This window comes from Vulpes vulpes, chromosome X, assembly GCF_048418805.1.
Source record: "Vulpes vulpes isolate BD-2025 chromosome X, VulVul3, whole genome shotgun sequence".
Classification (NCBI taxonomy): Eukaryota; Metazoa; Chordata; class Mammalia; order Carnivora; family Canidae; genus Vulpes; species Vulpes vulpes.
The window spans coordinates 55,122,415-55,179,464 of NC_132796.1; the positions used below are offsets into that span (position 1 = coordinate 55,122,415).

The 57,050-nt window shown below is 38.8% G+C and overlaps 1 protein-coding gene and 1 long non-coding RNA gene across 4 annotated transcripts; one reads left to right on the forward strand and one right to left on the reverse strand.

Annotated features, from left to right (window-relative positions):
* Window positions 1–9,148: 9,148 nt before the first annotated feature.
* On the reverse strand, window positions 9,149–13,211 carry LOC140596271 (uncharacterized). The gene is made up of 2 exons (XR_011998318.1): window positions 13,073–13,211; window positions 9,149–10,928 (listed from the first exon to the last, which is right to left on the reverse strand). It is a non-coding gene; the product is annotated as an uncharacterized lncRNA (long non-coding RNA).
* On the forward strand, window positions 12,695–41,147 carry UPRT (uracil phosphoribosyltransferase homolog). 3 transcript variants are annotated; one of them, XM_072744822.1, is made up of 8 exons: window positions 12,702–13,271; window positions 17,605–17,696; window positions 28,464–28,506; window positions 31,151–31,220; window positions 32,441–32,503; window positions 36,074–36,235; window positions 37,074–37,172; window positions 39,809–41,147. In XM_072744822.1, exons 3-8 carry the CDS (start codon window positions 28,486–28,488, stop codon window positions 39,913–39,915), a joined length of 522 nt encoding a protein of 173 aa, XP_072600923.1. In that variant the 5' UTR covers window positions 12,702–13,271; window positions 17,605–17,696; window positions 28,464–28,485; the 3' UTR covers window positions 39,916–41,147. The 3 variants fall into 3 exon arrangements, with proteins under 3 accessions (XP_025843601.1, XP_025843603.1, XP_072600923.1); XM_025987816.2 differs by lacking the exon at window positions 17,605–17,696 and having other exon boundaries at window positions 12,695–13,271; XM_025987818.2 differs by lacking the exons at window positions 17,605–17,696; window positions 32,441–32,503 and having other exon boundaries at window positions 12,699–13,271.
* Window positions 41,148–57,050: the final 15,903 nt, after the last annotated feature.

Consider the following 57,050-nt stretch of genomic DNA (forward strand, 5'->3'; position numbering starts at 1 on the left):
TAGAGCCCTAGGGTGTTGCAGTGCTCAAGTAGAAGAGCCATGCGGGTAACCTGAGGGCAGGTGGTATGATCGAAAGCTTGCCTAGGGCATGCTGGGAGAGACTGTTCCCTCTTCTTGGAGCATACTGGAGAGAGGTGGCATTGCCTCTCTGGAGGCAAAAGTGCCAGTGGGCACCATTTCCCTTTACCACCCCTCAGCACAGATGCAGCAACACCTGTTGAGGATGGCTAACCTGGACACTGGTTCTATAGTGTGCTTTGCTCCACATCCCATTCTCTTGCACTCTAGTGTGACTGCGCTTCTGGGTCAAATGTACATCAGTATCAGCATGGCAAAACTCTCCCCAGACCAGCACAGGTCCTACCACACCAGGTTCCTAAAGTTCTGACTTTTAAAACTGGCTGGGATAGAGCCCAAGTGTACTGTGATGCTCCAGAAAGGCAAGCAACCTAGATGCAGATGGTGCAAAAACAGTGATATGAAGAACATGGAGGACAAATGAGGGGAAATTATTTGCTCTTCTGGGAGGGCTTCCCTGACAGCAGAAAGCAGAAACTCCCTGCACCAGTAACAAAGTTGCTGACTGGGAGCATCTGACTCCCCCACCCATCAACTCAGACAAACTTCTATAAACAGCACAGCACCCATACTGGCTACTTATACCAAGCCCTGCTCCACTGCCCTCTGCTAGTACCCCTTTTTTGGGCAAGTGTTCCTGAGAACCAGTTCAGTGCACTCCTCCCTCAGAAGACCAGCACAAACTCCCGCATGCACCACTTCTATCAACCATAGAGTTCTGCAAAACTTCAGATCCAGTGGAAATACCATCAGGTCTCTTTTAGCAAACCGATCAGAGCACACCTAGTTAAAACTCAACACACTCTGGCAATGTCTAAACACTCCCCACTGCAGGCAACGAGAAATTCTGTAGAGGACTGATCTGAGGTATAAAGCAGCCAAAACACAGCAGCAGAGTGCATGCAGTACACACCAGAGATACCTTCTGAAGTGCCAGGCCCTGGACATTTTATATGACCTCTTCTTCATAAAGCCATTACTCTTGGGATCAGAAAACATAAAGGCTTTCCTAACACACAAAAGAAGCTGAAGACCCAGACAAAATGTTAAGATGGAGGAATTCATCACAACAGAAAGAACAAGAAAAGGTCATGCCCAAGGATCTAATCGAAACAGAGATAAGTAATATGCCTGAGGCAGACTTTAAATCAACAATCATAAGGATACCAGTTGGGCCTGAGAAAAACATAGAAGACATCAGGGAGATCTTTACCACAGAGATGAAAAAAAAAAGGTTAAATCCAATTAGGCCAAAATGAAAAGCTGTAGTAACTGAGATATGAACCAACTGGATATAATGACCTCAAAGATGGGAGGACAGAGGAACGAACAAGTGATACAGAAGATATAATTATGGAAAATAAGGAAGCTGATGAAAAGACAAAGAAAAATCTTGGATCCTGAAAATAGACTGAGGGAACTCAGTGACTCCAGGAAACATTATGTTCTTATCATAGGAATCCCAGAAGAAGAGAGAAAAGGGGGCAGAAGATTTATTTGAGGAAATTATAGCTGAAAAATTCCCTAATCTGGGGGAGGAAACAGACTTCCAAATCCAGAAGGCACAGAGCAATCCCATCAAAATCAACAAAAGCAGCCAACACCAAGGTATATTGTAGTTAGATCTACAATAAGTAGAGATTGAAAAAATCCTAAAAGTAGCAAGACAAAAGAAGTTCCTAACTCATAAGGGAATGTGGATTCGATCAGCAACAGATCTCTCCACAAAAACTTGGCAGGCTGAAAGAGAGTGGCATGATATATTCAATGTGCTGCTTGGGAAAAACACGCAGTCAAGAATACTCTATCCAGCAAGGCTGTCATTCAGAATAGAAGGAGAGATAAAGAGTTTGCCAGACAAAAAACACTAAAGGAGTTTGTGACCACTAAACCAGCCCTGCAAGGAATATCAAAAGGGACTCTGAGTGGGAAAGAAATACCAAAAGTGACAGAGACTAGAAAGGAACAGAGAAAATCTCCAGAAACAATGCCAAACAATTAATAAAATGGCACTAAGTTCCACTAATATAACAATAATTACTCTGAATGTAGATGGACTAAATGCTCTAATGAAAAGACAGTGTCAGGATGGATTTTAAAAAAGAAGAAGACCCATCTATATGCTGTCTAAAAGAGACTCATTTTAGACCTAAAGACACCTACAGATTGAAAGTGAAGGGATGGAGAAATATTTACCATACAAACGGAAGTCAAAAGAAAGCCAAAGTAGCAACACTTGTATCACATTAACTAGATCTTAAACCAAGGACTCTAACAAGAAATGAAGAAGGGCTCTATATCATAATAAAGAGGACTACCCGATAAGAAGATCTAAGAGCTGTAAATATCTATGCCCCCAACTTGGAAGCAGCCAAATACATAAAACACTTCATAACAAACATAAAGGAATACTTAATAACTAACATATTATTGATAATAATACAATAATAAGAGGGGATATTAACAGCCCACTTACATCAATAAAAAATCATCTATGCAGAAAATCAACAAGGAAAGAGTGGCTTCGAATGACACACTGGACCAGATGTACTTAACAGATATATTCAGAACATTTCATTCTAAAGGAGCAAAGTGCACATTCTTTTGAAGTGCACAAGGGACATTCTGCAGAACAGATCTCACAGTAGGGCACAAATCAGGCCTCAACATGTACAAAAAGATTGAGGTTATACCGTGAATCTTTTCCAACCACAAAGCTATAAAGCTTGAAGTCAACCACAAAAAGAAATTTGGGAAGATACAAATTCAGGCCTACTTCAAGAATCAAGAAAAATCTCAAATAAGTAACCTGAGCTTCCGCGTAAAGGAGATAGACAAAGATCAAGCAACGAAGCCTCACACCAGGAGAAGGGAAATAATAAAAATTAGAGCAGAAATAAATGATATGAAACAAACAAACAAACAAAACTGAGTAGAACAGATCAATTAAACTATGAGCTGGTTCTTAAAAAAAATTAATAGCATTGATGAACTCCTAGACAGACTTATCAAAAAGAAAAGAGAAAAAGACTCAAGTAATTATAAAATCACAAATGAGAGAGGAGAAATCACAAGCAATAACACAGAAATACAAACAATATAAGAAAATATTATGAAAAATTATATGCAAACAAATTGGGAAACCTGGAATAAATGGAATAATTCCTAGAAACACATAAACTACCAAAGCTGAAATAGGAAGAAATAGAAAGCTTGAACAGACACATAACCAGTAAAGAAAGTGAATCAGTAATCAAAATCTCCTAATAAACAAAAGTCCAGGGCCAGACGGCTTCCCAGGGGAATTCTACCAAATATTAAATGAAGGGTTAATACCTATTCTCAATGTATTCCAAAAATTAGAAATGGAAAGAAAACTTTCAAACTCATTGTATGAGGCTGGCATTAACCGATTCCAAAATCAGACAAGACTACACTAAAAAGGAAAATTACAGGCCAATATCCCTGATTAACATGCATGCAAAAATTCTCAGTAAAATAGTAGCAAATCAAACCCAACAGTCCATTACAAGAATCTTTCACCATGATTATTCCTGGATTGCAGGATGATTCAATACTCACATATCAATCAAAGTGATACACAGCATTAATAAAAGAAAGGATAAGAACCACATGATCCTCTTAATAGATGTAGAAATAGCATTTGACAAAGTACAACATCTATTCATGATAAAAATCCTCAACAATGGAGGGATAGAGAGAATATACCTCAACATCATAAAGGCCATATACAAAAAATCCATAGCGAATATCATTCTTGGTGGTGAAAAACAGAGCTTTTCCTCTATGCTTAGGAACAAAACAGAGATGATCACTCTCACCATTGTTATTTTAACATAGTACTAGAAGTCTTAGCTTCAGCAAAAAGTCAAAAAAAAGAAATAGAAGGCATCCAAATTGACAAGGAAGAAGAGAAAGTTTCATTATTTGTAGATGATGATACTCTATGTTGAGAACCCAAGAAACTCCACCAAAAAATTGCTAGAATTGATATACAAATTAATCGGGTCACAGGATACACAATCAACATGCAGAAATCTATTGAATTTCTATACATCAATAGTGAAGCAGGAGAAAGAGAAATCCAAGGATCAATACCATTTGTAATTGCAGGAAAAACCATAGATATCTAGGAATAAACCCAATTAAAGAGGTAAAAGATCTGTACTCTGAAAACTAGAAAGCACTGATGAAATAAATTGAAGATTACACAAAGTAATACACATTCCATGGTCATGGATCGGAAGAATAAATATTGTTAATATGTCTATATTACCCAAAGACATTCAATGCAAGCCCTATCAAAATACCACCACCATTTTTCACAGAGGTAGCACAATCTTACAATATATATGGAACCACAAAAGACCCCGAAGAGCCAAAGCAAAAAAGGAAAGCAAAGCTGCAGGCATCACAATTCCAGATTTGATTTGATTTGATTTGATTTATTCATGAGAGACAGAGAGAGACAGAGACAGAGAGAGGCAGAGGGAGAAGCAGGCTCCATGCAGGAAGCCCTATGCGGGACTCAATCTCGGAACTCCAGGATCACGCCCTGGGCTGAAGGCAGGTGCTAAACCGCTGAGCCACCCAGGGATCCCTACAATTCCAGATTTTAAGTTATATTACAAAGTTGTAATGATCCAAACAGTATGGTATTGTTACAAAAATAGGCATATAGGTTAATGGAACAGAATAGAAAACCCAGAAATGGATCCATAAGTGTATGGTCAACTAATCTTTAACAAAGCAGGAAAGACTATTCAGTAGTAAAAGTCTCTTCAACTAATGGTGCTGGGAAAACTGGACAGCAACATACAGAAGAATGATACTGGACCACTTTCTTACACCATACACAAAAATGAATTCAAAATAGATGAAAGACCTAAATGTGAGACAGAAAAGCATCAAAATCCTAGAGAACACAGGTAGTATCCTCTTTGACATCAGCCATATTATCTTCTTACTAGCAACATTCTCAAGGCAAGGGAAACAAAAACAGAAATGAACTATTGGGACTTCATCAAGATAAAAAGCTTCTGCACAGTGAACAAAACAATCAACAAAACCAAAAGGCAGCCTATGGAATGGGAGAAGATATTTGCAATGACATATCTAATAAAGGGTTAGTATCCAAAATATATGAAGTACTTATAAAACTCAACATACAAAAACCAAGTAATACAGTTAAAAAATGGATAGAAGACATGTTATAGACAGTTTTCCAAAGAAGACATCCAGATAGCTAACAGACACATGAAAAGATGTATATCACTCATCATCAGGGAAATACAAATCCAAACTACAATGAAGTATCACCTCATACCTGTCAGAATGGCTAATATTAACAACACAGGAAACAATAGATTTGAAAAGGATGTGGAGAAAGGGGAACGCTCTTACTCTTTTGGTGGGGATGCAAACTGGTGCAGCCACTCTTGAAAATGGTATGAAGTTTCCTCAAAAAGTTATATAACGACCCTAGGATCCAGGAACTGTACTCCTAGGTATTTACCCAAAGGATATAAATTACTGATTTGAAGAAATACATGAAGATGGGGTATCTACTGGCTCAGTTGGTAGAGCATGCAACTCTTGATCTTGAGGTTGTAGGTTCGAGTCCCACGTTGGGTGTAGAGATTACTTAAAAATAAAATCTTAGGATGCCTGGGTGGCTCAGCGGTTGAGCATCTGCCTTTGGCTCAGGGTGTGATCCTGGAGTCCTGGGATTGAGTCCTGCATTGGGTTCCCTGCATGGAGCCTGCCTCTCCCTCTGCCTACGCCTCTGCCTCTTTCTCTCTGTGTCTCTCATGAATAAATAAATAAAATCTTAAAAAATACATGAAGAAATATCCTGATGTTTACAGCATCATTATCAACAACAGGGAAATTATGAAAGTAGCACCAACGTCCATGGTCTAATGAATGGATAAAGAAAAAGTGGTATATATATATATTTTTTTTTCCAACAGAATATTACTCAGCCATAAAAATGACATCTTGCCATTTGTAACAACGTTGATAGATCTAAAGAGTATTATGCCAAGCAAAATCAGTCAGTCAGAGTAAGACCAATATCATTTGATTTCACTCATATGTGGAAGAAAAAAACAGATAAACATGGAGAAAAAAGAGAGAGGAAAGCATAAATGGACTCTTACTATAGAGAACAAACTGAGTGTTGCTAGATGGGAGATGGCAGGGGGATGTGTTAAACGGGTGATGGCTATTCAGGAGGGAACTTGTGATGCGCAATGGGTGTTCTATATAAGTGATGAATCACTGAATCCTACCTGTGAAACTAATATTATAGTGTGTGTTAACTAAATGGATTTAAATAAAAACTTGGAAGAAAAAAATGAAGGAGAGATAAATACTGTCCTGAAACTCATTGGTAATGATAAATATATAGACAAATAAAAGAACACTGCATTAGTGTAATTGTGGTGGGTTACTAGAAGTCCTAAAAGTTAAATAAAAATTATTATAAGGGAACTTGGTTGGCTTATTCAGTAGAGCATGTGACTCTTGATCTCAGGGTCATGAATTTAAGCCCCACATTGGGCACAGAACTTACTTTATTTATTTTTTTAAAGATTTTATTTATTTTTTTAAAGATTTTATTTATTTATTCACGAGACACATACACACATACACAGAACAAGAGAGAGAGAGAGAGAGAGAGAGAGAGAGAGAGAGAGAGGCAGAGATACAGGCAGAGGGAGAAGCAGACTTCATGCGGGGAGCCCGACATGGGACTCGATCCGGGATCTCCAGGATCACGTCCTGGGCTGAAGGTGCTAAACCGCTGAGCCACCCAGGCTGCCCCAGAACTTACTTTAAAAAAAGTAAATTATTACAAATAAGTATAAGTAAAAAATGTTTAAAAATACATTATAGGAATAAATGTAAATTGTGACAAAAATTTAAAGTGAGACAGGAGAAGTCAAAGTGTAGAGTTTTTAATATGTGATTGAACTTAAGTTGTTATCAACTTAAATTATACTGTTATAAATTATCTTATATAAGTCCCAAGGAAACCAGAAAACAAGAATACCCTTAAAATTTACACAGGAGAAAAATAGAAAAGTTTCAAAGCATACAATACAAAAAATGAACAAAACACACACCAAAAAGCCACCTCAGGGGGCGCCTGGGTTGCTCAGTTGGTTAAGCACCTGCCTTTGACTCAGGTGATGATCCCAGGGTCCTGGGATCCAGCCCCATGTCAGGCTCCCTGCTAAGCAGGGAGCCTGCTTTTCCTTCTCCCTCTGCCCCTCCCTTCGACTTGTACTCTCTCTCTCAAATAAATAATTTTTTAACAAAAGATACCTCAATTATTAATATGTTATTTTAACAGGTTCTATTTTATACCTGTTATACAAGGTATTTTCTTTCTTAGAACAAGTAATAGTATTTTATAAAAGATATGCCTGTTCTGCCCCATACATCCTACCAGAAATTGTTTAAGATTTACAGGAAGGTCTTTGTACTTACAAGTAAACTAACTTCAAAAGGCTGAAAATATGTATTTCAAAAGTGATTAAAAAATTCTGAAAGGTGGAGGAGTAAGTGGCAAAAAATTAAGGTATACATTTGAAAAGATATTGGAGTAGAGATTTTGAGATTATTAGAAGCCACAGAATTAAGGCATACATCTGAAAGTTGGTGTAGCTATTCATTTGGAAAGATACAAATCACAGTATTTGTTCAGAATATTGGCTATCCTTTTAAATAATTTTTTTTGTTCATAAGACACTTAAAATAATAATGCAATGGCTTAAGCATCACCAAAGTCAACTTGAATGAAAGAATTCTTGGAGCTTAGGGCCAAAGGGATTGTCAAGGAATTCATTTGAGAACTATTAACATAATTATATCAGGATTCCCCAGCTCAGTCATATAGTACAATTTTTGGTTCATAGGTTAAATCTCAAAATCTCTATTTGGATATCTTTTCAAATGTACTATGTAGATGTATGTGAAGGATTTCTATTGATACAAGTAATTGGTTTGTTGCTTCCCATAATTTTTAGGGATTAGGTCAAATTTAGAGCTCACAACCTCAATTAAAGTTTACAGTCATCTCAATTGCTACAAGAGAATTTCCCAGCTTTTGCTTTATCTAGCTTCATGCCTCCACAAAAAATGTGCTTAAGAAAGCTAAATTCAGATTTGTCAATTCTGTTATTAGCATTTTGGCATAGGTTTCCATGCTGCTTAATATTGTCTTTTAGTTTTCAAAGATCCAAACTGTCTATGACCTCTATCACCATGGAGAATTTCCAGATCTTTTGTCTTTTTTCTTTGTATCTGTTTCAGCACCTAGCAACATGTATGGCAAACAGTAAGGGCTCAACTAGTATTTGTTAACTGAATGATTTCATGGTTCTGAGGGTATGTGTAAAGAAGGCTGCAATTGAAGTCAAAAGACTGGGGCTTTTGTCTTGGCTCTGCTTCTTTGTGGATGTTTGACCTTGGACAAGTCACTTTAGGAAAAGGAATCTCACAAATAGATCTATAATGGGGGTTTGGTAATCCTCAAGCTTTTTTTTTTTTTTTGAAAATTAAATGAGAGAATGTATAGAAGTGTTTTGTAAATTACAAAGCACCAAATTTTAGGTGTTATTATGATTGATCATTAGTGAATTATACTTTAATAGTATCTTAAAAAATAGATATATAGATTTTCTAATGATTATGAGTTAATTACCATACATATAGGTAAGTGTATGTATGGATATTTGTGGGGAACCAGCTGCAGAGCCTATCTGAGAACTGAATCTCCTAGTCCTCAGCACATTGGGGACATGGGAGTCAGCACACTGCCTTTTTAAAAAAATTTTTTTTATTGGAGCTTAATTTGCCAACATATAGCATAACACCCAGTGCTCATCCCGCTAAGTGCCCCCCTCAGTGCCCATCACCCAGTCACCTCAAACCCCCACCCACCTCCCCTTCCACTACTCCTTGTTCATTTCCCAGAGTTAGGTGTCTCTCATATTTTGTCACCCTCACTGATATTTTCACTCATTTTCTCTCCTTTCCCTTTATTCCCTTTCACTAATTTTTATATTCCCCAAATGAATGAGACCATATAATGTTTGTCCTTTTCTGATTGACTTATTTCACTCAGCATAATACGCTCCAGGTCCCTTCACGTCGAAGCAAATGGTGGGTATTTGTCGTTTCTAATGGCTGAGTAATATTCCATTGTATATATAGACCACATCTTCTTCATCCATTCGCCTTTCAATGGACACCAGAGCTACTTCCACAGTTTGGCTATTGTGGACATTGCTGCTATAAACATTCAGGTGCAGGTGTCACAGCGTTTCACTGCATCTGTATCTTTGGGGTAAATCCCCAGCAGTGCAATTGCTGGGTTGAAGGGCAGGTCTATTTTTTTTTTAATTTTTTTTATTTATGATAGTCACAGAGAGAGAGAGAGAGGCAGAGACACAGGCAGAGGGAGAAGCAGGCTCCAAGCACCGGGAGAAGGGCAGGTCTATTTTTAACTCTCTGAGGAACCTCCACAGTTTTCCAGAGTGGCTGCACCAGTTCACATTCCCACCAACAGTGCAAGAGGGCTCCCCTTTCTCCACATCCTCTCCAACATTTGTTGTTTCCTGTCTTGTTAATTTTCCCCATTCTCACTGGTGTGGGGTGGTATCTCATTGTGGTTTTGATTTGTATTTCCCTGATGGCCAGGGATGCGGAGCATTTTCTCATGTGCTTGTTGGCCATGTCTCTGTCTTCCCCTGTGAAATTTCTGTTCATTTATTTTGCCCATTTCATGATTGGATTGTTTGTTTCTTTGCTGTTGAGTTTAATAAGTTCTTCATAGATCTTGGATACTAGCCCTTTATCTGAAAGTTCATTTGGAAATATCTTCTCCCATTCTGTAGGTTGTCTTTTAGTTTTGTGGACTGTTTCTTTGCTGTGCAAAAGCTTTTTTCTTGATGAAGTCCCAATAATTCATTTTTGCTTTTGTTTCTCTTGCCTTCATGGATGTATCTTGCAAGAAGTTGCTGTGGCCAAGTTCAAAAAGGGTGTTGTCTGTGTTCTCCTCTAGGATTTTGGTGGAATCTTGTCTCACATTTAGATCTTTCATCCATTTTGAGTTGACCTTTGTGTATGGTGTAAGAGAATGGTCTAGTTTCATTCTTCTGCATGTGGATGTCCAATTTTCCCAGTACCATTGATTGAAGAGCTTGTCCTTTTTCCAGTGGATAGTCTTTCCTGCTTTGTCGAATACTAGTTGACTATAAAGTTGAGGGTCCACTTCTGGATTCTGTTCCACTGACCTATGTGTCTGTTTTTGTGCCAGTACCACAGTCTTGATGACCATAGCTTTGTAGTACAACCTGAAATCTGGCATTGTGATTGTTTTCTTTTTTAATATTCCTCTGGCTATTTGGGGTCCTTTCTGATTCCACACAAATCTTAAGATGATTCGTTCTAACTTTCTGAAGAAAGTCCATGGTATTTTGATAGGGATTGCATTAAATGGGCACACTGACTCTTGACCACATTGTTCTCTGGATACAGCTCCTCAACTCCCCCCTCCTTGAGTCAATAGAGTATTCTTTTACCTTTTGAAGTAAACATGTTTTTCTCTACTTCCCAAAGTTAATCATTCCTATAGCCAATCTGTTAGCTCTCTTAGTAAAAACTGGAGGAGACAGCCTTGGGGTCAGAGTCTGAGTCCGGTTTGAGTTGGAGTCTGAGTCTCAGTCCCCCTGTTCCCCACATTAAAATTCATCGAGACTCTGAGTCTTTCTTCATATTGTTGCCTCTGAGTATCCTGGATCTGTGTGAGATATTTCCTATAAGAGTGAAAACACAAGACACACTAGCAATTGTATAATCTTAATTCATAATCTGTGGCATTGAGAACAAAGCCACTTGCCTGATGAAAAACTAGACAAAAATGACTATAGTAGTTTTGTTCCTGGAACATCTCACAATACCATTTAAAATTCATTACTTCATTTAATTTACTGATAAACAATACTGTACTGCAGAGTTTTCCTTTAAAGCATCCATTGGCCAATTAGACAGATTTGTCTTTTAAACCCAGAGACCCTTTGAATTGTATTAAGTGTTAGGTGGAAAAATGCAAAAGCTTTTAAAAGTGACTGGGATTACAATTCCAGACCGCAATTCTTATCATCCAATCAGATTTAAACTCTCTATAATTATAGCTAATAGTGTACTGACCTTGAGGGTCAGGAACAAAGCAGAGATAATAGGAGTGAAGAAAAGGGATAAAAATACCATTAATACCAAAACCAAAACAACGAACAAAAAATTGAAAACAGAAAGCCAGATCAAGGCTTAAATCCCACTAAAGGCCTGCATATTCTTATCTGTTACTCGTGTTACTCTGACTCTGTCATGTGTTGCTTATATGGTTCTGTGGAAAAGGGCATTTTAAGAGTTGGTTTTTTGAAAGGCAAAATAAAATTATAGAATGTTAAAATTTGAAGAACATTTAGGAGTCAAATAGGTAATGCATGTCACTTATAAATGAAGAAAGACAAGTCCAGAGAGTGAAAGGGACTTGTTAAATGCTGCTCAGTAATTTTTTAGAATTAGCAGGTTTCCGACTTTCACGTTATAGCTCTTTAGAAAGAAAGCCTGTAATTCCCTTTCTTACAGCATGACTTCGAGAAAAAAAAAAAAAACCCATAGGGACACCTGGGTGGCTCAGCAATCGGGCCTCTGCCTTCGGCTCAGGGCGTGATCCAAGGGTGCTGGGATTGAGTCCCACATTGGCCTCCCTGTGAGGAGCCTGCTTCTCCCTCTGCCTATGTCTGCCTCTGTCTCTCATGAACAAATAAATAAAATCTTTAAAAAATCAGAATTGCTAGGTTACTTGTTAAAAACAAAGATTCTTTGATCCCATCTCAGATCTAAAATCTTAATCAGAATCTTAAATGTAGGCGATGAGAGCTTACATTTTAGCAAACTCCACAATTGTTCTAATACACACTGGTTTTGAAAAGTACTGTTGCCTAGACATTCTTTCTCAAAAGAATAAAAAAAGTGTCTTCCTAAGTACTTAAAATAAACAAAGTGGTCAAGGATCTGAATTGCTGTCAGAGTCCCCATGGTAACTGTACAGTGTAGGTCCCAAAGAAAAAAGGTAAGGAAAACTCTAGTGGTCAAGCACACTTGGAAAGCTGCAGTTTGTAGAAAGGTCTAGTAGAGGGCGGGCTCTTCAGCAGCTTGCTAGGCATTTCGAACTTCCCCTTTTGGTTACCCGGACAAGCTAACTGAAGATGCAGTTATTGAAGTATATAATCTCTCTGCCAAGACACAAAGTCTAAAACCAATGGGCCTTATATATGTAATCATTTTTATCAGTCTCCACCCCTAGATTTTCCTGGCTCTACCACTTACCCAAAGTTTTGCATACAGAACCCCTAAGGGCTCCCGGGAGACCCTGCAACCAACCATCCCTGGCTCCATCCCATCTGCCTGGCTAGCAACGTTCAGGAACCCACGCAGCCAGGGGACTCAAAGGGTTACCAGCAGTTCTCTGGAGAGTGACAGACAGAGAAGCCAATAGTGTCTAGGCAGGCCCTACGTCCGGTGTGGGCGGGGCAGGGACGTAGCGCGCCTAAGGAAATTTACGGAAGCCTAGGGGTGAGAGGGCCCACCTAGGTTAAGAGTTTGGAAACGTCCGGGGCGAACAGGAAGGCAAGTGAGAAGGAAGGCCACTTCTCCCCGCTCTCCTTTATCCTTAGGGGTCGGTACTTGCAGGGACAGCCCGGGGCCTGGTGTATAGCCATGGACTTACGGTATTTGGACTCCATGTCCTGTCACAACCAGAAAGTAAACTCTGTCTCTAACCCAATCATGGAGCCGCTGCGACCTGGCGACCTGATCTCAGACCCAGCCGGGGGAAACAGCGCCTCCAAGGCCAAGCCAACTCTCCTCCCAGGGCACGCTCATTCTAGCGTACCCGCTGAGCTGGATCCTCCTCAGGTGTGCAGCGTGGCCAGCCTCAACTCAGAGAGCAACGGTGGCAGTGGCAACTGTGACGCACCGACCGGCAAATTCCTCCTAGGGGACCACGAAGTCTTCCAGCAGATCGGGGCGCAGCTTAAATTGCTGCCTATGAATGATCAGATCCGGGAGCTGCAGACTATCATCCGTGACAAGTGAGCGGAGATCAGAAGGGGAAAGGGATGTGGAGGGTCTCTCAAGGCGGGGGAAGAGGGGACAGCGATTGGAAGTAAAAGAGCTAAGGGGTGTGGTTTTGGCGCCGGGAAACTAGTATGTGGAGATAGGGCGGGGCGGGGTGTCACGTGACTCAGCCCTTCAACCCAGTCTTTCCGAGTCCCTGAGTTAAACCACGCTGTGTATAAGGACGAATACTTTTAAGCAACCCCCGGCTCCGTCTTTGTCTCTTCTGAGCGAATTCTAATCCTCAGCCGTTCCTGGCTGTAAACGGGTCTACGTTGTCTAGTGCTGGTCTATATAAGCCAGAAATGAGTGCTACCCAAGGTTCTGTTCTAGCCCAAAGCACCTCAGGCTCACAAATTGAAATAAAGCAATTTCAAGGGAATTCTGTTGTGCTCAAACAAATTCTCTGACCGTTTACTGTTTGCTATTGCAAATATGTCATTTTGTCTAACGTCTTTGTCTTGGAATTTGGGTTTTATTTGTCACGTGGAAATTTGTTCAACTCTGATCAGGACTGATTTTTGTAAAGTTACAGAACTTCAGATGTTTTCTGTAGAGTTAATGGAGCAAAGGTAACCTAAAGAAATCTTTGGCGCCCCCTCCTAATTCCACAAACCAAGATAGCCAAAAACGTAATGTTAACATGCTATCTTGAGGAGATCTCAAGACTCATGTTGTAGATGGGGTTTTTCAAGGGAAATATGTACCATCATGAAATATAGCTGGTTTCTGTATTGGCAGCACCTTAAATGAGTAGCTACTGCATGTCAAAGCACTCGTTTTTCAGTGGATTCCTTAATCTTTTAAAATGGCTGCTGGGTCAAGATGCCATTCTTTAAATCAGACTGTAGTAACTTTTCTTCATACTATTGTTAATAGGCTCCCAATTGGTTTCCTTGCCTTCAGTTTTTCTGCCTTCCACATATTCCCACACATTACTGAACAATCTCAATATACAACTTTGCTTAGGTAACTCTCCTACTCAGCAGCCTTCCTTGGCTTCTTAGTGCCTGTCAAATAAAGTCCAGGATCCTGATCTTGACATTAAGGCCCCTCTTCATGGTTCCTGGGAACTATTATGAAACATCCCTGATTCTTTTTTCCTCTGAAATTCTTTTTTAAAAAATATTTTATTGATTTATTCATGAGAGACACAGAGAGAGAGGCAGGCTCCATGCAGGGAGCCCCATGTGGGACCCGATCCTGGGACTCCAGGATCACACCTGTGCGGAAGGCAGATGATCAACCGATGAGCCACCCAGGCGTCCCTCCTCTGAAACTCTCTTTACTCCTCCCTTTACTCCTTCTCTGCATTTTCATATCCTACCTACTTTTCAGGATCAAACCCAGCATTAAATGTCCACCTCTGTCGAGGGTTTTTCCTTTAATCATTCTTCCTTGCTGATCTTCCCTGGCTTTTTAAATGCACAACTCACCCGCTGTTTTGTATATTGTTATTGGTGTATCAGTCTTGTCTCACCTACTAGATTTTAATGAATCAATATTGAAAAGTACTGTGGTCATGTGATCTAATACATGGAAGTAGTGATCTTAAAAAGTAGGAGGCATATGTTTGATAGTTGTGGTAGGGGAAGCTGAAATATAACTCATTTATAGAACAAAGAAAATAGGATGATGTTTCTTGTTTCTATAGATCAGGAGTTACTGACCTTGAGCCTTGGACACCACTGGGTTTCAGGGCCTTGGTGAACGAACGGTCAGAAATTATCTGGGAAATACTATTCATTATATGCATTTTTAATGGTTGGTTTTGAATAGCATCTTTATTGAGATATAATTCACATATCATAAAATACACCATTTAAGGTGCACAATTGACTGGTTTTTTAAGTATGTTCATGGCTGTGCAGCCATTACCACAATCAATTTTAGAACATTTTCATTACCTCAGCAAGAAAGCCTGTACACAGGAACAGTCACTCCCCATTTCCCCTCAACCCATCAAACCAGTAATCTGGATAACTACTAATATACTTTCTATCTCTGTTAAGTTGCCTATTCTGGACATTTCACATAAATGGAGTCATATAACATATGGTCTTTTGTGTGACTAGTTTCTTTCATTTAGTGTAATGTTGTCAAGTTTCATCCACATTATATCAGTACCCCATTCCTTTTTTAGCTGAGTGATAGTCCACTGTATCGATATACCACATTGTGTTTGTCCATCTTCAGATGATGGATATTTGTATGGTTTCCACTCTTTGGCTATTAAGAATAATGCTACTATGAACATTTGCATATGTGCCTTTTTTATGGAGTGAGGATTCCTTAGCTTTCATTACATATCACAAAGGTGTCTTCGTGGGACACCTGGGTGGCTCAGTGGTTGAGCGTCTACCTTTGGCCCAGGGCGTGATCCTGGGATCCAGCATCGAGTTCCACATCAGGCTCCTTGCAGGGAGCCTGCTTCTGTCTCTGCCTCTCTCTCTCTCTCTCTCTGTCTCATGAATAAACAAATAAAATCTTAAAAAAATTAAAAAAAAAACAAAGGGGTCTTCGTGACAATGTAAAGGTAAGCCATTGCTGTAGGATATGGAGAGGGCGTGAAGTTCAGCACTCCTATAAGACAGTATCAATACTTGATTTTAATGCATTGTTCAGAAAATCCTGGGTTGTATAGTAAACTTGAGTGTAAGTGGAATCTTTTATTTTCTTTTGTGAGTTTGGAAAGAGACAGCAGGATCCAGAGTGATCTTAGGCAAAATCTTTAGCATCACTGTGCTTCAACTTTATCGTTTGTCAAATGAGGATGTGGTAATATCTCATTGAACTCTTGAGATGCTAAAACAAGATTCTGTCTTACATTTGTTATAAACTGTGAAGAGCTTTGCAAGCCTTCATGTTTCGATTTGTTCATCGTTTTAATTGCATTCATAAGGGCTAGTTTCTTAAACTTTCAGGAGACAGTGAACAGAATTTATACATAAAACTCACATTCTTTTTTTAAAAAGCAACATTGAGAGATCCTAGATAATTTTTAAAAAGATTTTATTTATTCATGAGAGACAGAGAGAGAGGCAGAGACATAGGCAGAGGGAAAAGCAGGCTCCTCACAGGGAGCCTGATGTGCGACTCAATCCTGGGACCCGGAATCATGGACCTGGAATCACACCCTGAGCCAAAGGCAGGCGCTCAACTGCTGAGCCACTCAGGCATCCTGATCCTAGATAATTTTTATCCTGCTGTGATAGTACAGAGGGACTCCTTAAAATTCTTGATAACTATTTGATGCTTAGTTATTTAGGCTGGAGACAGTGTTTTAGTTTTGTTTTGTTAAACAGATTTAACAAAACAGGCCTCTGTTCCTTTATCTTCAAAAATTGGAGTCTCCTCACACAAAGGAGACCTGTTTCATCTATTCCAGGGGGCTGGTATAGGAGGTCTTTGGTAAGAGGAGCTATATTTAGGTAGATTAAGTTATGGAAGTTGTCATCAGTTATCATATCCTGTCTTCCTCAGAGCTTAGGCTCTTCTCTGTTTTGATGTGACATCATATATGTGCACTGTGGAGCTGTCTGATAATAGAAACAATTGGAGTACTTGTTATTCCTTTATTGATCCTGATCCTTAGTATATAGCTATTGAAGGAATTGCTTTCTGAATTGACTTTGCCAGTGTAGAAGTGTAGAACATGGAGCCGCAGGACTGCATGTTGTAAATATATAAAGCAGGCAAGATTGAGAACGTTGTCCTGATCTAAAATGCCTTTTTAAAAAAATGTGCAGTATTTGCAATATAATATGTTGGTTTTATTATTGAATTTCAAGTAAATGGTTTTCTCTCTCTTCAGAATGCAGTAATCTAAACATTGAAAGAGCAGATTATTTACTAAGTCACACATGGGTAACTGGTGAACCTGGAAAGAGAAATTACACCTTCATTTTCAGTTTTTGTAACAGGAAAAACATCCTTCTAAAAAAAAACAAAAACAAATCTTTCTCTTACTGTCTCCTTTATATAATAAACCTAGCAAAATCTGAGTATAGTTTACTTTTCTTTTGAACATAGTTCGTGACCTCATCTTTAAGGCAATGCAGTGTATTTAAAAGATCTCCCTTCCCCATTTTTTTTTTTCTGTTGTCTCCCAAAATGTTAAAGGAAAGCTGTTTCATAAGCTCTTGAGTGTTTCCTTATCCTTGTCCTTGGAAGGGCTTTGCCATGGCCTCAGCAGACAACTTGGATGAAAATTGAATATTCTCAGAGTATTTTAGTCCATGAAATAACACTAAAGAAGGAGCCAAATCAGCCTTGTGACTTTATGTTTTTTTTTTTTTTTTTTTTTAGTCGCCTGGAGGGGATACAACCTCTGGAGTGATGAACATTCTGTTTAGCCCTAAAATGATTGCAGCCTAATGTGATTTGAGGCTTCTGACTAGGTAATTTTGATATTCCTTTTTTTTTTAAAGATTGTATTTATTTATTCATGAGAGACACACAGAGAGAGGCAGAGACACAGGCAGAAGGAGAAGCAGACTCCCCGTGGGGAGCCTGATACAGGACTTGATCCCAGGAGCCTGGGATCATGACCAGAGCCAAAGGCAGATGCTCAACCACGGAGCCGCCCAGGTGCCCCTAATGTGCTGTTCTTAACCGAGGCTGTGCATCTGAATTGCCTGGGGAGTCTTTTCTTTTTTTCCCAAATAAAATTTTTGGTAACCTTTGGGTAGTCTTGTGTGGAACCTGAGCACCTGTAGCTTTACAAATACCACAGGTGATTATGCTGTGCTCAGGCTGGACCACTGTCCCTGGGAGAATGGCCATTCTCTCTTGCAAGGTAATTTGCCTGGCTTCGGATTTGGGATATAGGCTGAGCTAGGGATTCCAACAAAATCAGCCTAGACAGCCTAGCTTGGCATTACCCTGAGATTGGAGGAATCTGATATTTTCCCTACTTGTACAAAACCAAAATGATCACCACAGAAAAAGCCATGACCTGCAATTTGTTTAAAACATGGACATGATTTTGGCTTTACACATGAATTTTGGAACTGGCTTTTAGGCCAGGAAGGAAGAGTCACCTCTTTATGCATACCGTTGTCATCATATTTATTGGGCATATCCTAGAAATGTCTTACCAACTAGTATGTACTCCAGGGAAGCATAAAGAAGGTCTGGCCTGGCACAGTACCTGATGCATAAGGGAACTAATACTCAATCAGTATTAAAAAAATCACCTTCTAAGTGACTGCAGCCTGGGTTCTAAGGGAAAAATGATAGTTTCTTTTATTCTTCTACCTAATTTTGAATACTTATGTTAAACTCTGCTTTGAGGTGCAAGTAAATATTGACACTATTTTATTTTTTTATTTTATTTTTTGATTTTTTTTGACACTATTTTAATAGCTTTTTAAGAAGGTGCTATAGAGGTGTAGCCTTGCTGATGTATCTGGCAGGTAGTAAAATCAATATGTATATGTATTTTCAGGTTTTCACATCAGATTAGTTTTGCTCCAAGTACTTCGCTAGGAGTTGTTTTTCTGAGGGTGAAAGGAGGCAGAAAATCATTTATAAAACATCTGCATACTATGAGAAACCTTGGAGTTATTCTTTATTCTAGTGATCACATAATAATGAAATGGCTCTGGAGTAGCGTTTATGTTTTCAGAGCTTTGACTAAGCATTAAACCTGCTGGAAAAGCTTTTATGTTCCACTTCCCTTCAATTTGTTACTTAAAAAATAAAAAAGAAACAAAAACACAATAGAGCTGAATTTGAGTCTATTTAGTTCTTTTTTCTTCACTTAGGTTACCAGGTAAAATACAGGACACTCAATTAAATTTGAATTCAGATAAACAATGAACTTTTTTTCCATATACCCTAAACATTGAATGGGTTATACTTCTAAAATATAAATTTAACTAGGTATCCTGTATTTTTTTAAGATTTTATTTATTTATTCATGAGAGACACACACACAGAGAGAGAGAGAGAGAGGGGCAGAGACACAGGTAGAGGGGAGAAGCAGGCTCCATGCAGGGAGTCTGATGCAGGACTTGATCCTGGGACTCCAGGATTACGCCCTGGGCCAAAGGCAGGCACCAAACCATTGAGCACCCAGAGATCCCCCATAGTTTTTTTTTATGCTAAATCTGGCAACCCTGTGCTAACCCTAACTTCTCCCACCCGAATGTTGAAAATAGCCTTAGTTTTTAATTTTTTAAATGTATTAAATTATTAAAATTTTTATTTAAATTCTAGTTAATTAACATATAGTGTAATACTGGTTTCAGGGGTAGAACTTAGTGATTTATCACTTGCATATAAAACCAGTGCTCATCATAACAAGTGCCCTCCTTAATACTCATCACCCATTTAGCCGATCCCCTATCCACATCCCTCCATTAAACCTCAGTTTGTTCTCCGTCTTTAAGAATCACTTATGGTTTCACTCTCTCTTTTTTGTTTTTTTTCCCCCTTGCCATATGTTCATCTGTTTTGCTTCTTAAATTCCACATATGAGTGAAATCATATGGTATTTGTCTTTCTCCAACTGACTTATTTTGCTTAGCATAATACTTTCTAGCTCCATCCACATCATTACAAATGGCAAGATTTCATTCTTCTTATGGCTGAGAAATATTCCGTTGTGTGTGTGTGTGAATATCTATATATATATCTATATATCTATATATCTATATATATACACTACATCTTCTTTATCCATTCATCAGTCAATGGACATCTGGGCTCTTTCCATAGTTTGGCTATTGTTGATAGTGCTGCTATAAACATACAGGTGCATGTACCCCTTCAAATCTGTACTTTTGTATACTTTGGGTAAATACCTAGGAGTATGATTGTTGCTGAGTCATAGTGTAGCTCTATTTTTAACTTTTTGAGGAACCTCCATACTGTTTTCCAGAGTAGGTGCACCAGTTTACATTCCCAACAGTGTAAGAGAGTTCTCCTTTTTTGACATACTCACAAAATCTGTCATCCTGTGTTGTTAACTTCATCCATTCTGACAGGTGTGAGGTGGTATTTCATCAAGGTTTTGATTTGTATTTCCCTGATGATGAGTGATGTGGAACATCTTTTCATGTGCCTGTTGGCCATCTGGATGTCTTCTTTGGAAAAATGTCTATTCATGTCTTCTGCCCATTTCTTAACTGGATTGTTTGTTTCTTGGGTGTTGAGTTTGATAAGTTCTTTATATATTTTGCATACTAACCCTTTATCTGGTATGTCATTTGCACTTATCTTCTCCCATCCCATAGGCTGCTTTTGTTTTGTTGATTGTTTCTTTTGCTTTGCAGAAGCTTTTTATCTTGATGAAGTCCCAATAATTCATTTTTGCTTTTGTTTCCCTTGCCTTCATAGATGCATCTTGCAAGAAGTTGCTGAAGCCAAGGTCAAAGACGTTGCTGCCTGTGTTCTCCTGTAGGATTTTGATGGACTCTTGTTTCACATTTAGATTTTTCAAACATTTTGAGTTTATCTTTGTATATGGTGTAAGAGAATGGTCGGTACAGTTTCATTCTTCTGCATGTGGCTGTCCAATTTTCCCAACACTATTTACTGAAGAGACTGTCTTTTTTCAATTGGATATTCATTCCTGCTTTGTTGAAGATGAGTTGGCCATAGAGTTGAGAGTCAATTTCTGGGTTTTCTATTCGGTTACAGTGATCTCTCTTTTTTTTAAGTAGGCATATTTTTTTTTAATAAATTTATTTTTTATTGGTGTTCAATTTACCAATATACAGAATAACACCCAGTGCTCATCCTGTCAAGTGCCCCCCTCAGGGCCCGTCACCCATTCACTGCCACCCCCCACCCTCCTCCCCTTCCACCACCCCTAGTTCGTTTCCCAGAGTTAGGAGTCTTTATGTTCTGTCTCCCTTCCTGATATTTCCCACACATTACTTCTCCCTTCCCTTATATTCCCTTTCACTATTATTTATATTCCCCAAATGAATGAGAACATATAATGTTTGTCCTTCTCCGATTGACTCATTTCGCTCAGTATAATACCCTCCAGTTCCATCCACGTTGAAGCAAATGGTGGGTATTTGTCATTTTTAATGGCTGAGTAATATTCCATTGTATACATAAACCACATCTTCTTTATCCATTCATCTTTCGATGGACACCGAGGCTCCTTCCACAGTTTGGCTATTGTGGACATTGCTGCTAGAAACATCAGGGTGCAGGTGTCCCGGCATTTCACTGCATCTGTATCTTTGGGGTAAATCCCCAACAGTGCAATTGCTGGGTCGTAGGGCAGGTCTATTTTTAACTCTTTGAGGAACCTCCACACAGTTTTCCAGAGTGGCTGTACCAGTTCACATTCCCACCAACAGTGTAAGAGGGTTCCCTTTTCTCCTCATCCTCTCCAACATTTGTTGTTTCCTGCCTTATTGATTTTCCCCATTCTCACAATGAGGTGGTATCTCATTGTGGTTTTGATTTGTATTTCCCTGATGGCAAGTGATGCCAAGCATTTTCTCATGTGCATGTTGGTCACATCTATGTCTTCCTCTGTGAGATTTCTGTTCATGTCTTTTGCCAATTTCATGATTGGATTGTTTGTTTCTTTGCTGTTGAGTTTGATAAGTTCTTTATAGATTTTGGAAACTAGCCCTTTATCTGATAGGTCATTTGCATATATCATCCCCCATTCTGTACGTTGTCTTAGTTTTGTTGACTGTATCCTTTGCTGTGCAAAAGCTTCTTATCTTGATGAAGTCCCAATAGTTCATGTTTGCTTTTGTTTCTTTTGCCTTCGTGCATGTGTCTTGCAAGAAGTTGCTGTGGCCAAGTTCAAAAGGGTGTTGCCTGTGTTCTCCTCTAGGATTTTGATGGAATCTTGTCTCACGTTTAGATCTCTCATCCATTTTGAGTTTATCTTTCTGTATGGTGAAAGAGAGTGGTCTAGTTTCATTCTTCTGCATGTGGATGTCCAATTTTCCCAGCACCATTTATTGAAGAGACTATCTTTCTTCCAGTGGATAGTCTTTCCTCCTTTGTCGAATATTAGTTGACCATAAGGTTGAGGGTCCACTTCTGGATTCTCTATTCTGTTCCATTGATGTATGTGTCTGTTTTTGTGCCAGTACCACACTGTCTTGAGGACCACAGCTTTGTAGTACAACCTGAAATCTGGCATTGTGATGCCCCCATATATGGTTTTCTTTTTTAAAGTTCCCCTGGCTATTCGGGGTCTTTTCTGATTCCACACAAATCTTAAAATAATTTGTTCTAACTCTCTGAAGAAAATCCATGGTATTTTGATAGGGTTCGCATTAAACGTGTAAACTTCCCTGGGTAACATTGACATTTTCACAATATTAATTCTTCCACTCCATGAGCATGGAATATTTTTCCATCTCTTTGTGTCTTCCTCAATTTCTTTCAGAAGTGTTCTATAGTTTTTAGGGTATAGATCCTTTACCTCTTTGGTTAGGTTTATTCCTAGGTAACTTATGCTTTTGGGTGCAATTGCAAATGGGATTGACTCCTTAATTTCTCTTTCTTCAGTCTCATTGTTAGTGTATAGAAATGCTACTGACTTCTGAGCATTGATTTTGTATCCTGCCCCACTGCCGAATTGCTGTATGAGTTCTAGCAATCTTGGGATGGAGTCTTTTGGGTTTTCTATGTAGAGTATCATGTCATCGGCGAAGAGGGAGAGTTTGACTTCTTCTTTGCATGGCTCTGACTTCTTTTGATTCTTTCTTTTATGGTGAATTCCTACACTTTGTCATTTTGTCTAGGTCACTGTTTTTTTGTGTGTGTGATTGTAAGGAAAGCCTATTATATTCCTGCTGCTGTGAGTAATGGCTATATTAAGAAGAGGTAAAAAAAAAAAAGTTAGATCCTATTTCCACTATAGCTGAAGTTTTGCAGCACTCTATGATCAGTTGACTTGGTGCCTGTGAGGAATTTGTGCTAGTCTTCTGGGGTATGGCTTGGTGCATTGATTTTTAGGTGGATTTGCCCTGTTAGATATGCCCCTGCAAGGTGCAGGGTCTGGTGGGGGTCTTCACCCAGCAGTTGTAGGTATGTCTAATACTTCGTACTTTCGGCTCCATTGCTTGTAAAAACTTGCAGTAATCAGCCACTGTAGTTTTCCCAGTGAATGGTCTTGGACAAATCTCTCTCTGGTGCAGTTCTCTGCATGCTGCCTTCTCTATCTCTTTCTGTCTGTCTGTCTCTCTCTTTCCTCTCTCTGAGATTAAGGCTCCCTCCCCTCCACAGAACCCAAGATTCTTTTCTCCCCTCCCCCGTGTATCACGTCTCCACACCTCCTACCTTCCACGTTGTGGCTTCTTTTTTCTCTAGTTTTCCAATTTGTTCTCTGACCACTCAAATTGATCAGATGTTTGGAATGTTTTGATATTTATCTGGGTATAATTTAGAGAGGCAAGCCTAGGATTCCCCTACTGTTCCATCTTAATTCTCTCCTCAGGCCTTTTTTAAAAAATGACACCTAAATCAATGCTACTGGGATTTGATTGATTGATTTATATAATGGATTTTTTAAAAGATTTTATTTATTTATTCATGAGAGACACACAGAGAGAAGCAGAGACATAGGCAGAGGAAGGAGAAGCAGGCTCCCTGTGGGGAGCCCAGTGTGGGACTCAATCCCAGGACCCCAGGTTCAGGACCTGAGCTGAAGGCAGACCTGAGGCGAAGACAGACGCTCAACTACTGAGCCATCCAGGCGTCTCCTGGGACTTGATTTAAATTAAATTGTTTTAAGTTATGGGTCAGAGGTTTTGATTTAATAATTTTTGGAAGGGTGTATTCTTCTTGTATGTGTTAACTTTTTTACAAGCCATGTTATAATGGCAGCTTTTCTCTCTTCCAAAAGGCGCATTTTAATAATGTTTTATTTGCCTACCGGAGTCTATTTCATTGTTTGCATTGAGTGTCCATGCCAGTCTCATTTGCAGGGAGAGAAGTATCTTTAAAATACATTTAAAAGCGGTCACCGTTAGAAAACATTGTCTTATTAGAGCAAAATAAATAATGGCTTTCCTCAGGGCCTTGGAATCAAAGAGCTTCAGGCTGGGAAGTACCTTGAAGTCCTTCACCTCTTGTAAACCTCACTGTTTTCATCACTAAAGTGGTAGTAATGGAATCTACCTCTTAAGGTTCTATGAGGAGTAGATCAGGTAATGCACAAGTGCATAATACTTGGCACCAAGGAAATTTTTACTAAATAGTGACCTGTGAGAAAGAAGGGAGTAATATGTGAGGTACCTGCTGTAACTTTCAGACCTTTTTAGAAAAGCTTTATAAATAAATTTTTGTATACTTAATGTATGTGTGTTGTTGTTAAAATGGTCTTTGTAAATAAAAGGGGGAGAGCTGTCAAGTTCATTTTGAATGGAGAGAAGTAGCAGAGAGTGATCAAATGGCAATTTCTGTTATAGAAATTGAAGTTGTAATTGTCCCAGGGGAGAACATCTTCCAACACTCTATACATTCCCTCTAGTAGTAGTAGCAGTAAGGACTAGAAGGAATAGGGGAGAGAATCTCTACTTGAAGTTTTAATTTTTTAATATTATAAAAACATTCCTCTGTCATAGTTCTATATCTCATGCATGATAATTAGAGTTCAGTGAGATTCAAGAAGTTTCATCTTGGTCTGCATTTGCTGTGAGACATGAATGTTTTCCACAATTGCTGAAGCCTCTGTGGAATTTTTAAAGTGCTTTATAGACAGGCTTAAGTAGGGAAGAATCAATTTACCAAGTCCACATTAAAACAAGGATTTGACTTCCTGTATGATTCTCATTCTTTTGTTGTTTCATTGTAAAGATAACTTTTTAGAATGGCTGCCTTTGGCTTTCATTTTGTTTCTACAGATGTGTGACACATTTGTTGGGGGAAGTGTCAAGAAAAGTATATTTGCTGATATGATTAGGTCTGCCCTGTTAATCCTATTTGAAGGTTGTACAATTTAAAAATGCTCAGCTTAACACTAATTAGATTTCTGTGTTCTGAATTAAAAGTGTCTGAATACCACTGTTTAAATCTTTGACATTTGATCATTTGGCTATAGTTTAGAATATTCCAGAAATGTGTGTCAGTTTTTGTTGTTTTGTGATAATTTTGCATTAGATTTTTTACTGTTATTAGATAGAAGATGATTAAAATGACTTTCAGAACTTTGTTTTTAGTATGAGAATTTAAAAAAATGATTTTGAAGGGTACCTGGGTGGCTCAGTGGTTGAGCATCTGCCTTTGGCTCAGGGCATGATCCCAGGGTCCTGGGATTGAGTCCTGCATCAGGTTCCCCACAGGAAGCCTGCTTCTCCCTCTGCCTATGTCTCTGCCTCTCTCTGTGTGTCTCTCATGAATAAGTAAAATCTTTTAAAAAATGATTTTGAGACAAGTGAAAAGAGTTACAATTTGAAACAAAGTGTATGGAGTGAATAAGACCTGAGCTTACATTGAAATTCCTTTATTAACAAACACTTTGGTGCAGTATTGAGCATAAAGTAGGGGTTCAGAGAATATGTGCAACTTGTTGATCTGACAAGTATATAACTGTTTGTGAAACTCTAGTGATAACAGTGTTAAGGGTTTAGATGTGAGTATTGAAGACCACTGTGGATTTTTTTCAATGCAATCAACTTATTGTATTCTAGCTGTAGTTTAATTTCTAAATTGATTAAAAGTATACAGTATGGGTCTTGAACAGCAGGAGATGGGTTGGTAATTACTGTTTGTAGTGGGATGACTTGGAGCAGTAAATGCTTTAATTGGAAGTCAAATAGCTATCAAGAGATGACAGCTCTAGTGTGTACTTTTTTGGAATGTGGAGAAGGTGATTATTATGGAAAAGTTAGCAGTTGAGGCTGATATCTTGGGGGAGAACATGAAAGGTGTTAAAATGCCTGATTTCAAAGCCAAATAATAGATTTGGACAGATCATTTAGCCTAATATGATTTTTCTGTGTAATAAATGTACCTGTTTCTGTGTAATAAATGTACCTGTGTATGTGTACCTGTTCAGAAATTAAAAACAAATATTTCAGATGTGTTCCCAAGATATTTTACTGAGTATTTCTTATAAGGCAAATACAGATTTTTCCTCCTTATTGAAAAACTGTTCTGGCTGGCTACATTGTTTGTTTATATGGGTCTGGCAAACAGAAAGTAGGCTTCAGTATTTTTTGTAGTTCACTAACTTTTATTTCCTGACAAGTACTTTGTGAAGATTAAATCCAGAAATGAAAGGTGCTAGCGTAAAAGTGTAGTTTTATTTGAAAACCATGGTAAGAGTCTGCTTTATTAGTTAATTTATTTAATTTATTTGATGTGAGTATAGTTGACACACAATGTTATATTAGTAAAAGGTGTACAACAAGGTGATTCCACAAGTTTATATGTTATGCTATGCTCACCACAAGTGTAGCTGCTATCTGTCACCATACAGTGCTATTACAATATCATATACTATATACCTTATGCTGTGCCTTTTGTTCCCATGAATTGTTCATTCCATAAGTGGAAGCTTGTATCTTCTACTCGCTTTTACACAATTTGCCCATACCCCTATCCCCCTCCCCCTGGCAACCATTAGTTTGTTCTTTAAGTACAGCCTTTTTAAAAAATGTGTGTGTGTGTGTGTGTGCGTGTGTGTAGGTATGTGTGGATAGTTTTCTGAGTTCAGGGAATATTTATATATAAAGAATACAGACCTGTATTTTTGCTATTGCTCAATCATGGTTCATATCTTAGAGATTTAATATCTATACATGATAGAATTGTGGTTACTCTAAGAAACCAAATATCATTTGTGTCAAGGATATTTCATTGCTTTTTCCTGTCAGAAAAAGTAAATACAGCTTGGGGAAAAAAAGGAGTAGTGGTTAATGGTATACCGAGATAATATATGCTTGCATATGCCATTTCTATGCTGTGTTGGGGGAATATTTTAGGTATGCTATGGATAGGCAGATAGGGATTTTTTAAGCACATAAACTGTAAATCAGTCTGTCAGTCAAATCATTTAACTTCTGTGGGAGAAGAGGGTAGAACAATACTAGATTTTTACACACAGAAAAAATGTAAGCCTTTTAACATTCCCTTTTGTTTGGTTAGGTGAGTAGGTGCAACCTTGGATATTTATTACTTGGGCGCCTCAGGATATGAAAGTGTTGACCAGAAGAAATGTATAGGAAAATGGCAAAATGGTCTAAGGAATAAAGCATCTGATTGGAAAAAACAGGCAAAAGGAACAAATAATTTGAGAAAGAGGTCTTGGAAATCAGGTTATGTATTCTTGCAAAGAGTGGCAAAAGTGGAAGATTTATTTGTTTGTATTGTATCATTCTCATTCCAAAAAGGATTAGAGACAAAGTAGATAGGTTACTTACCTTGGTAATGTGGGTTTTAGTTCAAGGTGAATGGATGGAGAGAATGGGAAGAACCCGGTTTTCATACTGTGAAAGTTTTTCTCTTAACTTGAGCTGTTGACTTGCTGCCATCTTGCAGGGGAAGCTTCATTCATCTCCTTGTGGAATAATATATACTTGGGCAGCTCAGTGGGATAATCATTTCAATTCCTGTCTCTAATGTTAATATCGAGTAAGCATTTTCAATAATATTTATCAAGTCATTCAAGTTCCTATATCCTAGTGAAAAATATCTTGCCTCAGTTATAGTTTATACATATAAGCTTTTAGGCTTTTAGTATGTAATAGCTCTTTTTTTTTTTTCAATTTTTATTTATTTATGATAGTCACACAGAGAGAGAGCGAGAGAGGCAGAGACATAGGCAGAGGGAAAAGCAGGCCCCATGCACCGGGAGCCCGACGTGGGATTCGATCCCGGGTCTCCAGGATCGTGCCCTGGGCCAAAGGCAGGCGCCAAACCACTGCGCCACCCAGGGATCCCTGTAATAGCTCTTTTTTAAAAGGATTTTATTTATTTATTCATGAGAGATACAGAGAAAGAGGCAGAGACATAGATAGAGGGAGAAGCAGGCTCCTCAAGGGGAGCCTGATGTGAGACTCGAACCCAGAATCCTGGGATCATGCCCTGAGCCAAAGGCAGATGCTCAACCACGGAGCCACCCAGATGTCCCTGTAATAGCTCTTAATAGCATTGTTACTATATGTATTAAGTAATATTTTACCTTAAAGCTCTAATCTGGACTAAAATTTATACTATTTTCTTTCTAGGACAGCCAGTAGAGGGGACTTCATGTTTTCTGCGGATCGTTTGGTAGGTGGAGTCTTTCCTTTTTTGTTTTATTGTTCCTAGTGATATAATCATAGTAGGCCAACTGACTTTTTTGTTTTAGAGAATTCTGGGCATGAGAGAGATTGTGCCAAGTAATCGTCATCCTGGTAGACTTCTGAAGTGTTGTTTCTGCTCTTTCATTAAGGCTGTGCCTCAATCCATTTAACCTCAAAGCATTGCCCATGAATTCATTCTCTATAATTCTGAGGTACTTCTACCTCTCAAGTGGATTTTGGCAACCCTTAAAGACCTCATCTTAGGGCAGTGAAGTGAAGTACGTTAAAAGAAAATCAAAGATACAAGGAGACCTAGAAGTTACCCGTGTGGTATACATTTAATACAGAAAAACTAATATCCTTCTTGTAGTTTTCATGGGAGGTTATTTATTTTGCCTTTTCTGTATTATCCTCACATGTGAAATTCTAAGTTGGACTGTGTATACTTTCCACAGGGGCTTCCTGTTAAGGACTGGTCAAGCCCAATTCAATTTGCTTATTTATTTTTTAGATTTGTGAAGGAAACCTTTTTTAAAATTTATTTTTTAATTTAAATTCAATTAGCCAAAAAAAAACAAAACAAAAAATAAATAAATTCAATTAGCCAACATATAGTAAGTACATCATGAGTTTCAGATGTAAAGCTCAGTAATTCATCAGTTGCATATAATACCCAGTGCTCATCCCATCAAGTGCCTTGCTTGGTGCCTGTCACCCAGTCCCCCTGTCCCCCCCCCCCCACCTCCCCTTCTGCAACCCTTTGTTTTCCAGTCAGGAGTCTCTCCTGGTTTGCTTCCTCTCTAATTTTTCCCCACTCATTTCCTGCCCCCTTCCTCCATGGCCCCTTTCACTATTTCTTATATTCCACACATGAGTGAGACCATATGATAATTGTCTTTCTCTAATTGCCTTATTTCACCCAGCATAATACCCTCCAGTTCCATCCACGTCGATGTAAATGGTCAGTATTCATCCTTTCTGATGAGCCCAATTCAGTTTAGCTAGTGTGATCTGAGAGGATCTCAGGCCAAATTGGGTTGTTTTCAGGTAAAGCATTGCATTTCCTTCTTGTGTGCTCAGTGCTTGGAATAAGGTTGACACATTTTCTACTGTGGTTATTAGTATTTATCTATTTACGAAATATTTACTGAACTCGAGTTAGGCATTGGGCTAGGCTGTGTTGCAGGGGGAGGAGATAACAGCCGCAAAGAATATGGACATTGTTCCTGATCTCATGGAGTTTACATTCTAAATGCTGTTGTCAGTTTTTAGTTTGGGAAAGAAAGAAAAGTGGCTTATTAACTTCACAGGTGTAATCAGAGAATAGACAATAATTATTAAAGGGAACGTGATGGGGGAAAAGGCATGAAACTTTAGATTTTCCATGGGGAAAATCTTAATTCCCAAATACAGGCAGCTCCTCTTATGCTTTTGGATTTAAGTATTCCTGGTTCAGAGGCCACTTAATTTATAATCATTTGAGCTTCCAGGGGCAGTAATAACCCTTGGCTTGCATTAAGGTCAATGTAATTGACCCTCCTGGAGTGATAGGTCATTCGGTCTTTATGCTTTTATCAAACCAAAGGAATAGGTTCAAGGAGGAAGGAACTTGTGTCATTGGCTGTCATGGAGAAAACAGAAGTCTTGGTGTTCATTAGTAGAAAATGGTTCCTCTTCCTTTTGCTTTCTTTGCCTTCTGTCTATAGAAGGTAGGAGTTAAGTTCATGGTTATTGTAAAATGCTTACCTGAAAGGGCAGGCATTATATCTTGACCAAATAAGACAATAAGGAGCTGTGGCATAATTCACATGAGGGGATGGCAATTTGGACCTCTCTCTTCTCTGCAGTTGACTCTGAAGGTTCTGATATTGGGGATGTATGCAGAGGGTCTTTCATGGTTGTGGTTGGGACTGGAGCTATTTAGGTTTCTGGTGTTGAGGATTTCTAGTTCACTGTTCTAGCACAAGGGTTCCATTATAGTTGACATTAATTCTATCATGGATATATCAGGATTGGCTTCCCTGGCACTCAGCTCTTGAGTTCTTTATATTTAGTCACCCTTCTGGTTTTATGTTCTCCTATAAGGCACATTAATTTCTGTCCTAGAGATGCAGGAGATAGGGAGGAGGTAAGACTCTTTAGAATAGTGTTATTGGGAGGGGTGCCTGGGTGGCTCAGTCCATTAAGCATCCAACTCTTGATTTCGGTTCAGGTCATGATCTCAGGGTTGTGAGATTGAGTCCCAGGTTAGGCTCTGTGCTCAGTGGGAAGTCTGCTTGAGACTCCCTCTCCACCTGCCCCTCCCCCACCTCATGCTCTCTCTCCAAGGATGACTCTTGTCACTTGTAGTTTTGCATCTCTCATAATAATATCGGCTGGACTAACTGAATGAGAATCAGAAGGCATACTTGAGCCTTTTGGTGGCAATCATGTGCCTTCCCAAGGTTGGATACCTAGTAGCAAGAAGCCAAACATTTGGGTCTATTTCTGCATCTAACCTATGATAGGTGCCCCCTTCCTACCTCCATAATCTAAACCCTTGCCTGTTGTGCCTAGTGTTCAGCTCCTGAAGCTAACAGCTAACAGTAGACCTAGCAGGTTCTCAACTTACTCTTCTTTTAACTCTGTAGATCAGACTTGTTGTGGAAGAGGGATTGAATCAGCTGCCATACAAAGAATGCATGGTGACCACCCCAACAGGTAACTAGGACTGTTACTCTCAGATTCTCATCATGAAAACTCTGAGAATTAGGGGGGAAATGGAAAACAGCAGTCTGAGTAAATCAGTATGCAAAATGAGGAGTCTAGGTGGAGCTGTTCTTTTAAATAACTTAATAAACTCAGAGACATTTAGTAAAAAATCTACGTGGGTGACTTTTTGTTAATGAATTGCTTGTCAATTCAAGTTAAAGGTTAATAAATATTCTTTAGCATGCAAGTGTTGCCTTTGATGACAGCCCATTGGGACCAGAGTTAAGAATTGCTGGCAGCTTATCTTCAACTCTGTGGGAGAAGCTACCAGTATTAATAAATGGGTGGGTTGGTTTGGCATTGAAACTCCAGGTAAAAGAGTGAGAAGTGAAAAAGACAAAGAAAACTAGATATGATGAGATTTGAAGAGAATATTTTGTTTTACTCTAATAGAACACAGCTGAAGATCCTTATTTCAGGGATTTGAAATTCTGATTTTCTCCTTTAGTAAATAATGGAAGCTGTTCTATTCAAAGGTTAACTTTAGGAAAATTAGGGTCTCGAGCTTGTTGCATCATAATTGATACAAATTGGGATCCCTGGGTGGCGCAGCGGTTTGGCGCCTGCCTTTGGCCCAGGGCGCGATCCTGGAGACCCGGGATCGAATCCCACGTCAGGCTCCCGGTGCATGGAGCCTGCTTCTCCCTCTGCCTGTGTATCTGCCTCTCTCTCTCTCTCTCTGTGACTATCATAAATAAAAAAAAAATAATTGATACAAATTCAGGATGACACTAAGGGTTGAACATGTCTTGGTAACTACTTCAACCTCTGTCTCCTGCTTTTTAAGGCAGAATGGAAGCTCATAAAAAGGGTTGGAATGAGGAGGCTCTCTGCTGTAGCTCACAGTGAGTTCCCCAGTTTGAATTGATGGGGTTTATAGCACTTCTGAGTGCAATGATTCCCCTCTGAATTCAAATTGAGGAATGTGTATGTGAATATCAGTCCTATTCCTAGTTGGTGAAGTCCACATCTCCCAATTCTCCCCACAGGTTTCTTATGAGGGATTAAGAAATAACTGAAAAATCATGACTTCTCATTACCTAAGAGGTTATACAGAATGTCTAGACAATGGTTGCTCTGTACCCACTGGCTTTAAGCTATAGACACTTTTAAAATATGTGGATTTCTCTAGTAATGAAAGATAAATTCTTTGATTTTATCCCCAATAGGATACAAGTATGAAGGAGTGAAATTTGAGAAGGGAAATTGTGGTGTCAGCATAATGAGAAGCGGTAGGTTTGCATATATGTGATTCTTGTCTCTTCGCACACATAGAAACAGTTGTCCAGGAAAGAGGTAGGCTTGTCTGCCATAATTGCATCCCGCCTTCACAAAAATCTCACCACCTGTGTTGTCTGTCCTCATGGTGGCCTGTGTATTGCTGAGCTTGACTAATTTTAACTATAAAGCATCTACTCTACTGGCCTGCCCCCATGGGTAAGCCACTTTCAGAGAGCTTCAGGGTGGGATAGGAGGATAAGATGGGGCTGTCTTGGGGAGAACAGGGGAGCTTAAAAACTGATAGAATATGGCACAAATTCAGGCCTGCAGAACTCTGAATACCTGACTGGAGAAATAATTTGTTTTGTTTTAATTTCTTTTGTAGGGAACAGAATAATCCTACCTAGTAGGAGCTGGAGTGAATGGCTTATTCAGTGTTTTTAGTTTTATAGTTGCTGTGTATGTGACCATATGGCAAAAGCACTTAACTGTTATTAACTCTAGGTATTTCCAATTGCTTGTCTTATAAATGTTGTATTTGTATTTGAGTCCAACTGATTATTCTTTTAAACCAGACTTTGTGCAACAAAATTATGTGCCGCTTTTTCGCAATGGGTTTGCTGCCAGAACACAGGTGTCGTGAAAACCACCGCTAAACCTAAACCAAAATGGGAAAGGAAAAGACTCACATCAACATCATCGTCATTGGACTGGTAAATTCGGGCAAGTCTACCACTACTGGCCATCTGATCTACAAATGTGGTGGGATCAACAAAAGAACTATCGAAAAATTTGAGAAGGAGGCTGCTGAGATGGGAAAAGGCTCCTTCAAGTATGCCTGGGTCTTGGATAAACTGAAAGCTGAACGTGAACGTGGTATCACCATTGATATCTCCCTGTGGAAATTCGAGACCAGCAAGTATTATGTGACCATCATTGATGCCCCAGGACACAGAGACTTTATCAAAAACATGATTACAGGCACATCTCAGGCTGACTGTGCTGTCCTGATTGTTGTTGCTGGTGTTGGTGAATTTGAAGCAGGTATCTCCAAGAATGGGCAGACCCGTGAGCATGCCCTTCTGGCTTACACACTTTGTGTAAAACAACTAATTGTTGGTGTTAACAAAATGGATTCCACTGAACTGCCCTACAGCCAGAAGAGATACGAGGAAATCGTTAAGGAAGTCAGCACCTACATTAAGAAAACTGGCCACAACCCCAACACAGTAGCATTTATGCCAATTTCTGGTTGGAATGGTGACAACATGCTGGAGCCAAGTGCTAACATGCCTTGGTTCAAGGGATGGAAAGTCACCCGTAAAGATGGGAATGCCTGCGGAACCACACTGCTTGAAGCCCTGGATTGCATTCTGCCACCAACTCGTCCAACTGATAAGCCCTTGTGTCTGCCTCTCCAAGACGTCTACAAAATTGGTGGTATTGGTACTGTACCAGTGGGTCGAGTGGAGACTGGTGTTCTTAAGCCTGGTATGGTGGTCACCTTTGCTCCAGTCAATGTTACAACTGAAGTAAAGTCTGTTTAAATGCACCATGAAGCTTTGAGTGAGGCTCTTCCTGGGGACAATGTTGGCTTCAATGTCAAGAATGTATCTGTCAAAGATGTTCGTCGTGGCAACGTGGCTGGTGACAGCAAAAATGACCCACCAATGGAAGCAGCTGGCTTCACAGCTCAGGTGATTATCCTGAACCATCCAGGCCAAATCAGTGCTGGATATGCACCTGTGCTAGATTGTCACACAGCTCACATTGCTTGCAAGTTTGCTGAGCTGAAGGAAAAGATAGATCGTCGTTCCAGAAAGAAGCTGGAAGATGGTCCCAAGTTCTTGAAATCTGGGGATGCTGCCATTGTTGATATGGTTCCTGGCAAACCTATGTGTGTTAAGAGCTTCTCTGACTATCCTCCTCTGGGCCATTTTGCTGTTCGTGACATGAGACAGATGGTTGCTGTGGGTGTCATCAAAGCAGTGGACAAGAAGGCAACTGGAGCTGGCAAAGTCACCAAGTCTGCCCAGAAAGCTCAGAAGGCTTAATGAATATTATCCCCAATACCTGCCACCCCAGTCTTAATCAGTGGTGGAAGAACGGTCTCAGAACTGTTTGTGTCAATTGGCCATTTAAGTTTAATAGTAAAAGACTGGTTAATGATAACAATGCATCGTAAAACCTTCAGAAGGAAAGGAGAATGTTTTGTGGACCATTTTTTTTCTTTTTGTGCGTGTGTGGCAGTTTTAAGTTATTAGTTTTTAAAATCAGTACTTTTTAATGGAAACAACTTGACCAAAAATCTGTCACAGAATTTTGAGACCCATTAAAACAAAAGTTTAATGAGAAAGAAAAAATTATGTGCCTGTAATTAGAATGTCTACTTGTTATATGGGGATGGTTACTTCCATTCAGCAACTTAATAAATACATAAATTAATTAACAAATTAATTAATTAATTTTTTACAAGATCCAAGCTTCAGTGGAAGCCTCATTTGCTTGCACTGGAGACGATGGATATTTTCACATATAAGCATTGCCTTTTCTCTGGCTGTGTATTTCTGTTGGTGAACAATTGAAGGCCTCAAAATAGGAACTTTAAGCTCCTTTTTTATTTTTTTTTATTTATTTATGATAGTCACAGAGAGAGAGAGAGAGAGGCAGAGACATAGGCAGAGAGAGAAGCAGGCTCCATGCACCAGGAGCCCGACGTGGGATTTGATCCTGGGTCTCCAGGATCACGCCCTGGGCCAAAGGCAGGCGCTAAACCGCTGTGCCACCCAGGGATCCCCTTAGCTCCTTTTTTAAAAAAATATGATAGCTTTTAAGCAATGATAGGATTTTCAGGACAATGTTATTTAACTTTTTAAAAACTGGTGAAGACAATGGAGATGGGCTTTTAAGGCATTTTTTCTTCTATTTTAGTCCAGTTCCTGCTATAAAGGTAACAGCATCCTCACAGCCCTAGTATATAGCAGATGACCTTGGGGTAATGCATAGACAGGGTTATTTTTTAATCTTATTAGCTATTGGTTGATTTTCATATATTTTAGAAACTTTTTATGTTTACAACAGTGATAGAAAGTTTCCTCTTAAAATAAATGTAAATGAAAATAGTTAATTTAAAGAAAAATATTAAGTAAATAACAGTACAGATCGAATTCTGATATAGCCTAAAATCTTGAGGATGGTGTGAGAGTGATTCACTTTTGGCAAACACTTCCTTAAAGGAATTTAGACTAAAAATAACTGTGTTCAGAAACCAAGAGGGTAGTACTAGTGTTTGTTATGTTTCTTGGGGGAGGAGAAGGAAGGAACTTGAAAGCCAGCAATAAAACTAGCTTATCCTATTTTCATTGACCAGTCCTTAATCTGGTTTACTTGACCTGCACTAAGTATAAAATAAGAGCATATCAGAAATAAAAGTTCTTAGCTTAAGAAGAATTGCTCCCATCTTGACAATGTCCTTTTTGTATTAATAATAGCCACACACACTCTGCTTTGGTCTATTTTGGGACTTCAGTTTTCTGTCAACTCTTTTTTTTTTTTTCTTTTTAAAAATTTTTGTCTTCAAGGTGAGGCAATGGAACAAGGTTTACGAGACTGCTGTCGATCCATACGAATTGGGAAGATCCTGATTCAGAGTGATGAAGAGACACAAAGAGCCAAAGTATATTATGCTAAGTTCCCCCCAGACATTTACCGGAGAAAAGTCCTTCTGATGTATCCAATTCTCAGTGAGTGGCTGGAATTTAATTTGTATACTTTGTTTATGGTTTAAATCAATTCGACTTAGTGACTGCCTTTTAGATACCCTTATATAAAGGCAAAACTGATTCTAAATGTATTTTTCTCAGTTGGATTTGGAGTTGCCCTGGGCAGTTAACTGGGGAATTTTTATTGTGTAATAAGAGAATATACATTGTCTAAACTTTATTAGCTCCAAAGAACTTTTGTTTTAAAATGAATGAAAGCTCTAAAGCAAAGGATCTGAGGCAAAATATATAGAACACAGAAAATTTATTGAAATATGTCCCTTCTCTAGCCCAATTAATATAGCAATGAATTTCTCAAGGATTTATCCTCTCTAAAAGTAATTTTTTTCTCCCATTCTGTTTTATGAGCTTATTCAGATCACAAACAGCATTGTCTCCCAGGGTTGGTAGTGGAGGGTGGGTATCAAATTTGATATCTCAAATATCGAATAAATTTGAGGTTTGTTGTGTATTTGAAAGCTGAAAAGTGTGTGTATGATGTCCATTATTGAAAATAACACCATGGATTGGGCATCTGGGGTTAGGCATCCAACTCTTGGTTTTGGTTCAGAATCGTGAAATCAAGCCCAGCATCAGGCTCCGCCCCCTACTCTCTCGAATAAAGGAATGAATGAATGAGTAAATAAATAAAATCGTTAAGAAAAGAATGTCATTGATAAAGACCACGCACCTTCAAATGAAGCTTTGCCTCGTGTTTTATGTCAGATTTCTAAATTGCCTTTATTTAACAATAAACTTCAAATATGTTTTGAGATAAATGTTAAAGTTGTTAATGCATTTGGTTGTCTTTTGATTTCAGGTACTGGAAATACTGTAATTGAAGCTGTAAAGGTTCTTATAGAACATGGAGTTCAACCCAGTGTTATCATCCTACTCAGTCTGTTCTCTACTCCTCATGGTGAGTTCAGCATGAGGTGGTTACTGGGGCTCCAGATGGTCATGGGTTGGGTGAGTGTATATCTGTCCAGACTCTCATCATGAAGAAAAGTTCATTTGCTTCCTCCACATTAAATCTATATCTAATTTTGGTAGTTCATAACTTGTGTTTATCATCTCTAAGCTTAGTGATAACAGTATTTTTGTACCATTCTAATGTTCAAATTCGTATGGAAAAGTATGAACTAACCCCTTTGAGGGGGATTGCAGTTGTTTTCCTGGTATTTTTGTATGGGTAGAGCCTGCAAATGGCTGAAATGTCCCTGTTTCTCCTGACTACTCACCTGAGCCTGAGAACTGCTTCCAAACAGTAAGAAACTTGAGGTTCTGTTTAGCCTTGTGGTCTTGTTACATAAACTTTCCAGCATGAAGCAAAGAACAGAAGTTTTCTAAGTTCTACTTCTGCCCAAAGGGCATAATGGTAGAACTGTGTGTTCTCCATTTCCTCAGGAAAGTCAGCCTAATATAAGGTCCTAGATTTTTGCTATACAATTGAGGACATATGTGAAAGTATCCTAAGAAAATAATCAGACATACATATAGAAATTTAGCCTTTGGGGTATTCACTGCAGAGTTATATTTAGTGTAAAAAAAATTAGAGGGACGCCTGGGTGGCTCAGCGGTTGAGCATCTGCTTTTGGCTCAGGGCATGATCCTGGGATTCGAGATTGAGTCCCACATCAGGCTCCTTGCAGGGGGCCTGCTTCTCCCTCTGCCTGTGTCTGCCTCTCATGAATAAATAAATAAAATCTTTAAAAAGAAGTGAAAGTTGACTTACAATAAAGAAGTGTTTAAATAAATATAGATTCAAAGGATGTAATATTATGTAACTGTTAACTCATATTTTCAAATAATATTTAATAACATTGAAAAATCTCCATGTAAATGTAAAAAAGCATGTTTAAAACATAACAGCATTAGAATAACATAAAATATTATCACCAAGTTTAGAGAGGACTAATACATATTATGACTGTTATGACTACCAAAATCAGATTTGGACTTAACATAGAAGCTAATAAGTCTTTCCTTAGCATGAGAAGCTAGACAGATGCATAATCTATTTCAATTTTCATTTTAAAATACACACTATATCAATGGTGGTTATCTTAAGATGGTGAGACTCTAAGCAATTCATTTTATTTTTTAAGGTTTTTCTTTGTATTTTACAAATATTTGACAAGGAATTTGTATTTGTTTCATAATTGAAAAGAAAGAGAAATATATAGCTTCTAGCTAGGGTGTTTCCTCATTTCCAAAAGTTCCCAGTCTCAGCCAACCTTGAAGAGGCTGTAGTGTATCCAATCGGGAGGGCTGCTTTCAGTAGACCATTGATTATTTTGTTGTTTCATAATAAAAATTTACCTGTAGTTCAAATGTTGATGGTGACAAAGGGCAATTTGCTTTGTCATCTATCTATCTATCTATCTTATCTATCATCTATCTATCTATTATCTATCTATCTATCTATATATACAGCAGAGGTAGCACTGTAAACACTGAGATAATCAAATAATTACTGGGTTTTCTGCCTTTGGAAGTTGAAAAGTAGCTATTAGTTCTAAGAGTATACATTAGAATAATATACTATTCTTTGACATTACAGATGAAAAAAGTCTTATTCTGTGGCAGCATTGCTATGGTTTTTTAGTTTGGTGAGGCTACTAGCTAGTCCTTTTTCCTGCAACCCCAAAGCTAAAGTCTAACTTCTAAAAGCTAGCTCACTCTGACATACCAAGGAAGTTTTTACACTTGTTTTGCAGGGTTGCAGTTGAGAAACCATCATCTTATATATGATCCTGTTTCTGGAAAGGGTTGTATTCTTTCTATTCCATCTGCCTTTAATTTTTTTCTGGTTTTATTTATTTTTATTTTTTGTATATTTTTTTATTGGAGTTCAATTTGCCAACATATAGCACCCAGTGTTCATCCCATCCAGTGCCCCTCCCCTCTCAGTGCCTGTCACCCACTCACCCCATCCACCTGCCCACCTCCCCTTCTACTACCCCTTGTTCATTTCCCAGAGTTAGGAGTCTCTCATGTTCTGTCACCCTCTCTGATTTTCCCACTCATTTTCTCTCCTTTCCCCTATAATCCCTTTCACTATTCTTTATATTCCCCACATGAGTGAAACCATAGAATGTTTGTCCTTCTCTGATTGACTTACTTCACTCAGCATAGTACCTTCCAGTTCCATCCAAGTTGAAACAAATGGTGGGTATTCATCTTTTCTAATGCCTGAGTAATACAATGGGATATTACGCATCCATCTGCCTTTAAAATGAAACAAAACAAAGCAAAGACTCTCCAGGGAGAAAGTTGCTATAACTGTATGTATTTTAAAAATCTTGGTTAGAAAACAATTTGATTCGAGGAATTTATCAGTGAATGGGTGGAGGCATAGTGTGATGATCGTCAAAGTTTTTCAGATATCAGACATGTAAACTAAGAGATTAGTCAAATCTGACTAGGTATTTAAAGGTCATTGCTTTCTGTCTTCTGTCTATATTATACCTAGTGACTATAAAATTCCTGAATTCCAGTGACTGTTACCAAAAAGTTATACCATAACAGCAATTTTCCTTTTATTTTTTGAAGGTGCCAAATCAATCATTCAGGAGTTTCCCGAGATCACAATTTTAACTACTGAAGTTCATCCTGTTGCGCCTACACATTTTGGACAGAAATACTTTGGGACAGACTGAGTTACCAAAGGAAAATTAATTATCTTGTGTAATATTACATTTAATGTTTGAGTTTCTACTTGTTTTATTAATTCACTTGAGGAATGGCAGAGAAAATTTTGCTTCTTTGTAATTTTTGGGAGTGAGTATAGTAAAGAGGAACTATTTGAGGTTTATTTAATTTATTTGGTTATTTCTTTATTGTTGGTACCAAATTCAATAGGGAAGTATAAACAACTCTTAGAAAATATTTTAATAGTATTCTTATGCAAGTTGATGATCCCTCAGGGCATAGAAGCTATTTCCTAATATATTTTTAAGTAGGCTCCACACCCAGCATGGAGCCCAGTGCGGGGGCTTGAACCCACAACCCTGAGATCAAGACCTGTGCTGAGATCAAGAGTCGGATATTTAATTGACCGAGCCACCCAGGGGCCCCAAAACTGTTTCATAATTTTTCAACCTCTCAGTTTGGAAATTGTTTGCTGCCACAGTAAAAGCCCAAGTGAAAGTCCATTCTTTGGTCCACATTTTGTTTAGTTTCCTTTTAGTTCTAGGGAAATTTCATGTTTATGGCTGTTGTCACCTGCTTCTCCTCTTTATTCCCAGTACTGTACATGCTGGTTACTTGGAGAAGATGAAAAAAAGAATGCTTCCTGGAATTTTACATTTCCATTAATATCCTCACTCAATTAGCAGACCCAGGTTATATGGTTACCTCTTCAGTCAAGCCATTATGTTTTTCATGGCTCAATTCCTATCCTGTGCATGGTTGGTAGATGCTTTGCCAAGTATAATGCAGTGAAGAAGATGGTGAGCATTTTCAACAACTGAAACTGTAACATTAATTTACATAGATAGATTGAATCAGGGATATCTGGATGCTGACAAGGGTGGGCTAAGTACTGTTAATGCCATCAGTGCCCTAGAAAGGAATTTGTGGTAGTTTTTGAGGTATGGGGGAAAGAACAGTTTCTTGCTGAGTTTTATGACCAATAAGTACATTAAACTGCTACATTTTTAATTTGGATATTTCATTCAATTTGGAAATGAGTTCTTTTGCATGCTTGTCAACTGTAGCTGTATTAATGTTAAAAAACCATGATATTTTTTAAATCCTTAAGATTTATGTGTGTTTATATTTAGGCCTCTGAAAGGAAGACAAACTGTTGTAGAAATCAGTGTTTGTGTGCTGAAACTTGTTTGTGAAATCCTGATCTTATTTTACATTGATATTAAACATTTTAACAGTGGCTCTGACTGATGACTTGAATAATTATACTCTCATAGCCCCCTAAGCAGTTGTTGTGGGCCTGTGTTCCAAAAAATTCAGAAAGAGCATCAGGGAGTTTCTTAGAACCAAAGCTGAGGAAAGTCAGCAACAATTAGGGGAGAGGAAGGAAAGCTGGTGTACAATGGAATGCATTTTCCCTATAGAGCCTAGGAATGCTACAAAGGCTTCACTATATTTTTTCGCTTTATTTTCAGTTTTTTTTAGTTTTTATTTAAATTCATTGTATGTTAGTTAACATATGGTGTAATATTAGTTTCTGGTGTTGAATTTAGTGATTCAGCACTTACGTGCAATACCCAGTGCTCATCACAAGTGCACTCTTTAATCCCCACCATCTATTTAACCCATCTCCCACCCCCTGTCCCCTCTAGTCACCATCAGTTTGTTTTCTATAGTTAAGAGTCTGTTTCCTAAAAAAAAAATAAAAATAAAAAACCAAGCCTGTTACCTTGTTTACCTTACTCTCCCCCATCATGGTCATTTCTTTTATTTCTTAAATTCCACATATGAATGAAATTGTACTGTATTTGTCTTTCTCTGACTTATTTCATTTGGCATAATACTCTCTAGCTCTGTCCATATCATTTCAAATGGCAAGATTTCATTATTTTTATGTCTAAGTAATATTCCATTATACAAATATATTCCACAACTTTATCTAATCATCAGTCCATGGAGATTGGGGATTTTCAAATAACTTGGCTATTGTTGATAATGTTGCTGTAAACATCAAGGTACATGTATCCCTTCGAATCTGTATTTTTATATCCTTTGGGTAAATACCTAGGATTAATTCCTGGGTCTTAGTGTAGTTCTATTATTAACATTTTAAGGAACCTCCACACTGTTTTCCACAGTGGTTGTACCAGTTTGCATCACCACCAATGGTGCATGAGGCTTCCTTTTTCCTCCACATCCTCACCAACACCTTTTGTTTCTTGTGTTGTTGATTTTAGCCATTCTGAGAGATGTGAGGTGATACCTGATTGTAGTTATGATTGGTATTTCCCTGATGGTGAGTGATGTTGAGCATCTTTTCATGTCTATTAGGCATCCGTAGTTCTTCTTTGGAAAAATATCTATTCATGTCTCCTTCCCATTTCTTAACTGGATTATTTGTTTTTTGGGGTGTTGAGTTTGCTAAGTTCTTTATACATATTGAATACTAACCCTTTATCAAATAGTAATTTGCAAATTTCTTCTCCTATACTGTAGGTTGCCTTTTAGTATTGTTGATTGTTTCTTTCACTGTGCAGAAAAGCTTTTTATTTTTGTGAAGTACCAATAGTTTATTTTTGCCTTTGTTTCCCTTGCCTCGGGAGACATATCTAGAAAGAAGTTCCTTCAGCTGATGTCAAAGAGGTTACTGCCTATGTTCTTTAGGATTTTAATGGTTTATTGTCTCACATTTAGGTCTTTAATGCATTTTGAATTCATTTTTTGTGTATGATGTAAGAACGTGCTCCAGTTTTATTCTTTCACATGTTGCTGTCCAATTTTCCCAACAGTTAGACTGTCTTTTTTCTGTTGGATATTCTTTCCTGCTTCATTGAAGATTAGTTCACCATATAGTTATGGGTCCATTTCTGAGTCTTCTGCTCTATTGATCTATGTGTCTACTTTTGTACCACTACCATACTACCTCAGTCACTACAGCTTTGTAATATAACTTGAAGTCTGGAATTGTGATGCCTCCAGCTTTTCTTTTGTTTTTCAAAGTTGCTTTGGCTATTTGGGATCTTTTGTGGTTCCATACAAATTTTAGAATGGTTTGTTCTAGCTCTGTGAAAAATGCTGGTAGTATTTCTAAAAATTTTTTTATTGGAGTTCAATTTGCCAACAGATAGCATAACACCCAGTGCTCATCCTATCAAGTGCCCCCCTCAGTGCCCATCACTGAGTCACCCCAACCCCCTGCCCACCTCCCCTTCCACTACCCCTTGTTCATTTCCCAGAGTTAGGTGTCTCATGTTTTGTCACCCTCACTGATATTTTCACTCATTTTTCTCTCCTTTCCCTTTATTTCCTTTCACTAATTTTTATGTTCCCCAAATGAATGAGAACATACACTGTTTGTCCTTTTCCTGTTGACTTATTTCACTCAGCATAATACCCTCCAGGTCCATCCACGTCGAAGCAAATGGTGGGTATTTGTCGTTTCTGATGACTGAGTGATATTCCACTGTATACATAGACCACATCTTCTTTATCCATTCGTCTTTCGATGGACACCAAGGCTCCTTCCACAGGTTGGCTATTGTGGACATTGCTGCTATAAACATTGGGGTGCAGGTGTCCCGGCGTTTCACTGCATCTGTATCTTTGGGGTAAATCCCCAGCAGTGCAATTGTTGGGTCATAGGGCAGATCTATTTTTGACTCTTTGAGGAACCTCCACACAGTTTTCCAGAGTGGCTGTACCAGTTCACATTCCCACCAACAGTGCAGGAGGGTTCCCCTTTCTCCACATCCTCTCCAACATTTGTTGTTTCCTTCCTTGTTAATTTTCCCCATTCTCACTGGTGTGAGGTGGTATCTCATTGTGGTTTTGATTTGTATTTCCCTGATGGCCAGTGATGCGGAGTAGTATTTTGATAGGGATGCATTAAACATGTAGTTTGCTTTGGGCAGTATAGACATTTCAGCAATATTTGTTCTTTTGTTCCGTGAGCATGGACTGTCTGTTTCTTTGTGGCATCTTCAGTTTCTTTCGTCAGTGTTTTATACTTCTCATAGTACAGATTTTACCTCTTTGGTTAGGTGTATTCCTAGGTATCTTATGCTTCTTGGTATAATTGTAAATAGGATTGAGTCCTTGGTTTGTCTTTCTGCTGCTTCATTATTGGTGTATAGAAATGCAAAAGATTTCTATATGTTTATTTTGTGTCCTGCGGCTTGACTGAATTTGTTTATTTTGTTATCTAGCAATTTTTTTGTAGAATCTTGGGTTTTCTATGTAGAGCATCAAGTTGTCTGAAAACAGTGCAAGCTTGACTTCTTCCTTGCTGATTTAGATGCTTTTTGTTTCTTTTTCTTGTCTGTTTGCTGAGGCTACAATTTCCAGTACTATCTTAAATAATAGTGGTGAGAACAGACATCCCTATCTTGTTCCTGATCATAGAGGAAAAACTGTCAGTTATTTCTCATTGAGGATGATATTAACTGTCAGCTTTTTTGTATATGGCCTTTATTATGTTGAGGTATGTTCCCTCAGTCTCTAGTTTGTTGAGGGTTTTTATAAAAAATGAACACTGTATTTTGTCAAATGATTTTTCTGCATCTACTGAGAGATCATATGGTTCTTATCCTTTCTTTTATTAGTGTGGTGTATCATCTTGATTGATTTGAGAATACTGAAACATCCTTACAACCTAGGAATAAACTACATTTGATAGTGATGAATGGTTCTTTTAATGTTCAGTTGGATTTGATTCCCTAGTATTTTTTTAAAAGATTTTGAGGGCAGCCCTGGTGGTGCAGTGGTTTAGCGCCACCTGCAGCCCAGGGCGTGATCCTGGAGACCCTGGATTGAGTCCCACGTCAGGGTCTGCAGGGTGCCTGCTTCTCCCTCTGCCTGTGTCTCTGCCTCTCTCTCTCTCTCTCTCTGTGTCTCTATGAATAAATAAATAAAATCTTTAAAAAATAAATAAATCTTCTTATATTAAAAAAAAGATTTTATTTGAGAGGGAGATAGAGTGTACACGAGCAGGCGGAGAGGTGCAGAAGAAGAGAGGGAGAAGCAGACTCCCCACTGAGGAGGGAGCCTGATGGGCTCAGTCCCAGGACCCTGAGATCATGACCTGAGCTATCCAGGTGCCTCTATATTTCCTAGTATTTTATTGAGAATTTTTGCATCCATGTTCATTAAGGATTTTGGCCTGTAATTTTCTTTTTTACTGGGGTCTTTATCTGGTTTTGGTATCAGGGTAATGCTGGCCTCAAGAATGAGTTTAGAAGTTTTCCTTCCAATTCTGTTTTTTGAAATAGTTTGAGAAGAATAGGTATTTTTATTTTTATTTTATTTTATTTATTTTTATAAATTTATTTTTTATTGGTGTTCAATTTGCCAACATATAGAATAACACCCAGTCCTCATCCCGTCAAGTGCCCACCTCAGTAGCCATCACCGAGTCACCCCCACCCCCTGCCCACCTCCCCTTCCAGCACCCCCAGTTCATTTCCCAGAGTTAGGAGTCTTTGATGTTCTGTCTCCTTTTCTGATATTTCCCACTCATTTTTTTTCTCCTTTCCCCTTTATTCCCTTTCACTATTTTTTATATTCCCCAAATGAATGAGACCATATAATGTTTGTCCTTCTCCGATTGACTTATTTCAGTCAGCATAATACCTTCCAGTTCCATCCACGTCGAAGCAAATGGTGGGTATTTATCATTTCTGATGACTGAGTAATATTCCATTGTATACATAGACCATATCTTCTTTATCCATTCATCTTTCAATGGACACCGAGGCTCCTTCCACAGTTTGGCTATTGTAGACATTGCTGCTATAAACATCGGGGTGCAGGTGTCCCGCTGTTTCATTGCATCTGTATCTTTGGGGTAAATCCCCAACAGTGCAATTGCTGGGTCGTAGGGCAGGTCTATTTTTAACTCTTTGAGGAACCTCCACACAGTTTTCCAGAGTGGCTGCACAAGTTCACATTCCCACCAACAGTGTAAGAGGGTTCCCTTTTCTCCTCATCCTCTCCAACATTTGTGCTTTCCTGCCTTGTTAATTTTCCCCATTCTCACTGGTGTGAGGCGGCATCTCATTGTGGTTTTGATTTGTATTTCCCTGATGGCAAATGATGCAGAGCATTTTCTCATGTGCATGTTGGCCATGTCTATGTCTTCCTCTGTGAGATTTCTCTTCATGTCTTTTGCCCATTTCATGATTGGATTGTTTGTTTCTTTGCTGTTGAGTTTAATAAGTTCTTTATACATCTTGGAAACTAGCCCTTCATCTGATAGGTCATTTGCAAATATCTTCTCCCATTCTGTAGGTTGTCTTTGAGTTATGTTGACTGTCTCTTTTGCTGTGCAAAAGCTTCTTATCTTGATGAAGTCCTAATAGGTCATTTTTGCTTTTGTTTCATTTGCCTTCGTGGATGTATCTTGCAAGAAGTTACTGTGGCCGAGTTCAAAAGGGTGTTGCCTGTGTTCTCGAGAAGAATAGGTATTAACTGTTCTTCAAATGTTTGGTAGAATATATATAATATATAATATATATATTATATATTTATTGATTCATAAGAGACATACAGAGAGAGGCAGAGATAGGCAGAGGGAAAAGCAGACCCTTTGCAGGGAGCTTCATGCGGGATTCGATCCTAGGACCCCGGGATCACGAGCTGAGCTGAAGGCAAATACTCAACCACTGAACCACCCAGGGGCCCCTTTGCCATATATTTTTTCATAATATGATGTTAAAATTGTTTATATTTCTGTGGTGTTGGTTGTGATTTCTCCTCTCTCATTTGTGATTTTATTAGTTTGGGTCTTTTTTCTTTTTGGTAAGTCTGCCTAAGGGGTTTATCAATTTTTATTTTCTTTTATGAAGCAGCTCCTGGTTGCATTGCTCCATGCTATTGTTTCTTCATTGCTATATTATTTCTTTCTATTTTGAATCTTATTTCCCTCCTTCTGATGGCTTTAGGTAACATTTTTTGTTCTTTTTGTAGATCCTTTAGGTGTAAGGTTAGGCCCTTTCTTTTCTCAAGCCCAGCATGTATCCTTATGATTGTTGCTTGAAATTCTCCCTCAGGCATGTTACTTTTATATCTGTTCTACTTAGGTATCTGGCTGCGACCTTACCTTGTTCTTTCATTTGGGATGAATTCCTCCTTCTTGGCATTTTGTCCATGTCTCTAACTTCTCTGTGTTAAAAAAAGGCAGTTATGTTTCCTTTTCCTGAGAGTAATAACTTTATGAAGAAAGGATCATACAGGGTCCAGGGCCTGGCACTTTAGGGATTATGTCTGGTGTGTGCTTGTATACTCTGCTGCTTTGTTTGGGCTGGTCTATCCTTCGGGCCAGTTATCTGCAAAGGCTCTCCTTACCTGCAGTGGACACTGTTTGGACTTTGGCCAAAATGTGGTGAGTTTTAACTAGGTTTACTCTGGTATGCTTGTTAAATAAGACCTGATATTATGTCCGCTAGAGCTAGAGACCTCTCTGGTCAGGAGACATGGTGTTGCAGGGCTTTCTGCTGATCTTCTGGAGAGGGGCCTGTCACCTGGGGACCGAGGCAGGCTTCACCAGGAAGGACAGTGTTGCCAGAACCCAGGGATTTGGGATCCAGCATAAGCAATTTAGGCTACTGGTGTTGCTTTATGCAGATGGCTCTGTGTTTATGCTGAGGGGCTAGGGATGGAAATGGCCCCAGCCAACTCTCTTGTTACTAGAGAGGCATCCCCCTGAACTTTGCTTCTCAGGGACTCACTCCAAGAAGAGCCAAATAATCTCCTCCCATGTGCCCCAAGAATTTTTTATATCACTATTTCTGTGCCATCTGCCCCTGGGTTGCAAGAACTCATGAAAATCAGCCCCTTTCATTTTCCTAGTCAATGGCTTTGGGGAAATGGTCTCCTTGTGCATTCTACTGTGTGCTTCTTTCTCCTTTAGCTTTCTCCATGACCACAGCTCCTAACCCTCTGTAGTACCCTCGATCTGTTTCTTCCCTTAACCACACTCTATACTTCCTATCTTTGATGTGGCTTCTTTTCCCCCATTTAGATGTGGAGTTTGTTCCATCAGTCTTCAGGTTGATTTCTGGGGCATTTAAAATGGTTTGTTAGTTATATAGTTGTAGTTGAGGAACAAGATGAGCCTTGAGTCCTAGTATGCCATCAGCTTAGCTCTACCCTATCTCCCTTTATTTTTTAAAACTGCCATAATATTGAAAACTGATATTAATCGATAGATTATCCATTTTATAATTCTTTCATGGCAAATGTTGCTCTCATGTTCTTACTGCAATTATCATTTATACTTATCAGTTAAGTATTTTGATACAATTTGGAATTTGTTTATTCCTGATTAGCAGAAGCTGTAACTGAAGTCCAGTAAATCCCAAATCTTTAACTCAGTGTCCTAGGAAAAATGTGAGCAGAAAATTTAGATAGCAACCAGTTTTGGCGTAGATAGATGCATTGAATTAGTTGGAAAGGTGATGTCTACCATTATAGGCGTCAGTGCTTCTGAGTTAGTACTTATGTTAGGGTTTCAATATTTTGAAGTAACAACATCAGACAAGTTCATACTCAAGTGCAGGTATAAAATGATATTGCAAGCAAATTATTTTTATATCATCAGCCATTTAGATTTAATGTGTCTTATTTTTTCATCACTGAACATGATTGAGATTCGATTATATTTGGTTCCCATATGGAGGGAATTCCTACTGTAAATAATAGCAATTATTCGGTGGGATCATATTTCCCAGCAGTCTTTTTCCTCTACTCCACTTCAGATCTTAAGAAAAATTGTAACCATGTCTTCTGAAATTTGGACTTTTTAAAAGATTTTATTTATTTATTCATGAGAGACACAAATAGAGGCAGAGACATAGGCCGAGGGAGAAGCAGGCACCCTGTGGGGAGCCTGATATAGGACTCGATCCCAGGACCCCAGGATCATGACCCAAGCCAAAGGCAGAGCCACTGAACCACCCAAGTGTCTCTGAAATTTGGACGTTTTTACCAAGTGAGGGATTATTTGTAAGGTTAGTTACTTATACAACCAGGGCCTAGGAAATTTTCTAAATGATATAAAATTAGTCTATATAATATAAGATTGTTTTTAATGACGTGAGCTTCAGAGCAGTTTAAACTGTGTAGATTCCTTATTGAAGAAAGAATCCTTAACACCACAAAAATGATACTCAAATAGTATACAATAGTGTTTCTCAAATGTTAATGTGTATCAGAATCACCTGGCCCTCACCACTGGAGTTTCTGATTTGGTAGGGTCTGGAGTAGGGCCTGAGGACTTTGTTTCTAAGTTCCCAAGTAATGCTAATGTTGCTGTTCTGGTAGCCATACTTTGATTTCAGGTACTGCTTTTATAATACCAGACTTTCATGATGTAAATTTCCTTATAAATACTGATTTAGGGCAGCCCAGCTGGCTTAGCAGTTTACTGCCGCATTCAGCCCAGGGCCTGATCCTGGAGACCTGGGATCAAATCCCATGTCAGGCTCCCTGCATGGAGCCTGCTTCTCCCTCTGCCTGTGTCTCTGCCTCTCTCTCTCTCTCTCTCTCTCTCTCTCTCTCTCTCTCTCTCTCATGAATAAATAAATAAAATCTTTAAAAAATACTGATTTAGCTATACCTCAAAAATTTTGATATGTTGTGTTTTCATTTTGGGCAAAATACATTCTCACTTCTGTTTTTGTTTTAAGATTTTATTTATTTATTTATTCATGAGAAACACGGAGAGAGGTAGAGACACAGGGAGAGGGAGAGAAGCAGGCTCTGCAAGGAGCCCAATGTGGGACTCCATCCTGGATCCTGGGATCATGCCCTGAGTCAAAGCACATGCTCAATCGCTGAGCCACAAAGGCATCCAATGTCCTCTTGATAAATTGAAACTTTATCATTATAAAAATGTGTCCTTTTACTCCTGGTAATGTCCTTTCTTATTAAATCTGCTTTGTCTGACATTAATATAAACATTTCAGTTTGCTGTTGATATATTAGTATGGTATATCTTTTTCCATCCTTTGGCTTTTAACCTGTTTGTGTTTTTATATTTAATTTGAGTTTCTTGTAGGTAGCTTGGAGTTGGGTCTTGCTTTTTTATCCAATTCAACAGTTTCTACTTTTTAATTGGGGTATGTGGACCATGTTCATTTAATGGGATTATTGATATGACTAGTTTTAAATCTACCATCTTAATATTTGCTGTTAGTCCCATTTGTTTATTTGGTTTTTACTGGTTCCTTATGCCTTATAATATATACCTTTAACTTACCACAGTCCATTTCACTTATAAGAATTGAAACAATATACTTCAGCCTTTGTACTATTATTGTTCTTTTGTATAATTTTTTATTGCAGTTCGACTTGCCAACATATAGTATAACACCCAGTGCTCATCCTGTCAAGTGCCGCCCTCAGTGCCCATCACCCAGGCACCCCATCCACCCACCTCCCTTCCACTACCCCTTGTTCATTTCCCAGAGTTAGGAGCCTCTCGTGTTCTGTCACCCTCTCTGATTTTCTCACTCATTTTCTCTACTTTACCCTATAATCAATTTCACTGTTTTTTATATTCCCCATATGAATGAAACCATGTTTGACCTTCTCCAATTGACTTACTTCACTCAGCATCATACCCTCCAGTTCTATCCATGATGAAGCAAATGTTGGGTATTTGTTGTTTCTAATGGCTGAATAATATTCCATTATTTATATAGACCACATCTTTATCCATTCATCTTTCGGTGGACACCAAGACTCCTTCCACAGTTTGGCTATTGTAGACATTGCTGCTATAAACATTGGGGTGCAGGTTTCCTGCCACTTCACTTCATCTGTATCTTTGGGGTAAATCCCCAGCAATGCAATTGCTGGGTCATAGGGTAGCTCTATTTTTAACTCTTTCAGGAACTTCCACGCTGTTTTCTAGAGTGGCTGTACCAGTTCACATTCCCACCAACAGTGCAAGAGGGTTCCCCTTTCTCCACATCCTCTCCAACATTTGTTGTTTCCTGTCTTGTTAATTTTCCCCATTCTCACTGGTGTGAGGTGGTATCTCATTGTAGTTTTGATTTGTATTTCCCTGATGACAAGTGATGTGGAGCATTTTCTCATGTGCTTGTTGGCCATGTGTATGCCTTCTTTGGTGAAATTTCTGTTCATGTATTTTGCCCATTTCATTATTGGATTGTTTCTTTGCTGTTGAGTTTAATAAGTTCTTTATAGACCTTGGATACTAGCCCTTTATCTGATATGTTATTTGAAAATATCTTCTCCCATTCTGTAGGTTGTCTTTTAGTTTTGTTGAGTGTTTCTTTTGCTGTGCAGAAGCTTTTTATCTTGATTAAGTGCCAGTAGTTCATTTTTGCTTTTGTTTCTCTTGCCTTCATGGATGTATCTTGCAAGAATCTGCTGTAGCCATGTTCAAAAAGGGTGTTGCCTATGTTCTACTCTAGGACTTTGAGGGATTCCTATCTCACATTTAGATCTTTCATCCATTTTGAGTTGGTCTTTGTGTATGGTGTAAGAGAATGGTCCAGTTTCTTTTTTCTGCATGTGGATGTCCAATTTTCCCAGCACCATTTATTGAATAGGCTGTCCTTTTCCCAGTGCATAGTCTTTCCGGCTTTGTCGAATATTAGTTGACCATGGAGTTGAGGGTCCATTTCTGGGTTCTCTATTCTGTTCCATTGATCTATGTGTCTGTTTTGTTCCAGTACCACACTGTCTTGATGACTACAACTTTGTAGCACAACTTGAAATCTTGCCTTGTGATGCCTCTGGCTCTGGTTTTCTTTTACAATATTCCCCTGCCTATTCAAGGTCTTTTCTGATTCCACACAAATCTTAAGATGATTTGTTCCAACTCTCTGAAGAAAGTCCATGGTATTTTGAGAGGGATTGGATCCAATGTGTAAATTGCCTTGGGGAGCATAGGCATTTTCAGAATATTAATTATTCCAATCATGAGCATGGAATAATTTTCCATCTCTTTGTGTCTTCCTCAATTTCTTTCAGAAGTGTTCTGTAGTTTTTAAGGTATAGATCCTCTATCTCTTTGGTTAGGTTTATTCCTAGGTATCTTATGCTTTTGGGTGCAATTGTAAATGGGATTGACTCCTTAATTTCTCTTTCTTCAGTCTCATTGTTAGTGTATAGAAATTCCACTGACTTCTGGGCATTGATTTTGTATCCTGCCACACTGCCAAATTGATGTATGAGTTCTAGCAATTTTTGGAGTGGAGTCTTTGGGTTTTCTGTATACAGTATAATGTCATCTGCGAATAGGGTGAGTTAGACTTCTTCTTTGCCAATTTGAATGGTTTTTGTTTCTTTTCTTGTCTGATTGCTGCTTCTAGGACTTCTAGTACTATGTTAAATAGCAGTGGTGAGAGTAGACATCCCTGCCTTGTTCCTGATCTTACGGGGAAGGCTCCCAGTGTTTCCACATTGAGAATGATATTTGCTGTGGGCTTTTCGTAGATGGCTTTTAAGATGCTGAGGAATGTTCCCTGTATCCCTACACTCTGAAGAGTTTTGATCAGGAATGGATGCTGTATTTTGTCAAACGCTTTCTCTGCAGCTATTGATCAGATCTCATATGGTTCCTGTTTTTTCTCTTGTTGATGTGATCCATTATGTTGATTGTTTTACGAGTGTTGAACCAACCTTGCATCCCAGGGATAAATTCTACTTGGTCATGGTGAATAATCTTTTTTTTTTTTTTTAAAGATTTACTTATTCATGAAAGACATGCACACACACAAAGAGAGAGAGAGGGAGAGAGAGAGAGAGAGAGGCAGAGATGCAGGCAGAGGGAGAAGCAGGCCCCGTGCAAGGAGCCTGATGCGGGACTTGCTTCTTGAACCTGGGATCAGGCCCTGAGCCGAAGGCAGACACTCAACCACTTAGCCACCTGGGTATCCCTGTCAATAATCTTCTTAATGTACTGTTGGATCCTATTGGCTAGTATCTTGTTAGAACTTTTGCCTCTGTGTTCCTCAGGGACATTGGCCTATAATTCTTGTTTTTGGTGGAGTCTTTGTTTGGTTTTGGAATTAAGGTGATGCTGGCCTCATAAAACGAGTTTGGAAGTATTCCATTCCTTTCTATCCTTTGGAACAGCTTTAGTAGAATGGGTGTTATTTCTTCTTTAAACGTTTGATAGAATTCCCCTGGGATGCCATCTGGCCCTGGACTTTTGTGTCTTGGGAGGTTTTTGATGACTCCTTCCATTTCCTCCCTGGTTATCGGCCTGTTCAGGTTTTCTATTTCTTCCTGTTCCAGTTTTGGTAGTTTGTGTTTTTTCAGAAATGCATCCATTTCTTCTAGATTGCCTAATTTATTGGCGTATAGCTGCTCATAATAAGTTTTTAAAATCGTTTGTATTTCCTTGGTATTGGTTGTGATCTCTCCTTCATTCATGATTTTATTAATTTGAGTCTTTTATCTTTTCTTTTTCTTTTTTTAAAATTTTATTTATTTATGACAGAAAGAGAGAGAGAGAGAGAGAGAGAGAGAGAGAGAGAGGCAGAGACACAGGCAGAGGGAGAAGCAGGCTCCATGCACCGGGAGCCCGACGTGGGATTTGATCCCGGGTCTCCAGGATCGCGCCCTGGGCCAAAGGCAGGCGCCAAACCGCTGCGCCACCCAGGGATCCCTCTTTTCTTTTTAATAAGGCTGGCTAATGGTTTATCTGTCTTATTAAGATTTTCAAAGAACCAACTCCTGGTTTTTGTTGATATTTCTTCAGTTCTTCTGGTCTCTATTTCATTGATTTCTGGGCAAATCTTTATTAACTCCCTTCTTCTGCTTGGTGTAGGTTTTATTTGCTGTTCTCTCTTCAGTTCCTTTAGGTGCAAGGTTAGCTTGTGTTTTTGAGTTTTTTCCAACTCTTTGAGGGATGCTTGTATTTAATTGTATTGTAGTCCCTCTTAGGACTGCTTTTGCTGTGTCCCAAAGATTTTGAATGATTGTATCTTCACTTTCATTAGTTTCCATGAATCTTTTTAATTCTTCTCTAATTTACTGGCTGACCGATTTATCTTTTAGTAGGATGCTCTTTAGCCTCTACGTTTTTGAGTTTCTTCCAAATCTCTTCTTGTGATTGAGTTCTAGTTTCAAAGCATTGTGGTCTGAAAATATGCAGGGGACTATCCCAATCTTGTGCTTTCAGTTGAGACCTGATTTTTGATCCAGCATGTGGTCAATTCTAGAGAAAGTTCCATGTGTACTTGAGAAGAATGTGTATTCAGTTGCGTTCAGATGGAAAGTTCTGTATATATCTGTGAAATCCATCTGGTGCAGTGTATCATTTAAATCTCTTGTTTCTTTGGTTGTGTTGTGCTTAGAATATATGTCATTTGCAGAAGTCTGTGTTGAAGTCTCCTACTATTAGTGTATTATCGAAGTATCTCTTTAGTTTGGTTATTAATTGATTGATATACTTGGCAGCTCCCACATTAGGGGCATAAATATTCATTATTGTTAGGTCTTTTTGTTTGATAGACACTTTAAGTATGATATAGCGTCCCTCTTCATGTCTTACTACAGTCTTTGGGATAAACTTTAGTTTATATGACATAAGGATTGCTACCCTAGCTTTCTTTTAAGGAGCATTTGAATGGTAAATGATTTTCCAACCTTTCATTTTCAGGCTGGCAGTGTCCTTAGGTCTATAATGAGTCTCTTGTAGATAGCAAATAGATGGGTCTTGCTTTTTTATCCAGTCTGGAATCCTGTGTCTTTTGATGGGATCATTTAGCCCATTCACATTCAGAGTAACTATTGAAAGATATGAATTTAGTGTCATCATAATACCTGTTCAGTCCTTGTTTTTGTGGATTATTTCTTCGGACTTCCTATTTGACAGGGTTCCCCCTTCATATTTCTTGCAGAGCTGGTTTGGTGGCCACATATTCTTTCAGTTTCTGCCTATCTTGAAAGCTCTTTATCTCTCCTTCTATTCTGAATGAGAACCTTGCTGGACATAGTATTCTTGGCTGCATGTTCTTCTCATTTAGGACCCTGAATATATCCTGCGAGCCCTTTCTGGCCTGCCAGGTCTCTGTGGAGATGTCTGCTGATAATCTAATATTTCTCCTCATATAAGTTAAGAATCTCTTGTCTCTTTCTGCTTTCAGGATCTTCTCTTTATCTTTGAAATTTGCAGGTTTCACTATTAAATGTCAGTGTGTTGAAAGGTTTTCATTGATTTTTTTTCAGGGGGGGAACCTCTCTATCTCCTGGTTCTGAATGCCTGTTTCCTTCCCCAAATTAGGGAAGTTCTCAGCTATGTTTTGTTCAGATATGCTTTCTGGCCCTCTGGCCCTCTTGGCATTTTCTGGAACTCCAATTATATGTAGATTCCCCCTTCTCAGGCTAACACTTGTTTCCTTTAACCTTTCCTTATGGTCTTTTTTCTCTTTTTTTCCTCAGCTTCCTTCCTTGGCATCAACTTGTCTTCTGTGTAGCTCACTCTTTCTTCCTCCTCATTAACTCTCGTCGTTAGGACCTCCAGGTTGGATTGCATCTCATTTAATTGATTTTTAATTTTGGCATAATTAGATCTAAATTCTGCAGTCATGAAGTCTCTAGAATCCTTTATGATTTTTCCAGAGCCACCAGTAGCTTTGTAATTGTGCTTTTTTAAAAATAATTGTGCTTTTGAATTGGTTTTCTGACATCGAATATGAATCCATATTCTATAACTCTGTGGCAGAAAGTACTGTTTCTAATTCTTTCTTTTGTGGTGAATTTTTCCTTCTAGTCATTTTGCTCAGTGCAGAGGGGCTGTGTGAACAGGCTGAATCAAGAATATCAACCACAACCTAAGTAAATTTCACCCTAGATGATTCTGACAAGGTCAGAGACCAGAAAATACAAAGACTGGAACAAAATAAAAGGACCAGCAAAGTGAAAAACAAATTTTAATAAAAATAGTAAAAACTAAAAAGCAAGAATCTCAAAGGAGAAGAAAAAAAGAAAAGGGAGGAAAGAGAAAAAAGCAAAAGTAAAGAGGAAAAATGAAAAAAAAAGAAGAAAGAAATGGTTGGGGGCTACTGGGAGATGGTGGTGGTGAAGAAGTTGTAGTGGAGGGAGAATGTAGTCTATCTGAAGTGTCCTAGAGGGTCATCCTCTTGGTTCTGGTGTATTTTGTTCTGTATGTTAGAAGATGCTCAATCCCAAATTTATATAAACCCCCAATACTTATAGAAAGCCCCAACCTTGACCACCAAAACATAAACAAGATAAAATCGGGGGCAGAATGGGAAGGAAGAGAGAATATAATCACAATAATTAACCAGCATGGTATTTCCCTTGGTTCTGGGTGTATGCTGGTCATGTTTTAGAAGGTATTAACTTTCACCATTGTAGAACAAAACGAGCCAGAGAAAAGAGTAAACACAAAACAAAAACCCGTATTTCATACATCTCCCCAAATTAAATTGAATACATTGCAGAGAATGCAGAAGTGAAAAATGTATCTAAGACATGTAATTGTAGAAATTTGAAAGTCAAAAAGACAAAAGTACTTAAAAATGAGCTGATAAAATATTGTAGTTAAGGTGGGAAAGGAGAAAAAATAGTGGAAATTTTTAGTCTGGTATAAAAATGATTTGTAATGGAAAAAGGGAGGAAAAAAAGGGAGACGCTCTAGTTCTTTATACTATTTTTCCCTCAATTTTCCCTTGGTCCTGGAGCTTTCCAGCATTGCTTGGTTAAAAATTTCTTCTTCCCTTGTACTTCGAGCTGGTTCTGGGGGAGGGGTCTGCTCTGTTGATTATCAGGTGCCTGTTCCTGGGTAGAGATGCCCTGCCCCTCACCAGGTGCTGGGTTCTGTTGGAGCTGTCTATCCTGTGAGGCCTGTGTTCCCTAACAACCCTGCCTCCTCCAAGCACAAGGTGAAAACAAAGAGGAAAAACAGCAATGGTGCCGGCCAGATTTCAAGATCTGGAGTTGAGCTCCCCACGAGTAACTAATGCAGTCTTCTAATCCTCACTGGCCTAGATGCTCCCAGGGCTGGCGCAGATTCACTGATCTGCACAGCTTGAGGGCGTCCAGCAGCAGAAGAGTTCTCGGTGTCTTGTGCCCCGCCCCCCGCCTGTCCCGGGGGAACCCAGGATCTCCATCTTTGTCCGCTTGGATGCCATGGGATCTG

What these genes read in the sequence shown, in the direction of transcription:
- UPRT (XM_025987816.2), top strand. Translation starts at nt 12,898, where the DNA reads ATGGACTTACGGTATTTGGACTCCATGTCCTGTCACAACCAGAAAGTA. An exon ending in TGTTTTCTGCGGATCGTTTG is followed by an intron (nt 28,507 to 31,150) that starts GTAGGTGGAGTC and finishes TTAACTCTGTAG; the next exon opens with ATCAGACTTGTTGTGGAAGA. An exon ending in TCTGTTCTCTACTCCTCATG is followed by an intron (nt 37,173 to 39,808) that starts GTGAGTTCAGCA and finishes TATTTTTTGAAG; the next exon opens with GTGCCAAATCAATCATTCAG.